Raw genomic sequence first — 72,089 nt, forward strand, 5'->3', positions numbered from 1 at the left:
AAGGGTAGATAGGTAGAATGGATTTCAGTTGTGAAGTGTTTTAAAAATCAAAATGTCTTGTATATTTGATCCTGGAGATGAGGAAATAACTTACTGTAAAGGGAGTGATGTGGTCAAATCAACACTTTAGGAAAATCAATCTGACAAAAGGAAGAAGAATAATTTAGAGAAGAAAGATGCTCCAGGCAGGATGACTGCAATAGTTTAGAAGAGAAGGGATAAAGGGCAGCATCTATGTGAGTGGAGAGAGGAGGTGAGATGGAAGAGATGGAAGAGATGTTATGGATGTAGAAACAAACAATTTGGCAATTGATTAGACATGTGGACTGAGTGAGAGCAGGGAGTCAAGGATGATCCTAAGATTGGGAAGGGAGTAACCAGAAGGAGAGTGGTGCCTTTGAAAGAAACCGGAAAGATCAGAAGGAGACAGCTATGAAAGAATAGACAATGAGTTGGATTTCAGACATGTTGAATCTGAGGTGTATATGAAGCATCAACCTGAAAATTATTTTATAAATATTTATCATGAATGTTATTAATAAAAAAGGTCAATGAAATTGCTTTGAAAACACAATAAAGCCAATTCCTTTAAAAAATAAAATAAAGGAGTGGAGGTCTGGGAATATGATATTCTGGAATTCAAAGAAGCTAGAGTAATCTACGCAGAAAAACTGAGAATAAACTTTCAGGAAAAAATGAATATTTAAGGAAATAGAGAATTTTCAATCATTTCTGAGGAAAAGACCAGAGCTAAATCAAAAATTTAGCATACAAAGAGAAAACCCAAGAGAGAAATAAAAAGGTAAACCTGAAAGAAAAATCATTAGGGTCTCAAAAAGGTTAATTGTTTATATTCTTATGTGGGGAAATAATACATGTAACTCCTAAGAACTTTATCATCATTGGGACAGTTAGAAGGAGCCTGCATAAATAGAGGGAAGGAATATGAGTTGATTATGTTGGGATGATCTTCAAAAAAAGAATGAAGTGTTAAAAAAGAGGTATGTACTGGGAGACAGGTGAAGGGGAGACATAGAATGGGGCAAATTTAATAGCATAAAGTCAGTGTGTAAGGAAGAATTTTTATAAGGGAAGGGAAAAGGGCAGAAGGTTATATCAGGAAATGCTTGAATCTCACTGTCATCTGAATTGATTGAAAGAGAGAAGAAGGGGGCAGCTAGGTGGCACAGTGGATAGAGCACTGGCCCTGGAGTCAGGAGTCCCTGAGTTCAAATTCAACCTCAGACACTTAATAATTACCTAGCTGTGTGGCCTTGGGCAAGCCAATTAGTACCATTTGCCTTGCAAAAGCTCAAAGAGAGAGAGAGAGAGAGAGAGAGAGAAATATATACAGTTAATAATCATAACTGAATGTGAATGAGCTCATCCCTAAAACAGAAGCAGATAGCAAAATGGATTGGGAACCAGAATCCAACAATATGTTGTTTATAAGTGGCATACTTGAAGCACAAATACACATGCAGAGTTAAAATAAAAGAAGGCTGGAACAGAATATATTATACTTTAGCTAAAGCAAAGAGAACATGTTTAGTAATCATGATTTCAGACAAAGTAAAAAAAATGAAGCTAGTTGGAAGAAATAATCAAGGATAATACATTTTCCTAAAAAGTACCATAGACAATGAAGTAATATAAAAAAATTTACATTGTTTCTCTGATAAAGTCCTCATTTCTCAAACATATAGGAGAATTGAGTCAAATTCATAGAAAATAAGAGCCATTCCCCAATTGATAAATAGTCAAAGGATACAAATAGGAAGTTTTTAGTAAAATAAATCAAAGCTATCTATAGTCGCATGAAAAATGTTTTAAATCACTATTGTTTAGAGGAAGACAAATTAAAGTGTCTGAAGCAGCACCTCACATGTATCAGAAAGGACAAATGCTAGGGATGAGGGAAACTAGGTCCATTAAGTTGTTGGTGGAGAAATGAACTAGTTCAACCATTATGGAGAACAATCTAACTATTCCACAAAGGCTATAAAACTATGGATAGTCATTGAACCAGCAATACCACAACTACTTCGGTATACCAAAGAGATAAAAGGAAAAGGAAAAGAACTTTTGTGTATAAAAATGTTTATAGCAGATCTTTTGTGGTAGAATAGAATTGGAGTTGAGGGGATGCTCATTCATTGGGGGATGGATTAGTGGATTGTGGTATATGAGTGTGATGGAGGATTATTGTGCTGTAGGAAATGACAAGGAAGATAATTTCAGAAAAATAAAAAAAAAAACAATGGCAAGACCTGAGGCAAAGAAGTGAGACACAAGGAGCTCAATGTGCCTAGCTACAACAATGTTGTAATTCTGATCCCTGTTAAAGATTTGGCTACTCTGATCAACATAGTCATTCAAGGCAATCCCAAAGGACTCAAGATGAAAAAATATTCACCTCCAGAGAGGAAATGATGAACTCTGAATGTAAATTGAAGTCTGTTTTCTCAAATTATTTTTTGCTTTGTTTGCATTATGGCAAATATGGAAATATGTTTTAAATAATTTCATGTGTTCAATTTATATAATGTTTGTCTTTTTGGTGGGTGTAGGCAGATAGGAAGGAGTGAGAGAATCTGGAAAACTTAAAGAAAATAATATTTAAAATAAATAATGCTTTAAAAATTAAAAATACTAAAAGAGGAAAAAAGTTAACCTCCAGATAGAAAACTGATGTATTTAGAATAAAGATTGAAGTCTTTATTTTCCCTTATTAAAATATAATAAAATGATTGATATGTAAAAAATAGAGTGAATGATAGTGACTGATTTGAGTAAATAAGAGGCAGGGGGTGGTGGCTTATCATGGCATTTTATTACTTATGAGTGTAGAAATGTATTTTCCCAACATTATAGTCATCCCCTTGGTCTCTTAGAGTGAATTGTAGCAGTATACTGACTGTGGCCACTATACTATAAAACCTTTCCTCACCCCAGTAACTTCTAGGGTCAGTGTAGGTCTGCATGAATAACTCAGTCAGAAGAGAAGGTGGAGTAGGGTCAAGTGTTACCTCAGATATGATGCCCCATACTGTGATAGGCTCATATAACTAGAGCTGGAAAATACCTCAGAGGTAATCTAATACAATCTCCTATTTTACAGATGAGGAACAGAGGCCAAGAGAGGTTACATAACTATCAAAGACTACAGAGTTAAATGACAGACATTGGATTTGAATCTAGATTCTGAATGCATGCTTCTTGAAGGAAAGAACTGTTTTAACTTTTTGTAATGTCTTTAGCACATGTCCTGATGCCTGGAATAGAGAAGTATTGAACTGGTATTTGTTGAATGGCATATACTTACAAGAATTATTGAATTATACTTCCGAACAAATCTAGAAGGAATAGTTAAAATACTTCATAGTAATCAGCATCCAGAAAAATGTGAACCAGTTAAAATGAAGTCAACACTTTTCAATAAAATATTTGACAGTCTTTCATGAGGCACTCAATATAATAGGGCTTGAGATTAGAGTCAGAAGGTTCTGGATTCTATCACACACTTACTAAATATATGACTCTGGGCAAGTCATCTGGCTCCTCTGAACCTGTTTTCCTCATCTGTAAAATGAGGATAATAATGCATGCTCAGATGACTGTGAAGAGAAAAAAAATAGATAATATTTCTAAATCATTTTGAAAACTCATAACCCTCTATAAGTGCTGTCATCATCCTCATCATCCTTAGTAGTAGTTAGAAACAATAACAATAATAATAATAATTCCCTTGAGAATAAGTTGGATAGGTGTGGAATGGATGATAGTAGGGTAATATTGAATAATGGTACCAAGGAGTTGTTAAGAGGTCAATATCAAACTGAAGGAAGATCTCTAATGGAATGTCAGGAGATTCTTAATCCTGTGCTGTCTAACATTTTTATAAAGATGGAACTATAAATAACATTTGAGTCAAATTTCTATATATATGACAAAAAACCTGGGAGGCCCAGTCATGGCACTGGTTTACATAATCAGAACTGGAAAAAAAGAAACAAACTAAAGAGGCTATAATAATAGATTGGATGAATTAATGAAATCAAGGAGAGAGAGTTATCAAATTTTACTGAGGTTTAAAAAAAATCAACTTTAAAAGTACCAGACAGAAGAGTGGTAACTGGATAGCAGATCATGTGATAAGATCTTATGGGTTTAGTGCACTGCAGGATTAATATGAGTCAATACTATGACATGGTAGCCAAAAAAATGGATGCCATCCCGGCTGCATCAGGATATGTGTTCAGAACTAATTGCCAATTAGTGATGACTCCATGACATCTAGAGGTCTCTGTTTAGTTCTTAGCATCACATTTTAGGAAAGACATAGATAAGTTAGAAAGGCTTTAGGATAGAGGTTCTTTACCTGTCTTGTGTCATAATCCTTTTTGGCAATCTGGAAAGGTCTATGGAGCCCTACTCAGAAGATATTTTTATGCATAAAGAACAGAGGATTACAAAGAAAGATCATTAAATTGAAATATAGTTATAAATTTTTATTAAATTCACAGACCCCAGATTAAAATCCCTAATCTAGAAGAATGAGACTAAGATATAAATTACAGGGGCCATGAGAACACTAACAATTTATAGGACCCAATAAATGTCTGTTCTAAGGGTGGGACTTGAACTGAGCTTTGAAGGAAAGTAGGAATTCTAAGCATAAGTGAAGAGGAATAGAATTCTAGTTATGTATCATAGATAGAAAAGCTTGGAGATAAAGGCTGCTAGGTGGCACAATGGATAAAGCACCAGCCCTGAAGTCAGGAGGAGCTGTTTTCAAATCTGACTTAGAAATTTAGCAGCTTGTGACCCTTGTAAGTCAGTTATCCCAGACTGTCTTGAAAAGCCTCCAATGAAACATAAAGCAATAGGAAAAAGACAAAAAAAAAGAAAGAAAACAATAACCTAAAAGTATGAAAGCAGGAATGGAATGTCATATATATGGAGAACCTCAAGTCAGTCAGTTCATCTGGAACAGAGAATTTTATGTACTCTACTACATCATGTGAAAATCCAAACTGACTATTCATCCTATACATTTTTTGTTTGTTTTTTGCAAGGCAATGGGGTTAAATGACTTGCCCAAGGTCACACAGGTAGGTAATTATTAAGTGTCCTCCTGACTCCAAGGTCAGTGCTCTATCCACTGCACCACCTAGTTGCCAATCCTATATATTCTTAACCCTGATTTCCCATCAGGTCTTCAGAAAGGGCTACTGTCTACTACTCCAAAGGCTAGAAGTCTTACTCCATTTCTTTGGATCATAGCATGATGAAATGTGGAAGTTACTCTAATATATTGTTTGGATGATTGATTTTAGAGACAGGCGGTATTAGATTCAAATCCAACCTCTGAAGCATTCTGACTATGTGACCTTGAGCAAATAAGTGCCAGAGGAAAATCTCTAATGCTTATCTGCACATCGGAGAAGGAATTTCCTCATTCTTCAGATTCATAAAATCACAAATACAGCTTAAAAAATAGTAAATGCTATGTAATTTTGAAGAGATACCTCTTAATTTGTTGTTTCCCTCAGAACTATTTTCCAAGTGTTGACTTTTAAAGTTTAGTAGCCATTGAAACAATCATAATATGTTTATATAAATTATAGTATTATATATATAATTATAGTTTTGCTATCCTAATTTTGATCTCTCCTTCTAAGATTTTATATTCCTCACATTTGTCATTTTATTAACACAATGGTATCCCATTAAGAAAATAAATCTCAATTTATACATTCAGTCTCCTTTCAATGGTCATAAGGGTTCTTTTTAAAAATTTTGCCATCCAAAAAGATAAAATCAAAATTGTGCTATCATGAATAGTTTAAAAAAATAAGTCTTCAATTCCCATTTTCGGACCTACCTGAGGATTAGCACTAGCAGTCAGAATACATGGTCACAGGGAATGTTTTTTTTTTTCTTTTATATATATATATATATATATATATATATATATATATATATATATATATACTTCTCTGTAATCTACAGTCCCATAAAAATGTAATGGAATACCTGTTTATTGGTTGTCCACATTGAATTTTATAATTTATAATTATTTTTGCTGATTTGATGCACATAAAATGTCATCTTAAAATTGCTTTAATTTTAATTTTTCTGGTTATTTGGGCATTTGAACAAGTTTGTGTATGTTTAAAACTTTTGAAAATTTTAGGTTTATGTCTTTTTTCCATTCTATTATTGGAAAATAGATATTCCTTCTATAATTTTAATCATACTCTTCAAAGATTCTGAATGTCATACTTTTACCAGAGCTATTTACAATATTTTTTCACAACCTGATTTTCTTTTTATTCTAGAAACATTTTATGTCATGCAAAATCCTTTTCATTTTTGCATGATCAAATCCAAATTTGTTTCTGGTATTTTCTTCCATTTGTCCAACAGATAAAAAGCTTTATCACTTTTCTGAAATTGGGATACGTTCATCCTCTACCAGTTTAAAAAAGTCAGCCTACAAACATGGATATAAGGAATGTGCTGGAGTTAAATTAGAAAAGTTTTGCTATGAGTTGATTATAGAAAGGAAAGAGTCAAGGGTGAGTCTGAATGGACAGACTTGTTATTAGGACATTTCCTTCATTAGAAATAGGATATTGTGAGGAAGAAATGTCTTTAAGGGAGAGATAAAACTATACTTTGTTTAGACTAGGTGATTTGAATTTATTATAGGCTAACAATAAGAAAATACTTTTTTTAAATGTCGTTCCTTTCCCCAGATCTTAAAAGCTTAGACAAAAAAAAGGAAAATAAAATTAGTTTGTCATGATTTGTCATGACCTATTCCAGATGGAGTCAGGATAACCCTTTTTGTCAGTATTTACTTTGAAGTTCCCTCTCTATTTGATGATAGTCAAAGTGAGTTTACTGGCATATTTTTTCACAAAGTGTCATCTATGAGCATTTGGAATGGGATATGCCAAAAATAAACCCCAAATGAGTCATGAAGAATCAGACTTGACTGAATTGACTAAATAACAACATATAAAGGGAAGTACTTACATTTCTGACCCTTTGACTCAATTACTACTACTAGTTTATACCCCCAAAGTGATCAAAGAAATAAGAAAGGAGCCATATGTACAAAAATATTTGTAGCCATCTATTATTTTTTTTGGAATACCTAAACAAACTATGGTATGTAGGTATAATGGGATGTTATTGTACTATAAGAAATAATGAAAGGGTCAGTTTCATTGAAACTCTGGGAATTTCTATGAACTGAGGCAGAGTGAAATGATCAAAATCCAGAGAAAAGTTTATACAATTGCTAAAACATTGCAAAGGAAAACAACTTTTTTTTTAGATTTTTGCAAGGCAAATGGGGTTAAGTGGCTTGCCCAAGGCCACACAGCTAGGTAATTATTAAGTATCTGAGACTGGATTTGACCCCAGGTACTCCTGACTCCAGGACCGGTGCTTTGTCCACTGTGTCACCTAGCTGCTCCAGAAAACAATTTTTAAAGATTAAAAAAAAATATATATATATATGATTTGATTGATGCAATGACCAACCAAAATTTGAGAACTTTGATGAGGAAATATGCTACCCTCCTTGTGACAAAGAAAGTGCTGGACTTAAGGTGAAGAATAAGACAAACATTTAGAAATGACTAATGCCAAAATTTGTTTCATTTGACTATGACAATTTATGATAGTTTTATAATTCTAAAAATTGGGCTATCACTCATCTCTAATCTTGTGTTAACCTTTCCATTGTCCATGGTGTTTCACATTTCCCTGCAAAGAGGTTCTTTTAAATTCCAAAAATATACTTAATTTACGCTAATTTAATTGAATTCATGAAGAGCAAAAAGGTGCTCTCTTACTAACTTCTTACTTATCTTTATATCAACCCCAATAGTAATTTTCATTCTCTTATTTCTAGGGTAAAAGTAATTTTCCTTTGCTGGGTAAAGAAAAAAACAAGCAAATATGATTAGGCGTTATTTCTTTCCTTCTTTTCAGCGATCCCATCTACCCTAAACAAAAGTCTTTTGCCTTCTTTGATTGTAGTTGCTGTTGTTCACTTATTTTTCTCCCAAATCTCATCTCATTTTGAGCTTTAGCATTTCTGACACTATTCGTATATAATTTTGACATATTCATATTCATTTCTTGTTATCTGGTCTGTTTTCATCATCTACATATTCTTTCTAAGGACTTAAATTGCTTACCGTTATACCTATCTACAACAGTTTCTTTTGGCAAATCACCTTTTCCATAGTCTTTCAAGGATCATTGATAGTGTAGTAGGAATGCATTTCTTTTAGTATTTTAGAATCATGATTCATGTATGTTACAGACTCATACATTACACCTATGAACATTCACACACAACTGTTTGTGTGTGTGTGTAAATCCATGCTACACTATACTATATATACACTAATCTAAAGCACCTCTATTCTGTGAAGCTCAGCATCTCAAAATTGCATGGACATTTAATAACAATGGACTCTAGACTTCTACTATCCTGAAATCCCACCATATCCTATTCTAGCTCTTTATCTGAAGCCACACTCTGGTTCTGGAATTCATACACTGAAAGTATTCTTAGGGGTGGCTAGGTGGATAAAGCACTGGTCCTGGAGTCAGGAGGACCCGAGTTCAAATCCGGCCTCAGACACTTAATAATTCCCTAGCTGTATGGCCTTGGGCAAGCCACTTAACCCCATTTGCCTCGCAAAAACCTAAAAAAAAATCAAACACCTGCTTCTAGGAAGAAAAGTATTCTCAGCCCCAGTCACCCTCTGGTTGGATAGTTCCTCCCAGAATCTCCATTTAAGGAAGGCACCCTGGACAGCATTAATTCATTCCTCTCCAGGCTGCACTTGGGACTTCACTCTACCATGTTCCTAAACTGGTCTCTTTTTCCTCCTTATCCTACCATTTTAACTTCCTTTTCATGTGTTGTCTTTTTCTTTAGAATGTATGCTCTTTGAGGGCAGAGTCTTTTTTCTACTTGTATTTCTATTCTCACTGCTGAACAAAGTGCTTGGTATATAAATGCTAGTGGACTGACTACACTTCTCTGATCTCTAGTTTCCCATTTTTAACAAAGAGAGAGCTAGACCAAATATCTACAGTCTTTCAGCAACAACATTATATAATTCTATGACATGGTACTGAAAAGGAATGAACATTTATATCTCTAAAAATGAAGATAGTGGAAAGGGAGATTATTCAGCATCCAATGGGCTTGAATTAGTGACTAGCAACTGATCTCTCCATTTGGAAGCTTCTCCCAAGGTGACTCACCTCAGAGTGAACCTTTGATGGAAACCTCCAAATGACACATAAGACAATCATTACCCAGTGACTTTAACATTCAGTCCTTGAGGAATTATCCTGCCTTGCCCAGCAGGGTCCTGCCATTTAAGTGTCCAGCTTCTTCCCCATTTGAAAATTACAGTCAGGCAACTTCAACTCCCAAGACATTTGGAAGTTAAGTATTCATTTCCTGTGACTTTCACTTCTTGAGTGGAGTCTATGTCCCTTTGCAGCCTGTTTACCTTAGACCCCTGCTCCCTAAAGTCTAATTCCCTAAAATCACAAAGGGACTTTGCTAATTAAAGATACATTCACTGACAGCAATCTTGGTTGATCTAAGGAACAGGTTGTCAGACTGGAGGATGAGTGGAGTTGAAATTAGCTTGTGAGTAATTGCTCCATCAACTCTTCTCCCCCCCCCCCCACATCTCCACATTCTGCCATCTATATAGGGGATCTTTCCTGGCTATTCCCATGACCCAGAACATTCCTCATTATGCTTGATGGCAGTTCCATGGAAATCCCAAGCTCCCCAATATTTTGTATTCTTCAACATTCTCCCCTCTAACTCTAATATCACATCCTTTCTGATTTGTTTTTTAATACCTGGCAGAGGACCAACAAGGATTTAGAGACAGAGATTTGAATTTAATTCAAGTCCTGCTAATTATTGCTTGTAAAAGTATAATCAAATAACCTCACCTCTCTGGATGTCAGTTTTCTTATCTGTAAAATGAGGAAGTTAGAATAGGTGACCTTTAAAGCCAATGCAAATTCAAAAAATTCTAAGTATAGCCTTAATTCCTAAAACTACTTACACTCTGTTATAGGACTAATAGTTTAAGTAATTTCTTAGATATAATTTCTTTCTTTCCATACATTACACGGGGAGGCCCAGCCTGCTTTCTTTTCTCTAATCCTTAGGCATTACTTTCCCTAAAAGGTGCTACCCCAACCTTGTACCTCTACTGATTAGCAATGAATTCTTCTCATCTGCAGCTCCCTGCATAAAGGCATGAAAACTACCATCCATGGTCAGTCAAATCTTAGACTTGGCATATTTCTGAAAGTCACCTATGTTATCACTTTATCTTGCCTAGCTTACCATATCCAGATGCAGATGAGGAATACTGTATTCAGATAATTTCACTCTACCTTTGTTACATATCCTTGCTGTGTTAGGGCAAAGTAAACTTCCTTTTAATAAATGATCATTTAGTTTGTGTATTCCTTAATTCATCCAAACATTGAATGTGATTTAAGAGAATGCTAGCATTGCAGTTGGACCTCTAGCCCAAGCACTATTGGGTGTATATTGACCAAATTCATCAAGATAGGTCTCTTTCAGCTCTGAGATTCTATGACTAGTCTTGGTCTTGAACAGAGATTCTTAACCTGGGCTCCATACATTAAAATATATTTTAACTTAACTCATTAAATATTTCCTAGCTACATATAAAAAATTAACATTCATGTTTTTGAAAAAATAAGATTCACATTGTCTTCCTCCTTTTCAACCCTCCATCACCCCCTTGAGAAAGGAAGCATCGTATCTATCCCCTCCTAACCTGCAAATCATATTTCTATATTGACCATGTTGTAAAAGGAAACATATATACACACATAACTCAAGAAAAATAAAATTAAAAAATGTATGCTTCAATCTGCATTCAAAGTTCATTCGTTCTCTCTTTGGAGGTGGATAGCATTTTTTATTCATGAGTCCTTTGGAATCATTTTGAATCATTTTTTATCTGAGTAGTTAAGTCTTTCCCACTTGATCATCACTATAGTATTTCTATTACTCTGTACAATGTTTTCCTGGTTCTGTTCACTTCACTTTGTATCAGTTCATTTAAGTATTCTGAGGTTTTTTTCTGAAACCATCATGTTTGCTATGGTTGCTATTTCTTAGAACAAAAGAATATTCCATCACAATTATATTCCACAATTTGTTCAGTCATTCTCCAATCTCCTCTAAGAGCTAGGGTTAAAAATAGAAAAAATACAGAACTTCACTTCCCTCTTTAAGGGAAAATACACAAAAGGTAAGCTAGAATGGGTAAGAGGAAGGCAGGTACCTACTTGATGGATGGTGTCAAAATCTGAAAGGTCAAAAGAAGAGCCATCAGAGGAATGAAAGTTTTCCAAAATAGAGACCATGGAAGGAACTCATCAACAGGAATGGCAACCATCTATTATGGAGGGATGTTAAGTAAGAAGACCACAGGAACAGATGGTACTACTATTTACTTCAGGGAAAGGAGGCTCCAAGTCACTAAAGGAAGTTTCATGACAACTTGGCAACTTGGACATTGTCAAAAAGTCCAACAAGTCAGGAGAAAATGGGGAAGGAGGGTGAATATTGACTAAGCTGGACCTCTCCCCTACTAGGAGTCTAAATTTGCCATTTTAAAATGTGTATCTATTGCTCCTTTTCTCCTTTAGGTTAAATAATAGGACAAGTTTATTTCTTCTTCCTCCTAGTGCCTTCATATTGGAATGGACTGTCTCAGAAAGTCGTAGGTTCCCCCTTATTGAAGTTTTTAAAGCAAAATTTGGATAATCATAACATTGTAGAATAGAGATCCTTATGTGATTGAATTTGATGTCTCCTGAGATCTTGGGATTCCTTCTAAAGTCAGGAAAAACTCTCCGAGTGAGTTTTGGAGCCATCCAAACTGTTCTTTCTTCAAGACATGATGGAAATAAAATTAAAGAAGATAAATTACCATCTGTTTTACTGTTATCCCCTAAGTACTATGAGAAAATTCTGTCTTATTTGCTATTGAAATATCCTAAATGCATTGTCTCCCATTAGAATGTGAACTTCTCTAGAGAACTACCTGTCTTTTTTATCTATTTCTTATGCTGCTGCCTATCACAGTGATCTGCAAATGAATAAGTATTTTTTTAATTCTTCTATCCATACAATCATTCATTCACTTCAAGGTACACAGGAATAAAATCTTACTATTACTAATCTTTGATGTATTAACTTTGTGTTTCCACTGGATGTCTATAACTATCAATCATCTATGGGCTGGCTAGTACCATATCCTTTAAACACAACTCATGGAATCTTGCACTCTCTCCCAGGCCAACCCAACAGAAAAGGGCCCTGGGACAGTAGCTTTATTACATTACAGGGAGGCCAAAATAGGAATTATTGCCTTTGTGTGGGGATTAGAGTCCAAGCAGCAGCATCCTGAGGGATATGAATATGCTTCCTCGCCCAATGATTTATTAAGGGGTGTCTTAGTGTTGGGATGGATATTAAATAGCATGTCATGATATATTTAGCAACAACTCATGAATGCTACAGAAAAGCAGCATGCAACCTAAAGAAATAGGATTGGCTGAGTCGAAAGAGAGATTACAAGCAGAGCTAGGAACATAAATTCACCTACTACTGCAATGTAGGACTGATGCCAAGCAGTATTTGAACAAGGAGTAATAGTCAATAATTCTAAGAAAGTCAATTATACAGTGTGAATTTATCAGGATGCTAAAAGACCTATTTTTTCAATAGCATCATCTCCTCCCCCACCCCAGTAGCATGCCAGTCCATTTGAAATCCATAGATTCTCAGAAGTAGAAGCAGATAAGGTCTATATCACCTTGAATGTGGCCAGGAAACCCATTTATAACATTTCAGAAAAGTAGGTGTCTAGCTTCTTTTTGAAGACCTTAAGTGAATAAAAGAGAAACAAGTCCCTCTTGGCATAGCACATCCTACTATTGGATTCTTGTTGTTCATCCTTTATTTTTAAAGATGAATGAAACTAAAATAATGGATGATGGGTGAAGTCTTGGATGTCAATTGGATTTAAGCAAGATGGAGTTACTTAAAATCAGCCTCACTCTCTCTTTCAGAATCAGGAAAGTCCAATGGAAGGACAAAACTGGTGATGATCTGGAATACAGTCAATAACCTTGGCATGTTCAATGTTTCCATCGCACTTGAGGATTCAAGAAACTGTAGTGTGCACAATAGCCACACCCAAATAAAACTGTCAGCAGATGAGCTAAATCAGGGTCATGCAAACTGGCAGGTCTCAACCTGCTGGTGAGTTAGCAGGAAGTGAAGACTTCCTTCAGTAGAACAACTTTGTTCCTAAGGCCATGAAGATGACTGAAGCAGATACCGTGGAGTATTTAGAGCTTGGAACTACTTTTGGACTCTCCTAATTAGAAAGGCAGTTTTCTTTACCTCAGTCCTATTCCTGTCTTTAACTTCCTTCCAATTCTGCCTTCGGAGGCTCACCTCATCAAGTCTATTCTTGCTTCCATATGGCCACCTTTCCATCCTTGAGGACAGCTTACATGTTCCTCCTAAGTCTTCACTTCTCTGGGTTAAATATCCCTGATTCCTTCAGTTACCATGTATGTAGCAATAACATCATGTATGAGATGCATTCTTAAATCACCTCCATTCAGAAAGTTCTTTTTTTTTCCCTCTAAGAGGCAGCTTGGCATCATCTTCTACAAGAAGGCTTGCCCGAGTATCCTTCCTCCTAAGTGTTTACTTCTCTGGGCTAAACATCCTTCAGTCAACGTGGATATATCAAGATCACAATACCCTTCTCCAACAAATAAGATTAAATAATATATAATATGCTAAGCACCTTCCATATTTTAAAGTATTGTATAATTGCACTTTATATTGTTAATTATTATAATTTTACCAATATTTTTCCAATATAATAATGTTATCCAGCATCAGCATCATTTTCATGACCCACCTATGGACTATATATATGTGAACTTCTCTAGATAACTACTAGTCTTTCCTATCTATTTGTTATCCTGCTGCCTATCACAGTGATCAGCAAATGAATAAGTATTTTTTTTAATTCTTCCATCCATACAATCATTCATTCACTTCAAGGCATACAGGAATAAAATCTTACTATTACTAATCTTTGATGTGTTAACTTTGTGTTTCCACTGGATGTCTATAACTCTCAATCATCCATGGGCTGGCTCCTATATATATTTTCTAGCTTATTCATATGTGTGCCCTTGATATATGTATCCAGAACTATTCCCAGGAGTCTAAATAAAATTTGGAGGACAGACTATAGGGGTCCTGTTGGACCTTATAGTTCTCTCTCTCCTCTCTCTCTCTCTCTCTCTCTCTCTCTCTCTCTCTCACACACACACACACACACACACACACACACACACACGATAATCAATGTTAGTGATTTCCCCAGGGTCATACAACCAGTAAGTGTCAAATGTTTGAGTCTGAATTTTTAACTCAGGTCCTTCTGACTGCAGGACCAGTGTATTATCTACTGTGCCACCCAGCAGTCAAATTGTTTGTCTTTTCTTTTTTTTTCTTAAATCACCCTAACATTGTATGAATGATATAACTTCTGAAGCAAACCGACTTACTCTCTGATTGATCAGTTCTGAAGTTTTTTGACTGACTGTAACTATAGGAAGCAAATGTCTCCTTTACCCTTTGATGTAGGCATAATATATATGTCTGCTCTGCACATTTACATTCTATTTTGTTGCTATATATCATGAATAGAGCTTGGAATAATCTTTGAATAAACATAATTATTAAGGCAGTTTTCCTTACATAACTCCTTAATCTTCCTTCCTTTCTTTAACTTTGAACTAATTCTGTCTTCTCCAAATCAAGTCTACTCCTGCTTCCATATGAGAACCTTTCTATCCTTAAAGACAACTCTCACATTCTTCCTAAGTCTTTTTTTTCCTGATGAATCATCCCTGGTTCCTTCAGTCAACATGTATGTAGCAAAATCATTATGACTATTTCACATGCATGGGATGCATTCTTATATCACCTCCATTTTTTAAAATTTCTTTAAGAGACAGCTTAGCAAGCAAGACTTGTCTGATGCTTCTCCTTCAATAAATGCTAGTGCATTCTCTCAAATTGCCTTATATTTAACAATTTTGTATATATGTATATTTGTGAATTTTATATAAAATATATTTGTTACAGATAACTGTCTTAACAATTAGAACATAAACTTTTTTGAAATAGAGCTAATTTCATTCATCATTTCTGTATTGCCCTAAATAATACTATGCATACAATAGACAATTAATTAATATTTCTTGAGTAATTGTCCAAGCATCTGATTTCCTACAGTAACAATCTCCTGCAATGAGGAAATGATTTCAATATATTTTACACCCTTTGGATTAAAGTATAACAATTGAAATGGCCTTTTTATATTGTTAACTCATTAAATTCCTTTAAGGTTAGTAGTAAAAAGGACAATAAATAAGAAAGATTTCATTCTTTTCTTTATGTTTAATACCATTGAGAAACTATTCTGCTAAATTGACCATGTGTTGCTTTTGCTCATCATGTTTAATTTTGGTTAAAATTGCCATGTTTTAATTTCTATCAATAATTTCAGTTGTAAAATGTGACACCTTTTACTGTGGTATTTGTCTTTGATGCATTTATCATTGTTATTGAACAATAGTACACATATTCCCAAGATGAATTGATATTCTAATGGATTTTTCAGTGTACTTTATTGGGTATCTAAGTCATTATCAGAGGAAATTGTGCAGTATTAGTAGTAGTAGTAGTAGTAGTAGTAGTAGTAATGGACAAATATTCCCATGCAATCATATTCCCAAGATGAATTGATATTCTAATGGATTTTTCAGTGTACTTTATTGGGTATCTAAGTCATTATCAGAGGAAATTGTGCAGTAGTAGTAGTAGTAGTAGTAGTAGTAGTAGTAGTAGTAGTGGTGGTGGTAGTAGTAGTAGTAGTAGTAGTAGTAGTAGTAGTAGTAGTAGTAGTAGTAATGGACAAATATTCCCATGCAATCATGAGACTTTAAACTCATAAAAGATTCTTTAAAGATTCAACAAGAAAATGAACTTTGACAACTCTCTTGCTATTGCTATCAAGCAGAGAATAAAATAAGAAGATAGTTGCTCACAGTGAACATGTACTCCTCTAATGGTAGCTATCCAGGGGAGAGTCAAGATGAAATAAAGGTCCCCAGAAGCTTCCATTTGTAGATGGCATTATTCAATAGCATAAAGTCATGTAACATTGCAAAAACAAAATTGCAATATGCAAATGTAAATAATCTAAAATTACTCAAAGGAAACGTACCTGACTAGGTACAAAACAAAAATGAATGAATGAAAAGTTCCATCAGGGCCTGTCTCTTGGATGGGCACTGCAGATGGAAAAATAGCTATGAATTGACTAGGAAGTAGAGAGATGATTATATTGGATATTATTTTAAGGGTACTGAACAGTGCTTTAACAATCATAAGCTTTCCCCACAAACAAAAGCCCATTTTTGCCACAGTGTTCTAACAGAAAGGCTATATTATGAGACCTGGCATATCACAATCTCCAAAAACAATTAAAATTGTGAGTCAGTCAAAAAGCAATGGAGAGACATATGGAGGCATGACCAAGAAAAACTTGCACAGGAAGAAAGGAAAGAAACTTATCATTGTATAAGTGCTGTATGTGTGCCCAGTAGTTTGCAAATAACATCATCTTTGAGTCTCACAACTACCCAGGAAACTAGGTGTTATTATGATACACATTCTACAGTTGAGGAAACTGAGGAAGACAGAGGTCAGATGATTTTCTTGTGGTCACATGGCTAGCAAATATCTGAGGTTTGATTTGAATTTAGATCTTCCTGCCTTGGGAATCAGTACTCTGTCCAATATTATACCTAGATGCCTCTAGAAAGAAGCAGAAAAAAGGCAGTTGAATGATGGAGAAAAAAAAGTGTCTGTATATAGTGAGAGAGCTTTAATCGTTAGACCCCATGAATCCTCTTAGAATCTCATGAATCTTTGGAATAGGAGGATATTTTTCAGGAAGGTCTGCACCATTCTACATGAATCAACTGGGGAGGTTTTATGGTAGTGCATGAACAAGAAAGTCCTCTCTTCAAAATCACACTTGTATCCCCATCAGTGAGACCACAGGTTCATTAAAACATTAAAATTCCAATTAGTAGCTCTTTGGCTGAAGTTGGAATAGCAACAGATGGAGACCGTCTGCCTAGTCATTCCCACTTATACTGGTTTAGTGGAAGGAATCCTTTTCCATATCCTCCAAGGCTAGCTACATTCCTTCCTGATGAGACAAGAGGGAAAGGAAACTCTTCTTCCTCCTTCTTACAATTTCTGTCAGACTGTGGGTGACAGTTTGTTACAATGTAAAAGGTTTCAGACATTTAACTTGAACCTGCCACCACTCTAGTGAAAGCCCTCATCACTTCTTGCCTGCTGGTGGGTCTGTCTGCCTCAAACCTCTCCCCAAGAGTCCATTCTCCACTCAGCCACTAAAGTGATTTTTCCTAAAGCTCAAATCAGAAAATATCACTTCCCTACTTAATAAACTCATTTTTCCCCCATCACTTCTAGGATCAAATAAAAAATCTTATGTTTAGCACTGAAAATCCTTCATAAAGTAAGCTTCTTTCAGTCTTCTTAAACTTTACAACCATCACATATTCTCCCATGAACAAGAAACTCCATCTTTTGGCTCCTGGCCTTTTCTCTGACTATTCTCCTCACCTAGAATGCTTTCCTTCCTTTTCTCCTCCTATTGGCTTCCTTGGGTTCATTCAAATTACAACTAAAATCCCATCTTTTACTGGAAGTCTTTAAAACAAACAACCAATCGACCAATTAATATTTATTAAGCATCTCCATATTCTAGATATTGTGCTAAGCCTTTCCCAACTTGTCTTAATTCTAGTACCTTCCTTCCTCTTACTTATTTCTTGTTTATCCTGTATATAGTTTATTTGCACATATTGTTTACTTGTTCTCTCCTCCTTTAGAGTTAGTTCCTCAAGAACAGAGACTATCTTTTGTCTGGTTTTTTTGTATTGCTATTAATTAATACAGGACCTGGCCCATAAAAATGTTTATTGTTGGGTGGAGCCAAGATGGCGATGAGAGAGGACCGACTCTTAGTTGCTCTGGAGCAAAACTTATAAGCTAAGGACTCTAACTAAATTTTCAAGAGACTGAATCCACAGAGGGATGCAGCGAGGCAGTTCTCCAACCCAAGGTAACCTGGAAAAGAGCAGAAAGGCACAGCTCCACAGGGTCAAAGGGGTGGCCCACCAGAGGGGTGGCCTGTCACAGTGAAGGAACTTCAGCCTCCCAGAGGCAGCCCAAGGGTGCTGGGAGCCACAGCTCACACCAGCAGGGGAAGTTTCCTGACCTATACCCTGGAAAGCACCAGGCACAACTTGGGGGAACAGTGGGGGACCTTTACCAGAGTGAGCTCGTGAAGCCCAGCCTCAGGGCACACAGCTAGCAGCATGGCTGCCACAGCCCAGATCCAGGAACCAGAAGCCGGTAAGCAGGAGCTCCCAGGGCATGAGCGCTGAGCCCAGGGAGGGGGAGTGGAGAGAGACTGTTGAGCTCTGTCCTCTGTTCCTGGAACAGGACTCTGGGGTTCTGACCACATTAAGATCCTGATCGCAGTTTAGGCCCCCCTATAGAACAGCAGGGCCCCTCTCACCTCAGCCCCAAGGCAGAGGGGTGCACTTATGGTCATTCGCAGACCAGGAGGGAAGACAAAGCCTCACACATCGAGATGCTCGTGCGGGTGTCCCAGTAATGCTCAAAAGCTCAGGAAGCACCCCAAAACCAGGAACAGGCTAGGGAAATGGGTAAGCAGAGAAAAAAGAGGAACACCATTGAGAAATACTTTGCCTGTGATCCCAAGAAGGATCAAAACACTCAATCTGAAGATGAGGAAGTCCAAGCTCCTGCATCTAAAGACTCCAAGAAAGACAGAAATTGGGATCGGGCTATGACAGAGCTCAAAAAAGACCTTGAAAATCAAGTGAGGGAAATAGAGGTAAAATGGGGAAAATAAATAAGGGAGATGCAGGAAAAACATGAAAATGAAGTCAGCAGCTTAGTCAAGAAGATCCCCAAAAATGCTGAAGAAAATAACATATTAAAACCCAGCATAGGTCAAATGGTAAAATAGTTCAAAAAGTTATTGAGGAGAAGAATGGTTTAAAAAGCAGAATTGGCCAGATGGAAAAAGAGATAAGAAAGCTCTCTGAGGAAAATAAATCCTTCATACAAAGAATAGAACTCAGGGAAATTGCTGATTTTATGAGAAATCAGAACATAATACGTCAAAACCAAAAGAATGAAAAATTAGAAGAAAATGTGAAACATCTAATTGAGAAAACAACAGATATGGAAAACAGATTGAGGAAAGATAATTAAAAATTATTGGAATACCTGAAAGTCATGACCAGGAAAAGAGCCTTGACATCATTTTCAAAGAATTATTACAGGAAAATTGTTCTCATATCCTAGAAACAGAGGGCAAAATAGAAATGGAGAGAATCTACCAATCTCCCCTAGAAAGAGATCCAAACAAAAAAACAACCCTCAGGAATATTATAGCCAAGTTCCAGAACTCCCAAGTCAAAGAAAAAACTATTACAAGCAGCCAGAAGGACACAATTCAAATACTGTGGAGCTGCAGTCAGGATCACACAGGACTTAGTAGCAAATACATTAAAAGCTCATAGGGCTTGGAATATAATATTCCAGAAGGCAAAAGAGCTTAGAATGCAACTGAGAATCAACTACCCAGCAAAACTGAATGTCCTCTTCCAAGGAAAAAGATGGACTTTCAATGAACCAGGGGAATTTCAAATGTTCCTGTTGGAATTACCAGAGCTGAACAGAAGGTTTGATCTTCAAATACAGGACTTAGGTGAAGCATAGAGAGTGGAGGAGAAGGGGGAAATATGAGGGACTTAATGATGATGAACTACATGTATCCTTGTATAGAAAAATGATACTTATAACAATCACATGAACATTCATATTTAATAGAGCAGGTAGAAGGAGCTTTTATAGATGAAACAGAGGAGAAAAATGAATATTGTGGTGTAAAAATGGAGTCAATAGATAAAAGGGAAATGTAATGGTAGAAAGAAAAAGAAGAGGAGGAATAGGTCAAGATATTTCATATAATAAGATTTTTCTTTATTACAATGAGCTATTGCAATGATATGGAAGGAGGGAAGGCAAGGGGAATGAGGGAATCTTTGCCCTCATCAGAGGTGGCTAGGAGAGGAAATAGCATATATACTCAATGGGGTATAGACATCTGTAGTAAGAATGAGAGAAGGGGGACAGGGGGAAGGGGGGATATGAGTGATGGAGCAGAGGATGGACCATGGGGAGAGAGTGGTCAGATATAACACATTTTCTTTTTTACCTCCTGCAAGGGGCTGGGATTGGATGGCCTGTCCAGGACCAGGTGGATGCTGGGCCTAAGGGGTAGTATAGGGCTCAGGGCCTCTTGGCCCCAGGGCCAGGGATCTGTCTGCTGTCCCACTCAGCTACCCTACAGCAGAGACAGAGTGAAAGGAGAGAGAAAATATAGTGCATGGTAGTAGAGAAGTATGAATGGAAGGAGTTGTGATCAGCAATGGCAATGGTGGAAAAATATGGAGGTAACTGTTGTGATGGACTTATCACAAAGAATGTGATCCACTCATGACAGAGCTGGTGGTGTTGGAACACAGACTGAAGCACATTTTTAATTATTATTATTTTGGGGGGCATTGCAGGGCAAATGGGGCTGGGTGGCCTGCTTGGAGCTGCACAGCTGGGTGATTGTTGGGTGTCTGAGGCTGGATTTGGACCTGGGTGCTCCTGGCTCAAGGGACAGTGATCTGTTTGCCACCCAGCCACCCCTACTATTATTATTATTACTATTTTTTAATTTTGGGTCTCTTTTTGGTTTTTGTAGGGCAATGGGGTTTGGGGTGGCTTGCATGGGGTTACACAGCTGGGTGATTGTTAGGTGTTTGGGGCTGGATTTGGGCTTGGGTGCTCCTGGCTCCAGGGTCAGTACTCTGTCCACTGTGCCACCTGGCCATACCTATAATTATTATTAGTAGTAGTATTTTTAATTTAAATTTTAACTTTTTTTCTCTCCCCTTTAGTTTATTGGTCATGCAGGTCTATATTTTTTGGGGGAGGGGGTATTATGTTTACTCTTAAACAAGAATATTTTAGTAATGTATAAAAATTATTTGTACAAAATAAAAATAAGAATAAAAAATAAAGATACAAAAGTTTATTGTTTAACAAATGACTGAAATAATATCCTCAGTGTCTCAGTTTTTTTCACAAAGAAAATTTAATATTATTGATAACCTAGCTTTCAGCCCCATGTGACAAAGTATTTTTAAATGGCAAGTTGCTATAAAAGTATGAATAGTTATGATTATTAACAGCCTCATTTATCAAAGGTTAGCTCAGGGGAGAGTCACTGACTTCTTAGCTGAGCTCTACAGAGGGAAAGAGTCCAGTAACTTTGGGGGATAGTTGAAAGTCCAAATTGAAGGCACCCCTGTCTCTCTTTTGGTGCCACTTTTTCCATAAGCACCCCATATCTTCTTTCTAGTCTATCAAAGCTCAGGACCCCCCTTCTCTATCACCAAGTCCCAGCTAGACTTGCCATCCTAGAGAACTTCCCATACTACAGACCACTGAGAACTAGCTAACATTCATGAATAGGAACTTATTTTTCTTCCATTCAATCAAAGTTATAGCTAGATAATCTGTCTTTTCAGACAACCTTCTCTTTTCGTTTTGCCAAAGGATTTTACTGTTTAAACTCAAAGGACTCTTTCTGGTGGTTGAAATTTCTGCTTCTTTGGTAGGTTAGAAGAAGGAATAATTTTGGCAGAAGGCACAACAGTATAACAAATGTTGTCACTGATAGGAAGAAAAGCATAAAGGTTTAGGAATGGCAAGATCATACTAGTACTACTTCCTCTCTACCACATTTCCCCAAAATGCCCATCATGGATCTTTCTTTCAGTTCAGTTACCATAACCATATCCTAGGAAGCAATTCCTATGGAGATACAAACTGGCAACTGCTTCTTTATATGCTAAAGTTCTTATTCCCTCAGTAAATACACCAACTGAAGATCCAGAAAAGAAATTTCTTGATATCCAAGTCTATGGCAAATGTTTCCACATCAGAAACAGATGTGATTTCATCACCAGAAATAAACAAATAAAGTATACAGGGCAGTTAGGTGGTGCAATGGATAGAGCACCAACCCTGGAGTCAGGAGGAACTAAGATCAAATCCGACCTCAGACACTTAATAATTACTTAGCTGTGTGACCTTAGGGAAGTCACTTTTAATCCCATTGCCTTGTCAAAAAAGATGTATATTAGCATTTTTTTTAAAGAAAGGTTTTATTTATTTTGAGTTTTATAATTTTTCCTGCATTCTTGCTTCCCTACCTCCACCTCCCACAGATAGTCTTTACATTGGTTCCATTAACATCTCCTTTGATGAAGCACAATAAGGACCTTGGGACCTTTCCATCAATTTGTAGCTGAAACTTCCTAAATGTGTTGTCTTCACCATTAGAATATGAGAGAAAAGGGTATTTACACTTTTCTGTTTGTCGTTTCTTGTTATTGCTCATCTTTTTTGAAGAGGATCAATGACACGGAGGGTGCTTTGCACATAACAATCACTTAATAAATATTTTCTTCATTCATGTATTCACCCATCAATTCATCTGGAGTCAAAGGTCATGAATATCTGGTTAAATTAGTTTCCCTCTCTGGATCTCAGTTTTCTTCTGTGTAAAATAAGTATGGTGTACTAAATAATGTCTACATTCCCTTTTTTTGCTTGTACTTCTATGCCTATTGGTTCTATTTATAATTGGGAATAATGCTGACCCAAAATGTATACAGACACTTCACAGCCACTTTTCCAGTGTAGAAGGGATGGAGTTCTCTTCCCTCTTTGGTTCAGTTCTGCTTGGGACTATTCACTAAAAACAAGTGACCATTTGATAAATTATTTCTCTAGAAGAGTTAGGTCAACCTGTATCCAGCAAAATCCCCCCCCCCGCCCCGAGTTTAGACCTGATGTTGCCACAAGCAACTAAAACTTCCACCAGTTTTTTCCCTGTGAACTGAACATTCTTATGGACTCTTCCTACTTGGCAGAATGGGCTATATTCAATCCACATCCCTGAAGATACAAGGCTGGAATCCATTCTCTTTGCCAAGGAACTCTGCCCCATCCCACCCACCCACTAGGAATTCTTTTTTTTTTCAGTTTGGCCCAAAGGAAAAGCCAATCATTGTTCCTGTCTTGGCTAATTGGAGACAGTCTGGCCACAAACACCCCTCTTCATGCATTTCCGCTCTTGGAGAAGTTGAGGCATCCTGCAGAGGGGCTGCTGGACAGCAGCCATGGGTGGGGTACTCAAGGACAATAATTGCCTTGCCGTCTGACATTCCACACCAGTGGAATGCTCCATGGAACAATAGAAACAGACTTGGGTGCTGGAACTTGCTGGGCTATGATGCCTGGCTGTCTTTGGGAACCTTTGGGTTACTTCCTCAAGCTAAGGACTCATAGTTAAAAAATGTATTTTTATTGATATATTTTGTTGTGATATCAGTAGTATTTACCAATACTCTTCTCCCAAATGCCCTCATACAAGGTACATGTCCAGAAACCATCTTATGCAATGCTTTTTGCCATATGATGCCAAGAACTGACAGTATTATACATGTCACTTTCTCTAAGGGCTCTTGTGTAAAATGAGATCGAATGTAATACTGGTGCTTCTTTTGCTGTGTTTCCTGGAATTTCCAATTTCTGTGCAGGTTATCATAATTTTCTTACATCCTGTATATAAATGGTCAGTCTCCCACCCATCAGGGCACATGATGATTCTTTTTTGCCAGCTGAGTTGTTTTCTTCTTCAGAGGAGGGCAGTGTGGTAAAATGCTTTCTTTGTGCTGTAATTCTACAGTAGTTTGCATTCTTATTCCCAAAGGAGTCATGTCCTAGACATGATTTCATCTATCTTCCAGAATGTTGTTATTCAGTCATTTTCAGTCATGTATGACTCTTTATGACCCCTTTGAGTTTGTTTTTTTTTGGGGGGGGAAAGATACTGAATGACTTTTCCCATTTCCTTTTCAAGCTCATTTTATAGATGAAGAAACTGAGGCAAATAGGGATAAATGACTTGTCCAGGATGATACAACTAGTGTCTGAGGTCATATTTGAACTCACTTCTTTCTGACTTCAGACCCAACACTCCATCCATTGTATCACTATTTTCTTGATTAGTCTAGGGCATTAGGAACTCCCTTTCCATTTTTTTTTCAAATGGGAGAAAACGAGTGCCATCAAAATAAGAGAGCGATGTGTTCAGGACCATTCACTAAGAATAAAGCTTAAGGAAAAGGTTCAGATTGTAGAATCAGGAGAGAGTTGGGTTAGAATTCTAGTTCTGAAATTTTTCAAGACAGACAAGTTTCTGAACATATTTTCCCCTCTATTAAATGGGGATGATAGCACTCTATCTCATCCAGTTGTGAGGCTTGACTGGGTTAATGAATTTAAAACATTTTGCAAACTTTAAGCTGGTACATAATTGCCAGCTCTTCTTATCCACCCCACCCTCTCTCATCTCTTTCTCTCTCTGTCTCTATCTGTCTCTCTCTGTTTCTGCCTCTGTCTCTCTGTCTCTGTCTGTCTCTGTCTCTCTCTCTGTGTCTCTCTGTCTCTGTCTGTCTGTCTCTGCGCCTCTCTCTCTCTCTCTCTCTCTCTCTCTCTCTCTCTCTCTCCAGGATTTCTACTTCCTGGTAAAAATAGACACAAGGCAGACTTAGTGAATGAACAAAATAATTGCTCACTTTGGTAAATGAGGTTTTCATTTTTCATTTCCAGGCCTAAGGGTGGCTTCTCTGAGGCTCACCAGGGTGAAGTAGATGGGAAAGTATTATAATGACAATAGACAGGAGTTTACAGAGGGCATACTTTCTTTACCCTTCCCTCTCTGAAGTTCATTCTCTTCACAGTCTAGTCATTTTGCACTTAGGGGACTAAGACAAAACAAAAAGGAAATAAGATGATGTGGTGAAAAGAAGGACTAGAAAATGGCGTTCTAAGTTTTGTGTAGGGGAAAAGGTAGTAGAAAGACATTTATTAAAGGCACTAGAATATAGCTTACAAGAAGGAATAACCTAAGAGATCATCTAGTCCAACCTTCTAATTTTATAGATTTACAGAAAAAGAAATTTGAGTTTGTTTCCCTGGGGTTAAGTGGCTTGCCCAAGGCCACACAGCTAGGTCATTATTAAGTGTCTGAGGCCAGATTTGAACTCAGGTACTCCTGACTCCAGGGCCGGTGCTCTATTCACTGCACCACTTAGCTGCCCCTCATTCCTTATATTAGTACTCTGATGTCTAGCAGCAGGAATATACAACTTGTTCAATAAATGCATGATGATTCCTGATTGAGTGAGGATGGACTTTGAAACTCATTCTTAGACCAAGCATATTATTTGCACACTCTGTTATAACCAGTTTTTAAAATGTTATTTAAAAAAAAAAACTTAGAGAAGTCCTCCAAAATATTGGCCAATATTCTCCATGAAGATCTATAGGAGAATTTTGTGTCCAATGAGAAAACATGGATCAGCATCAATGGAGGAAAGTTGCCATTGAATCACAGAGGTCAGAATGACCAAATCAGAGTTGTAATTAAGAAAAAAGGGGAACAAAAGGAAGCTATGATTTTGAGGGATCTGATAATATATAGATAGGGTAGAGGAGAGGATTAATTGTTAAAGCAAAAACTAGGGTTTGGGAAGGAAATTTAAAATACTGTGAGTTTTTTAACAAAAAAGATAAAAAGTCATTCCTGTAGATGTATCTAGAAACTGTTTTTTAAAAAAATTTACATGAGAAAAAGAAGGTATTACTTTAGTCTTGGAGACAGGAGAAATTTAGAGAGACAGATGAGCCTACATTTTCTAGTGGCTGTGCAGGTGCTAATTTATTGCAAATTAAATGTCAGATTGTTCATGGTCCATACCATGTCAGTGAGTAACATATTATTTGGACTGTAAAAATTCCATGTCTTGATAATTAATACAGCATTTGGCATTTAAACAGTATCTTTCATCTGAAGCCATCAAAGCTCTCTGTGGATCTGGCCCCATTAACACTCATGGCCAGTTAATGGAATAGACAGGAGGTAGACTGAATTCTTACTCTTTCAGAGATGGAGAAAAAGAAGCAGGAGACTTGTCCAAAGCTCCATGGTTAATAATTTCACTTTTACCACCCAAATACCTAAATAAAAAAAATAAATAATTCAGTCACCTGAATGTTTGATCCATGTGACAATAAACATCTGGCTATTTGAGAACATCTGGAAGATTGAATTCTCCTCTATTCACCCAGATGTTTGACATCAAATAGATATTTGACAATATCAAATTTTAGAAATTTGACTGTTTTACTTTATTTTGGGGTGGGGGAGGGAATAAGATTGAACTGTATTTGTTACATTGTCAAATATGTAATTAGGTGAATCAGAGACAGATCAGGGAATGGAATGGAATGGAATCAAACTTAAAACTTTGCATTACTCCACCTATGGTACTCCAAATTGAACAATGTTCCAGGTTTTTCTTTGCGATATTGAAACATCATCTTAATTTTTGCAATTCTATTTGGATATGTGCAGTGTATATGCCTAAAGAAATGTGTGGTTTGACTTTCAGTGTTGTGAAAAATGTCTGAAGTGAAGACAGACCTGTACAAGGCAAATCCTTAAGAAAATTCATTCTGTTTTTCTCCTGGCTGACACCTAGGAATGTAAAGGAGTAGACATTATGGAAGTAGCTAAGTTTTGCCTCTCCCCCAATTTATTCCTTTGCCTTCAGAAACTAACAGAGACAAAGTATAGTGGAGTCTCTTGCTCATCAGGTTTCCTTCTCCTGTATTCTTCCATGAGCTTTTGCATTTTTTTCTTTTCTCAACAATTCCTAAGGGCCCACTGATGATTTTAACATAGCAGCATCCACCTCCCTTCTTTCCTCCAGTGATTTGTTCCTTTCCCCCACCCCCTACCCTCAGTATCATAGCAAGGCACCAATGGTGCTCAATTTTTCATTAGATCCCCTTCCTATGAGTATTGGGTCTATTAAAGAGAAGCTTATAAATCATTAAAACTTAAAGCAAATTGTACTTTGCTCACTCACAGCATGGAGTCATGCTCTATGAATACCTATGATCAGTACTTAATGAATATGTGCTATGTTGAATGTAAATGCCTTCAGTAGAATCAGAAGATCCAGAGTTAGAAAGAACCTTGGAGATAATTTCTAGGAAACTGAGACCTAGAGTAAAGGAATGACTGGTTCAACACTAATTAGTGGTTAACATTCAGTGTAGTTGCCAACTAAGTGACTGGAATTTTGGATGCAAATATTAAAGTCATTCAGATAATTTTAAAGAAGTACAAAAAGTTCAGAATTATCAAGGGAGACTTGTCACATTAGTTTTGTATTTTCTTTATTCCTTTGTCTGAGGACTTCATTATTGTTTTTCTCCCTCCTGACTTTATAACCAATGAAATTATTCTTGATCATAATTTCTATACCCTCTAACAAAGAACTGAGTTATTAATAAATAAATAAAAGTAAGTTAAATAAATAATAAAGAAATGACTTCTACTAGCATCAATTAATTAATTATTCATTAGGAGTCTATTAAATTTCAGGCATTCTAGTAGGCACTGGGACATAAATATGATGAATTTAAAATGTGAGGCAGTTGGGTAGAGTGGTAGACTTGGAGTCAGAAAGACTTGACCTCAAATCCCTCCTCAGGCACATATTAGCTAGATGACCAGGGTGAGTCACAAACTCAGTCTCAGTTTCCATGCAGTCTGACTTAGAACATAATAGGTATTGACCATGATTTAATCTAATATCTCCAATCACACATTTCAGTGGACAATACAAGAGTGAATCTTAATATCTTCTTCAGTGAAGATCTTTATTCAATCTTTCTTGCTCCACAGTTCTCACTCTTTCTCCAGCTACTGCCCCTCCATTTGATAGACTAAAATAATTTGCATGTTGTACCAGTACCTCAAATTCAACATGTTCCAACTATTTTCATCATTTGCCCTAGTACCAAGATTCACCCAATCGGGAGTGTTTGAAATATTGGGCTCATTCCTGACTTTTTCTTCTCCCTCACCTCTCATGTTCAATTTAAAAAAAACATTATTTAAGGCAATGGGGTTAAGTGTTTTGCCACAGTTTGGCAATTTTTAAATCTCTGAGGTTGGATTTGGCTCAGGTCCTCCTGACTCCAGGGTCAGTGCTCTATCCACTGTGCCATCTAGCTGCCCCCTCTCATGTTCAATTACTTGCTTTGACCTATCAATTCCCCCTCTGGTACATCTCTTGAAGTCACTTATTTATTAGAACCTTTGCCATTACCCTAGTAGAGAACTTCATTATGATTCATTTAGGCCGTTACAATAGCTTCTTAATGATTCTGTTGACTTTAGGAAAAATCTTCCTGACATAGATTCCCTCAGATCACTTCCACATGGAAAATTTCTCTATTGCTTGCTCATTGGTGTTCAAATTCCTTTGTGCAACATTCAAGGCCCCCCTTTTTCTAACAACAACTGAGCTTTCTAGCTACTACTGATGTCCATTTTCCTTCATAGATAGAGTAGTGGCTTAACTACCTTTCGGAGAAGAATGACTTGGCTTTAAGTCCCACCTGAGATATAGACCATGTATCTTATTCTGGGCAAAGGAATCATTTGAATTGCTTATCTGTATTGAAAAAAAAATAGTATCTTCTTAGGGAGTTCCCTTATGATGAAATCAGAAGCCTAGATGAAGAGACTATTAGACCGAATATAGAATAGACAATGAAATTTAACCATCCCCCAAATGCTCCTCATATTCTACAATCTAGACAAATAAGAATATTCAGTGATCCATGAACACATCACAATTTCCTGCCTCCATACCATATTTCAGTTCCCACTGTTTCCTATGCTTAGAATTTCCTTAACTTTTCCCTGTCCTTGTTGAAACTCTACCCAGTCATTAAGGTCATCTCAAAAGCAGCTTCCTATTTTAAATATTCTCTGATTCCCTGTGCTAGTGTCTCACATAACACTTGAGTTTGTAACTCTAAAAGATGTAACATTTATTATTGCTATCTGCATTTGTGTCTTGATCCCATTTTTGTTGCTGAGTTGTTTCAGTCACCTCCTACTTTTCAGGAACCAATTTGGGATTTTCATGTCAAAGAGACTGGAGCAATTTGCCATTTCGGTCTCTAACTCATTTGTAGTTGAGAAAACAGAGGCAAATGGGATTAAGCAACTTGCCCAAAGTCATCCAGTTGTAAAGCATTCAAGGCCCAATTTGATTCATGAAGAAAAGGTCTAAGTCTAGTGCTCTGTGACCAACTAGATATTGCTATATTTATTTTTGTCTTGGCCTCTTAAAAGTGGCTTAGCACAATGCTCAGTACATATATATATATATATATGTATATATATATATATATATATATATTACATTTAACAATTTAAAGAAAACCAATGAATGAATGCATGCATTTCTTTATAATGGTTCAAGAAATCCTTTCAGAGAGCATCATAGACTGGTGCATGCTCAAGTATTGGCTGAAAAATCCCTCAGATATGACCTAGACAGCCCTTTCCATTTTACAATCAACTAATATTTATTAAGTGAATATTTTGGACAAAATAATGTGCTACTGTTAGGACAGTTGGGTGGTGTGCTGGACAAAGTGCTAGTTTTTGAGTCAGGAAGACTCATCTTCCTGAGTTCAAATCTGGCCTCAGACACTAACTAGCTATGTGACCTCAGGAATGTCAATTAGCCCTGTTTGTCTCAGTTTCCTCATCTGTCAAAGGAGCTAGAAAAAGAAACAGAAAACCACTCCATTACCTTTTCCAAGAAAACCCCAAGTCAGGTCAAGAAGAGTCAAACACAACTGAAATGACTCAGCAGCAGCAGCAACAATAAAAACAATACTGTGTTAAGTGTTGGGGATGCAACAAAAGGCATCAAACCAGCCCTTGCTCTCAAAGAGCTCACAGTCTACTAAGGAAGACAACATGCAAAATACCTAACCAAACCAAAACACTAACACTATGGATAAACATGATATATAAAGAGGAATTTGGCATAATGTCAAAGAATAGATTAAGGATAACTGGGGCAGAAAGCTTCCTTTAGGTGAGGTTTGAAGAAGAATGGCAAGAACCGGACTAGAACCAACATTGCTTAAGTTCTAAGCATGATTCACAATTTGACCTGCTTCTCTATGATGTGAGGGGCACTTTTATTTCTAATTTTCACCTTTAAAAAGCCTTATCTGTGGGCTACCTGTTCTTGCTAATGTCAGCATTCCCTTTCTGGTTTGATTTTTTGTGAGAGAGCATGTAGCTTGGCCAATACCCAGTAAAATAACATAAGTCCAGACAACACAGCTTGAAACAAGACAACTCAACCAAGTTCATTCCCTAGTCCATGTGTTGAACAAATAGTCTTTCGGGCATACTCTCTCCTAAAATACTTTCTGAAGTAAAATAATAGCCACAGAATTAAGTGGTAAGTGATAGCAGATGGTGAGAGGTAGAGACAAAATTGAGAAGATGGTTTGCGTTGCCATTGGAGTGAAGACAATGAGCAAGGTGGAGACAAGTTTCAGATGGCAGGAGCCATCTGGAGGCTTGCTTCCACAGCCTAGTGCTATGTATATTAAACAGGGAATGCCACAGCATTTGAAGGTAGTAGACTAAAAGGAGACTCACAAAGATATTACACTCTCAGAAAATACCAGGATGTCTAAGTTCTTTTGAAACAAAAAAAAGAGAATTTTGATCTTGAACTTTATTTGACTAGACCATGAAGGTTTTTCTTTTATATGATTAAGTTATCTGAGCTAGAAATCTCTTTACTTACCCCTTGGAAACACTGGGTTCTAGCTTTAGAATAACTACTACCCAAGTAGACTCAGTTGGACTTTTCTCCTTTTCGCTCCTAGACTCCAATCCTTCTACCTCATAGGATACACAGAAAGGGTATATAAACTGATAGCCTCTTGTCTTACACTGTTCATTTTTTAGAAGAAAGTTTGCAACATCCAGGGAAGCAAGAAGTCAGCAGCATTAATTAGTACCCATGTAAATTTGAGCAAATGAGAGAGTGGTAAACTGAATGCTCTTCCAAAGTCAGTTCCAATTCTGTAATCCTCAAACAGACCCATAATTTCATTCGTATGAATGTTCCCACCAATTATATTAAATCACAATTCATCCAAGCTTGCCATTTCTGTACTAATCTTAACAGTTTTCCACTTATTCATGAAAAATCATCCAAGGTGTTGGAAACCTTCTGCAGTTTCTCCTGATATCATAAGAATACCATGGGACATTTCTGGCTTTCTATATGTCTTATCTGTTGATCACCCTATGACCAGTAGTTCTTGTCTGCTAAGCATACAATTACATGACAGCATTTTGTAGTTCTGTCCTTCTTTGAAGTTTCTCATTGATTGTACATCACCACGTGCTCACACTTACCATATGCTTTTCCTCTGATATTTGTTTAATAATTTTAATTATGTAGACAGTATTAGATTCCATCTCACATAGTCATAGATTAGCACCAACAGAATGGTGATATGGATTGGCCTTGAGTTTATTTTCAAAAATAAAAGGAGAAGAAGAAAAAAGTCATTTTCTTTTTCTGTTCCAATTTTGTATATAGTTCATTGTCTAATTGCATTTTCTATCCCAGATATTCATATTGAAAGTAAGGTCTATAGATTTGTTGACTAAAATTGTGATTTTAATTGATGTGGAGATTTTATTGTGAAAGGCTTCCTTTTCCAACTAAATTCAGCATTTTTTCCCTACAACAAGATAGTCTTATAATTCCAAAGGACAGAAAATGTAATCCACATCCAGAGAAAGAACTATGGCATCTAAATACAGATCAAAGCATACTATTTTCACTATTTAAAAAAAAATTCTTGTTCATGGTTTTTCTCTTTTGTTCTAATTCTTCTTTCACAATATGACCAATGTGGAAATAAGATTAATGGGATTATATATTATATCAAATTACTTGCTGTCTTGGGGAGGGAGGAAGGGTTGGGAGAAGGGAGGAAGACAAATTTGGAACTCAAAATCTTATAAAAGTGAATGTTGCAAACTATCTTTTAATTAGAAAAAATGAAATACTATTAAGTGGACAAACAAACAAGCAGATAGTCTTAGAATACTATCTAATACCTAGAAGGATTAAGTGATTTGACCAAGCCAGGATATATGAGACTTGAACTCAGATCTTCTGAACTCTAAGGCCAGTTTTTAATGTACTGTACCACATTGGAAAAGCTTATTATGAGTATTGAAATAAAAGATAATTAAATAAGCCAGGAAATAATATTTCTTGTTGCCCTTGGATATATGACAAACCCAACTCCACCACCTCCTTTCTTTGCCTTTCCCTGGAAATTTGTAAGTCTTCTTTTTATTTAGTTATAGCTTTCTTCTTTCTTTTGGTTTCATTTATAGTGAAAACGTGAAAATTAAAAGGCTTCAACTCCTCTAGCAGAACCACTATTTACTAACCATTGGAGAAAAGTTTTCCATTTTGAGTAAGAATAACCAAGCTAAGCAGTTTAAAACTTGTGAGATTTTATTGAGAATCTCTTTCTTTGTCTCCCTTTTCATGGTTCTGCTACCATCACTACAAAAGTACAGCAGGCTACAAAGGATTTGAGGATCAATTTTTGTTGTTGTATCATGGGTTCCCATGTCAAGGAATACATTTCTAAGGGACCAACTAACTAATGATAAGTCTTTTCATATTTTTCATACTTTGCCAAGCTCAGAAAGCAGATCCAAGCTGCCAGGTCCATACTCAAACTAATGTGACAGAACTTACAATAGTTTTTGTTTTTTCACATAGAATTTGAAAACCCAGAATCATCTCCACTCAGTGATGAAACATTGGAATAAGACATTGTGGAAGTAGTCTCAAGAATTCTGCAGGGTGTCTCAAGTGCATCTTTAAGGTTTAATAGTCTAAAGTTATTAAATTTATTAAAACTAAATTAATTCATGTATATTTTATAATATATTACATAAAATTAATATATAATTATAGGTATGTTATAAGTATATAAATATATCACTTCTATAATTATATATTTTTCAAAGCTATTATTTAAATCTTAATAGTTTGAATCTATACCAAAACTTCTGGAACAGCCTGAATTAAAGCCAATTCAATTAAATGAGTCTATATAGCAAATAAAGATGGAAAGGAACTGATTGGATCACCAGTTCTAGGGTTACAGCCTTCTTACTCCTCACTAAGAATTGGAGAAATGAGTGGTAGATAGACTGGCAGCTAATGTATTACTATGATTTTAGACATACCAACATAAGAATGAAAGAGTTGTGATAGCTAATGAGATTGTGTAGGTAAAGGACTTTTTAAACCAGAAAAAATAATCAGGAAGAACTCAAAGGGAGAACAAGGTAACTGTCATTAGCTATTAAGCTTCCAAGTCAAGTGACACTATGCAAATTAATTCTAGACATAGTAAGGACTCAGAACCATGAATTATTTATTATTTAATCTAAAGGCTAGTTTGGAAACTAACCATACAAAGAATGGAAAAATTTTTTTATTGATTTATTTTTATTTTTTCATTCACATGCACATATATATTCTTAAATTAGGACATTTCCTTCCACCTCCTTCCCCTCAGTGATGAACAGTCAAGTTAGCATTGTATATACATATTTTTGATAAACATATTTACAGATTAGTCATTTTTGATATGAGCAATTAGGATTAAGGGAAAGAGATGCATGAGATACTTTTTATAAAGTGTTCATCAGATTCTAAAGGGTTTTTGTTTGTTTTTCTTCCTCTGGATGGGGAAAACATTGTCCATAGTGGGTCTAATATGGTTGTTCTAACTCTCTGAACTGCTGAGAGGAGCTGCTTCAATCAAGGCTGATCATCTCACAACTTTGTTGTTATGTTAATGTGTGTATTATTTTCCTGATTCTGCTCCCTTTGCTCAGCATCAGTTCTGTAACTCATTCCTTACTTCTCTAGAGTCTGACTATTTGTAGTTTCTTACAGCATATTGTTTAGCCATTCCCCAATTGATGGGCATCCTCTCAATTTCCAGTTCTTTGCCACTGCAAAAAAGAGTTGCCTTGAATATTTTGGAACATGTAGGACTTTTCCTATTTTTTTATGATCTTTTGTGGATATAGGTCTAGAATTAAAGCTGCCGGGTCAAAGGGTATGAACAGTTTTATTGCTCTTTGGGCACAGTTCCGTATTGCTCTCCAGAATGACTGAATGCATTCACAAATTCACTAGAAAAGTATTGTCCCAATACTCCCACAACCTCTCCTACATTGATCATTTCTGCTTGATCTCATCTTGGCCAATCTGATAAATGTGAGGAACAACCTCACAGCTGTTTTAATGTTCCTTTCTCTAATCAATAATGATTTGGAGCATTCTTTTCCTTATGATTATATACAGCTTTACTTTTTCATTTGAAAACTGTCTATTATCCTTTGAACATTTATCAGCTGGGGAACAAAGAATAGAAAATTCACAAAAACAAGTCTGCCGTTTTAGCCTTTCTGACTTCTAATTCAGCAAGAGGATCCCAATAATATATTATGCAGTAGTTGCTCCATACAGAGATGAGTGGAAGGCAACAAAAAATCTAATTGAGCCACATTACCTATTTACAGGAGCCTATAGTCCCAAGAATTAAATAATAATCATGCAGTAGTTTGCAGTTATACACTGCATTAATGTTTTCAAATAACTTTATATATATATGGTTATATATATAATATAAATAGATGCTAGATAGATATTCTCTCAAGAACTCCTTGAGACTGTGAGTATATTTATTATTACACTTATTTTACAGATAAAAAAAGAAATTCATTGAGATAAAGTGGTTTGTTTAGGGTTGTTCAGCTCAAGAGTAAGTGGTCAAGTTGTAATTTAAGCCTGATTCTTCCCACACCAATAGCAGTATTCTCCCCCACTATCCAAAAAAAAAAAATAAGAAATCCATGTAAAGAATTCAGGTTAGAGTAGGAAGTAAGGATTTAAATAATGAAGGTATAAGGTGGCTCAGAGTCAAAGACTTTTTTAATGAGTAAAGCTCAGGTGGAGGAAGCAAGAAAAGGAAAAAGTCACTTCTTTCAGTAGGCAAGAAAATGGGAATTGCTTTTATCCAATCTGTAAGAAGAGATAGGAAAAGTTTCTATCAGTGTTCCCTGGGAAAACTAAGTATTTCATTTCTAAATCTTTGGAGTATAGACTCTGGTCTCATTTGGCCACTGCAGGCCTGTTGCTCTGAGGCTCTGACCTTTCCCTAGTTGCCCAGGCATCCAGGCAAGTTGATAGCAATTGCATGTCTAACCAGGTGGCCTCCATAAATATCTCAACAGAATTTATTTTCTTTCATTTTCTTTGGCCTTGGCATACTGATTAGGGGGCGGCTTCTGGTCCTGTATTCACAGAAATAGAGGGCCACATCTGCTAGCCATTGAGACTAATGATTACACCTGTGTCATAAAACTCAGATCAATAATGGGGTGGCAAGGAGGCTCACAGCACAGCTTAGACAGGATGGTCATTTCTTCCCAATTCAACGAGCATTTATTAAGTATCCAAAACATATGAGTAGTTTAATAAGCTCTAGGTGGAGGTATTCATTTTTAAGTAAGACTAAGGCTCTGTCCTCTTGCAACTTACAGCTGACAGAGGGATAAAGACATACAGAAAGAGAGATAGAGTGAGCAGAGAGACAGACAGAGAAAGACAGAGAAAAACAGAGAAACAGACGGAGAGAGAGAGAGAGAGAGAGAGAGAGAGAGACAGAGAGAGACAGAGAGACAGAGAGAGAGAAGATGAATGTGAATACTTTAATTGTCACTAAAACTTGAGAGGAAGGTGTCATTATTGTGCCCCATTTTAAACATATGGAAACTGAGCCTGGGATCACAAGCTAACAAGTATCTGAGACAACACCTGAACTGAGGTCAATGCTGACTCCAATTCATTAGTCTACACTGACTCTCTCAGTAAATCTTGGAACTAGGGATGAACAATAATTGTATTAATAGGACTGATTTTTATAAGAAGGAAGTTTAGCAGGAAAGGTGATAAGCCTGGTTTTGTAAAGTTTGAATTTGAAGTGCTGACAAGAACTCTGGGTGGAGATGGTTTCCTAGAAAGTTGGAGATATGGATCCATAGGTTATTAGGGAGATCAGGAATGGAGATTCAGATTTATGAGTCATGTGTATAGAGGCTAAAGTTTTTAAGTTAAATTAGGGAACCAAGAAAGATAGTTTAGATAAATAAAGGAAGAAAAACAAGAGAGACCTCCAGAACTCTCTCTACTGTTCCTCACTTCCTCTCCTCAGGTTGTGATTGTTTTTACTCTCATCAAGTTTTAGAACCAGGTGCCCAGGTATGTACAGTTCATGGGGTCAGAAATGGAACGGGGATATAGGAAGGAAAAATAATATTTGTTTTGATCTGTAGTATAGGACTGCAACCAAAAGACCATGAGTTCATATAGACGGGGCTCAGTCCAGGGGACCTGACCCCCGAGGGGTTGGTATCTCTCGCTTACTCATAGCTTTCCACTTTGAAGTAAAACTTGGGGTAAATCTAAAGAAAGCCCAAATAAGGCTCTTTACTAGTGGCAATCAGTTGACTTGTGGATGGAGTGCTGGACTGAAGTCAGGAAGACCTGAGATCAAATCCACTTACTAGTTGGGTGTCCTTAGAAAAGTCACAATCTCTGTTTACTTTAATCCACTGGAGAAGAAAACAACCAACTCCTCCAGAATCTTTGGCAAGAAAACCCCAAGGACAACACTGGTATGGTATCATTCTTGGGGTCACAAAGTATCGGACATGACTGAACAAAAACCAAAATCTCATTACAGTGTTTCTTTAAAATATGTAACAGTCCTATTACAATATAGTTACTCAATGTACAATATTGTAGTAGCCATAGGACAATAATTATATTTAGTTGATAATTATTAGTTTTTCTACCACAGAAATGTATGAGATGTAAAAAGATTCATCAGAGCCTACTAAGAAATTCAGAAAAAACAAATGGCACTCAACCAATCCATTAGACATCTTAAACTCCAGTTCCTTTCCCCAAATAAAGACATTATAAGGTTTATCATCCACTCCCCATTGACCTTCTCTATATACCAACCCACAGCAATCAATCAACATTTATTAAATGCCTACTACAATAAGTCCTGGGGAAACAAAAAACTGGGCCCTAAAAAAGCTTACAATCTAGTGGAGGGAAAGGACATGCAAAAAATATGTACAAGCAACATATATATATATATATATATATATATATATATATATATATATTATATATATATGAAAATAAGATAATTAAAATAACTAACAGAGAGAAGATACTACAATTAGCAGGGATTGGGGAAAGCTTCTAGTAAAAAAATGAAATTTTTATTGCAAATTAAAGGAAACTGAAGGGGTCATTAGATAGAAAAGAGGAGGGAAAGCATTCCAAAACCTTGAAGATAGTCCAAGAGAATGCCCATATTGTATCTTGTTTGTGGAACAGTCAGTAGACCAATATAACTGGATTGAAGCATATGTGTGGAGGAGGAAGGTGTAAGAAGACTGGAAAGGTAGGACAGGACTGGATTCTAAAGGGTTATGAATATCAAACAGAGCATTTTATATTAGATCCTGGAAACAATAGTCATTGGGAGTTTATTAGGTCGGGGAGGTAACATAGTCAGCCTATTCTTTGGGAAAATCATTCACTAGTTGCATGGAGAATGGTTTGGAGTGTGGAGTGACTTGAGGCAGACAGACCCACCAAGAAGCTATAGCAATAGTTCAAGTGAGAGATACTGGGGAGCCACACCAGAAAGGAGATTTAACAAGGACCAGATCTCCTACTTCTTCATGCTATAGCTTTGTTTCTGCAATTTTAGGATGGTTCTCTAAGGGGATTCCTCTTCTCTCTCTCTTTCTCTTAGGTTTTTGCAAGTCAATGGGGTTAAATAGCTTCCCCAAGGCCACATAGCTAGGTAATTATTCATTGTCTGAGGCCAGATTTGAACTCAGGTATTCCTGTCTCCAGGGCCAGTACCACCTTGCCACCCCTTCTTTTTTCTCTTTTTTTTAAAAGAAATTTTGTTGGATTTTTTTCTTTTGGAAAACCAGAGCATGAGTTTAAACTCTGAATTTAGAAGGATCTGAACTAAGAATTAATCACAAAATAATCCCCGGACACCTCCGTTCTCAGTATCATTACAATTTGATCTGAGCTCAGAAAAGGAAATGGCAATATTGAGGGTGGTCAGGAATGTATTTCCCAGATTTCTGCTCTTCCTGAGTTCAATCTAACTTCATATACATACTAGATTATATTCAAATGAGAAAAACAAAAGATATGTGTATTATATGTATGTGCATAAGTATGTGTATACACATATATATGATAAACACAGAATAGATGGAAGGGAATGTTAAAAAGGAAGGTGCTAAAATGGGAGGGGATGTGAGGGAGAAAGGAATGGGAAGAAATGAGTCCCAGAACAGGTCTCCTGTGATGGTGCCAATTGAATTGAAATTTTTTTTTTTGCAAGGCAATGGGGTTAAGTGGCTTGCCCAAGGCCACACAGCTAGGTAATTATTAAGTGTCTGAGGTTAGATTTGAACTCTTTTCCTTCTGACTCCAGGGCCAGTGCTCTGTCCACTGCACCATCTAGATGCTCCAATTGAATTGAATCTTAAAAGAAATCAGATGTTTCCAAAAGAGGAAATATGAAAAGAGAGCATTCTGGGCATGGGAATACAACTAGTTCAAGGTCATGGAGGAGGGAAAAGTAATTTTTATTGGGGGGGGTGAATGGTTCATAGACTACATAGTGAAAAGTAATACATAATTAGGCTGGATCTTAGGATAACCCAGATTGTGAAGAAATCTAAATACCAAATAGAAGAGATCATATCTGATCCCAGAGGTAGTAGGAAGTCACCAAAGTTTGTTGAATAAGGTGACATGGTCAGACAGTCTCAGCAAAATCACTTTAGTAGCTTTGTGGAGGATGGATTGGAGTGGAAAGACATTTGAGACAGATAGACATGAGTTAAGAGATGAGAACCATAATCTAGTAAGAGTTAATGCAGACTGTGTGCATTAGAAGGAGACACAGTTGAGAGATGATGTAGAGGTAAAACCAGTAAGATTTGGCAATTCCCTGGATATGTGAGGTAAACAAGATCACTTGGGTTTCAAAACTGGGTGATAGAATAGGTGTTCCTCAATAAAAAGATTAGAAAGTTTAGAAGAAAGTGTATTTGGGGGCAGGAGGAAGATAACAAATTCTGTTTTGGACAAATTCTATCAATGATTGGGGAGGAAGTATGTGATAGTAATATGAGCTCACAACGAAAAAGGTTGATCAGGAGATAAGAGGTGGATTCTACTCTGAGTTCCAATAGCAACATGCTATGTGACCATGCAATGTGAAGTCATTTTGAGGTTTTTTTTTTTGTATAAGTTTTGGCAAGTTAGTCTTTCTGACCTTGAGTTTCCTCAAACATCAATTGGTAATAATCTTAAATATTTTGACTTCATAAGATTATAAAGATAAAATGAAATAATACATTAAAGCACTTTGAAAAATTAAAGTGAGGATCTCTCCTCTAAATTCTATTGAAAATAGCAAAGTAGAAAGCTTGGATCCTTTAGTGGAAGATGAAAGGTATTTAGAAGGAATAGGGACAGATCATGGAAAGCATGAACTAAAAAATTCTGTAGAAGTTATTTTCTATGTTCTCTTCATTTCACAGATGAGGAAACTACTGGGGGAGTATTACTTCATGATCCATGCAGAAATTGGGAAACCCATTATATTTTCCTGACAAGATTTCAGAATAGAATTCAGAATGCTATAAATGGGCAAAAGGGAAACTATACTCATCTCCCTATTCTCTATGTAACCTTCACCTTCAAACAATTTATTAATTTCTTCCATTGTCTCCTTTTTATTTATTTCCCTTTTTCTTTTCCCTTTCCTTCCCTTCCCCTTCCTTATTTTTTATTCTCATTTTCTTCTCTTGTCTCACCTCCTTTCTCTTCTTTTTTTCTTTCTTTGCTTTTGTTTTTGAAATACATTGCTCTTAAATATAAAAGGATAGAAAAACCATTAATCATTAATTAATTTGTTGGGAATAGGTTATGCAAAGTAATTACATAAAAAAGTAAAACCTCATTCCTTTAATTGATGCTACTTGATGATAGAACATAATCACAATACAAAGAAAATAAATATTAATGAGTCTTAAGTTGTTTTTTCTATTGCCAACCAACCTATTCATCAAGAATCAAAACCCTTCAATTGTAACTGGTAACTATATTATAACTAGGGCTGAGTATAAATATTATTCTTTTAGAGACTGAAGGCATGAAGGTCCATTAAAGAATTTTTGTAATTGATGGTTAGGTCACTTTTTTACTTTAAAAGAATGCACAATGATGGAAAAATATGTTGGGTTGGAGTTAGGAGAAACTCCAAATTCAAATCACATCTCTGAATTTTAATCACTGCATGATTATAGGCAAGTCACTTAAGATTAAAAGAGGTTAAAAAACTAAAACAATAAGAGGTAAGAGCAATGTTTTTCAGACATTTCAGTTGTGTTAGACTCTTCATGAACAATTTGGGATTTTCTTGGCAAAGATGCTAGAGTAGATTACTCCAGTTCATTTCACAGATCAAGAAACTGATGCAAATAGAATTAAGGGACTTGCCAGAGACACCTGACTAGTAAATGTCTAAGGTCAAATTTGAACTCAGGTGATTGAATCTGCCTGACTCCCAAGTCCAGCATTTTATTTACTTTGCCACCTACCTGTCTGAAATTAGAGGACATTTATTACTTATGTGATCTTAGGTTACTCTGTTTAACTTTCTTCCTGCCCCCTACTATTTATTTATTCCTCTCCTGCACCTATTTTACAGGATTATTGAGGTGCAAATGAGATAATGCAAATAAATTGATTTGTAAACCTAATGTGAGGTCAGCTATTACTATTGACTTTTTTCTCTTTTTTTTTCCAGTACCAAATGGATAGGGAGGTATAAGTCAAATAAAATTTTACAACTTCCTTTTTTTTTCTCTTTTGATTCTCTTGCATTCCATAGGAGCTTGGAATTAGAGGCCAAAGAATCAGAGAATTACAGCTAGGCTAGATTCTAATGGTCATTGAGTTCAACCCTTAAGAAATTGAGACAAAGAGAGATTCCATGATTTGTCTGGGGAGTCTGAGATTTAATTTGGGATTTGAATTCTTTGTCATCATTGAGCTATTCCTTGGCAATTCCAACAGTTCTAGTTAACTAACTGAGTTGTTGGGAAGGGAGATATTGGGGACACTCCAGAGATTTCCCTAGGCACAACATGTTCCCCATAACCAAAGGACCACACAGATCACTGTGTGTCTTGCCCCCTGCTTGGGAAAAAAGGAAAAAATACTGATGAATGACAAAACTATCAGCTAAAAATTGTCTTCATTTCAAAATGGTAAAGCAACCAGGATGCCTCCCTTTTCTTTCTTTTCTTTCTCAAAATCTTTTTTTTAATTGTCTGCTTCAAAATCTATTATTTAAACCCTTTCTTTTTCCTCTTTCTTTTTATTTTTCTTTCTTCTTTTTCCTTTCCTTGCCCTTCCTTCTTTTTTACATTCTTCTTGTCTTTTTCCTCTTCCTATCCTTGTCTCTCCTTTTCTCTTGTTCTTTTTCTCTCTTCTTCCTTAACCTCTCTACCTTTTCTTTCTTTCTCTGCTTTTGTTTTGGAAACACATTGCTCTTAAATGTAAAAGGGAAAGAAAAATCATTAATCACTCTGCAGGATACAGCCCTTAGATGGCTGGCATTGCTGAAGGGCGTCTGGTTAGCATCAACCGATTTTTCATTTCCTTTCTATGGGGACAGTGGGTTGCTCTGCAGTCCCTGGGGCCCAGAAGCATGAATGCAAGTATTGAATGTTCAAGAGGAGACAATTAGGACCCAGAACTAGAGATACAATACCATTCAAATTAATTCAGGGCTAAAATCCTACAATCCCTCCTTTCTCTTCCCATTGAATGAGAAATTTATTTTCCACAGTGGAAATATGTCAGTATTGATTTGATGCTTGTATCAACTATAATCATACATCACAGAACCATAGAATACTGTTTTCCTCACCTGTGGGCAAAGCAAACACTGATTTTGAGACACTTGACTGTTGTGTAGTGAGGTTTTGATGGTATTGTCTTGAGAGGACAAGATCACCTCTGATCCACCAATGAAGAGTCTATATCAAAACTGTTTCAGTTTTCCCAACATTTTATGAGGTCAGCTATTACTATTGACTTTTTCCTATTTTTTTGTCCAGTGCCAAATGGAAGGGGAAGACTGTTAGGAAGACTGGCAGCTACAGAACTGGCCTAGAGAACAAGAGAAAAACAATGAGAAAGACTGTACATCAACCATGTCAAAGAATGCACATAATTATCAATGAAAAATTCAGTCAGACAGTCTTTTAGACCTTCAATCTGAATTATATTATTAGACAAGTAGGTGGTGAACTGTATAAAGCAATACATTTAGAGATTGGATTTGCATCCAAATCTTTTCCTATATGTTTATTACCTAGGCAAGTCAGTTAGATTTAGTTTTGTCATCTGTAAAATGGCGACACTTACCTCTCAGAATTATTATAAGGATAAAATGAGATAATATTTGACGAAACTTGTGGACTCTAAATTATGTAAATTCTGGCTATTATTATTATCGTTATCATTCCTGATTTCTAATATTCCAAATGTAATCTCTGACTTGTATCTTTCTTTCTCTAAAGATGGCATTTTTGTGGAGTTGGGGGGCAAAGATGAGAAGGTTTTGCATGTATTGTTGAATCTCCTTCTCATCTCTAGTTTTGAGTATCCTTACTCCAAACTATATACACCACTACCCTGTACCTTGCAATTATAAGTTAATTTGGTTAATAATCCACTAAGCTGTAAAGTTCTTGGTTGTTTAATTATCTCATGAAAAGTACTAGGGTGATGATTGCTTTCCATTCAGTAAGAGGCCCCATGGTCCAGTGAAAAAAAGGCAGGAGAGTCAGGAATTCTAGTATGGACTCATATCTCTGACATGTGTTAACTCTGTAACCATGGGTAAATTACTGTTTTGAATCTCTCATCTATAAAATGAGGATATTAATACCTCTTCTGACTACTTCATAGACTACTTCATAAATCTAAAATGGTTATAGAAATATAAACTTTTCTTACAATTCAATTAACTAAACTAAATTCCCTGTATACTAGCCTGGCAGGCTAAATTATCCTTCTCACTAGTATTTATAACAGATTGTCTTTTTATCATCTACATTTTCACCTTTATTGCCAAAACTAAGAACTAAAAGGAACTAGACAGCTTGAGATTTAAGTCTTGACACTTGGTCCTGTCCCAGGACAACTGAGGCAAAACTCTTGCATGATCTGTCTGTTTATCTAAATAAGACTTGTTGTGCCAGTCACCATAAGGATCAATCCATAGACTCACAGATTGTTAGAATTCAGAAGGTAGTCAGAGACCATCTGAACCAAGTCCATCATTTTGAAGATGCTGAGGCTTAGAGAGTCCTTAACAAAGTCAAGATTAGGATCTAGGTTTCCTGATGTGCCACACAGTCTTCTCACCCAGAAAACACACTCTACCTCTTCCCCTGATTGGCTGGTTCCTCCTCGAACCTCCATTAAAAAAAAACACTCAAGCCTGCTATGTTTTTATTTCTCTCTGAGCTCATTACATCTGGACTTTCTTTACTATGTCCCTTTAAAGGTATTTTTTTCTCCACGCTCAGCTTTTCATTTTCTCTTTATATGTTTTTTTCCTCCTTAGAAGGTAAGTTCTTTGAAGGCAAAGACAAGGCAATTTTTTTTCTGTTGTTATTTATATTTCTAGCACTTAACATTGTGCCTGGTCCATAGAAAGTTCATAATAAATGCTGGTGACTTGACTTGTTATCTACTGTCTTTCTTTTTTTTTTAGTTTTTTTTTTTGGTAAGGCAAATGGGGTTAAGTGACTTGCCCAAGGCCACACAGCTAGATAATTATTAAGTGTCTGAGACCAGATTTGAACCCAGGTACTCCTGACTCCAGGGCTGGTGCTTTATCCACTATGCCACCTAGCCACCCCCTATCTACTGTCTTTCAATGGAGCCTTGGCTCAAAGTGACTTGTCATCTAATATCCTTCAATGCAGCCTTGATGATGATGTATTAGAAATTGATCTAGAATAATCTTAAGAGACCATCAGGTTCTGAGATTTTGTGAGACTTGTGAGATTATGACTATAAGGTATTCTGCAAAGTTCTATATATGTTTGTAGTTTATAATAATAATAATTATTATTATAATTATAATTATTATTATTCAGTCATCAGATTTCCAGTCTGGCAATGACTTCATTCCCTAAGTCTTCTGAAATCAATCTATATTTGGACTGTCATGGTAAATGTTCTGTCAACTGGACTCAACAAAGGAACAAATCTAGCCCTGAGTTATAGTGGTTATAAATTTTGAGGTGTAAATGCTTATCCTGAAAATTTAATAATTGCTCTCAAAAACATAGACCTTGCTCTAAGCACATGCCTGGTGGTCAGATCCCCTCATTTTATAGATGAGGAGATGAAGGTTCAGAGCAGTTCAGAGATTTATTCAAGATCATACAGATGGAATTATAGATTAGGATCATAAAGTTGGAACTGGGGGAAAAAAAGCAATAACCACAGAGGTCTTTTAATCCAATCCTCTCATTTTATGCATGAGGAAATCAAGGTCCAGGCAAGTTATGTGATTTGTTAAAAATCATCCTGGTACATAACTGTAGAGACAGGATTTGAACCTAAGTTCTTTAATACCAGAGTCATTATTTTTACCACTGTTTGATGAAGCACACACACATGTGCCACTGTGTGTGTATGTGTGTGTGCATATATGTGTGTATATATATATATATATATATATATATATATATACATGTATAGAGAGATGTAGACGACAGATGGATAGATAGATAGATAGATAGATAGATAGATAGATGGATAGATAGTAAATGACATTGCTTCTTCTATTAGAGTCCATAGTAGAGTTGGTGAGATAACACTGATTCAAAGAAAACAGCAAATAGTGCAGAATAAGGAATGCTACTTTGTTTTCCTAGAGAGATACTTTGTAGTGGGATCTTGAGGACCTAGGAAGGTCAAAAAGAGAGGCCATGGACAGAGTCATTTTGATTCCCATTTCCCCCTAATACAAAACCATGGATGGACATGAGGAACGAAATTACATAAATAGAGAGAATCCAACTCACAAGAACCACATGCAAAGTGTTAGACTCAGTTTTGAGAGAGACATATTTAAAGAGATTCATCATCCACCTCAAACACTAGGGTTTATAAAAAAAGACCAGGATGGGGAAAGGACTGAAAATTATACAAAGCAAGGAATGATTTAAGGAACTAGTTATTTTTTTTTTAATTTTTTAACATAGAGAAGAGAAGAATTAGGAAAATTGAAGACTCCATTGAAAAGCAACATTTCTCCCAGGGGAAACATAAAAACTATCTGTTAAATATAGAGTGTCTTAAAAATCTTAGTGAAAAATATTTTGTTTAGTGCATTTTTCTGTTTTAATAACTTAGTACTTTTAGAAGCCCTTCCATTTAAAGATCCATTGTGCAAAAAAGAAAGACGACTTATCTTGTATTTCTCTATTGGAAACAACTAGGATCAATGGGTACAAGTGAATCTTAATTCAGCATCGAAAAGTACTAGCAATAAATAATAAATGATTCTTACACAAAACTTTGAGCACACTATCTCATTTGATCTCTACAAGTATGTTAGGTACATGTGATTACTGTCTTTATTCTACAGATGAGTTTGAAGTGTTACATGACTTACTTGCTCAAAGTCAAACAGATAGCAAGTATTCCTCCCAATGCCTTCCCTTATGGAAGACTGGAATTGGACTTTAGGGTTCACTCTATAATGTATCTTCTGCTCTACCTGGTTTCAACTCCATGGAACACGAAACTTTTGCACTGCATAATTCCTGATCTTCCTCTAACCCTCACCTCCCCCAATTCTCCCTCATTACAGTATAAAGTCCTTGAGGTTAGGAAATGTCTTTATTTTTATTGATTGTATCGCCAGAAGATTATAGTGCCTTGTACATGATAGGAGATTAATAAATTGTGCTGGAGTTGATTGGTTTAGTAAGTGTCCAGTATGTTTCCCACTATAACACTTAACTGCCACTTAGGAAGAAGACAGCAATCCAAAGGATGGTTTCAAGAGACACTGAATTCTTTATCAGTCAAGACTGAGATAGTAGGTGTACCACTTTCCTGTGCCATGAATTTTCTGAATTGTATAGACCAAAAACCCCTAATATTTTTTCTAATTCTAAGATTCTATGATTTTCCACAAAAATTGAGAAACTATCTATTTTATGACTTTATAATAATCTTCATATGTGATCTAAGAATTAAAAAAAACAAGCTTCCTTTTGGGACTTAGCTATAACATTTTTAAATTTTCAAAGCCTTTTTAATTTAATACCCAGTGAATTGCTATTCTCTTATTTTTGGTAATGTCTTTGAGCCCTTCCCAACATCTGAGTTTGATCTGTCCAATCAACAAATAGGGGAGGGGTGATTTTGATAACGATGGTAGCTTCATATTTTTGCCCATCTGTTTGAGTGGTTATATCTGGAAAGCACAGCTGGTATCTGATACCACTCTCAGAGATCATTCGCAAGAGATATGTACACAAATTGCTTTGTGATGAGAAGAGATATAACTATTATAAAGCTTGGTGTGATGGCAGGTGGTTCACATATTTTAATAAGATGCTTAACAGCTGCCCTTTGAACTTAGTTTTCCATTTTTTATTGAATTGGTGCTTTTGTGATATTTGAAAAATATTTTGCTTAAATAAGTTCTAGTTAGAGAAGAGAAAAATATTCACCCAATCTTAAAAAGAGAAGTTTGTCTACTTTGAGTAACAAAACAATGAACCATGCCCAAGATTAGAACTATGATGAGATTTTAAGATGCAAAGTCAAAAATGACAAACTGATAAATATTCTTTATCCTTCTGCTCTTTTAATCAGTTTCTGATTCTCCTAGAAGAGAGACTTAGTGTAAGTAGTCCTAGAGGAATGATAAGTATCAATCTATTGCCTTTAAAACTTCCTCCCATATCCCAGAAATCTAATTATGACTTCCCTCTACAATTTTCTGGTAACAATAAAACAAAAATAAAAAGCATTAAATTATGACTATTTTTCAAGTCTAAAGTATTGGGAAGCAAATTCCCAATTTAGTTCATAATATTGGATATTTTATAAAATAAAAAAGCATTTTTACTGTATTATTGAAGCACATGAAATGCATCATACATGTACTTTGATAATTTTGACATAGATACACTTCTTTTTTGTAACCTAGGAAGTAAATCCCCTAGTGATGAGAAAATAGAGGGGTAGACAAAGGTTGCAGATAGAGAAGGCAAGATCCAATGGAAATCAGCTCTTAAAATTTTTGAAGATAAAGGAGAGAGGGGAGAGAGATAGAGACAAAGAGATACACAGAGCGGCACACGGAGAGAATCAGGGAGACAGGGAGAGAGAGACAGAGAAAGTTATAGAAAGAGACATCGAGACAGAGAGACAAAAAGAGACACAGAAGACAGAGACAAAAAAGGAGAGAGAAGACTGAGGAGCAGGAGGACAAGAAGGAGGAATAAGAAAAGAAGGAGAAATAGAACAGACTTTCTGTTGAAGAACCCAGAGGACTATAAAGGGCTGCTCCTATCTTTAGAACTCTAATAGCCACTGTGAGAATAGGATCAGTTCAAATCACAGAAAATGAAATGTTTCTATTGCCCTGACAAAGCAGGGTGTTAAACAATGGATTCAGGAAACCTAGAGTTGATCACAGTATTCTAACATTTATAGATGTGGTAATGGTTCACAGGGAGTAGTTTGGGGCTTGAACTAGTCTTTATACACTGCCCAGATCCTTCTCTTCATGACTTAGGTGAGGAAAGATGGAAGTAGGTTATAAGACTCTGAATTTTTACTTCGTTATCTCTCACTCCTGAGCTTTGACCTGAGAGGCTGGAAAGGAAGAAAAACTGTACTCTAACCCAAGAATATATTTTTGTCCTTGAAAGGATAGAAGTGAGGCAGAGATATGAATCAAATATTGGACTTTGTGTTACTATCTGTTGTTTTGGAATTTTACTATGCTTTTTTGTTGTTTTCATTGTGTCAGTCATGTTTCATTATTCTTGATCCTAATGAATTTTCTTTGCCCTGGAACAATTTACCATTTTCTTCTCTAGTTCATTATAAAAATGAGGAAACTGAGGCAACCAGGGTTAAGTGTCTTTCCCAGGATCAAACAGCTACTAAGTGTCCAAGGTCAGATGTGAACTTATGAAATAGAGTCTTCCTAACTTCAGGCCCAGTATTCTGTTTTTATTTATTCTAATTAAATTTTCTTACCTGTGACCTTGAGTAAGGAATGAGCAACTGAATCATTATCACTGGAGCTTTCTAGAGATTTTCTAGAAAGGGAAAAGGTAAACACAATCTTGTGATCTATGTAACTGGTACAAACTTCTAGATAATGGTCAGTGATTTAACTGAGTGTTGTCAATGTGTTGAGTGCCATCTCATTTATGGATCATCCTTTAGGATACTATTAAAGAAGAAAATTTTTTAATAAGGAATCAAAAGCTAAGTATTCCATTGAAATAACTCTGTGTGTGTGTGTATTCTTGTACACAAGTATATTTATAGATGTTCCTCTATTTATATAATTCCAACATAAGAAAACTGAACTTCAAGTAAATGAGGGAGTAATTATTCAAAATGTGAGCAATGGACAGATTATCAGGAATAGGGTCAGAAAACTTATTTTCTTGTTCAAATCTGGCCTCAAGCACTGTGTGACCCTAGGCAAGTCACTTATCCCTAGGTGCTTCAGTTTCTTCATCTGTCAAATAAATTGGAAAAGGGAATGGTAAAACACTCCAGTATCTTTGCCAAGAAAACTCCAAAGGAGTCATAAAGAGTCAGACATGACTGAAAATAACAAAACAACAAAAAATAAAATATATATAATTCTTGCAGGCATATAGAATGTTAGAGTTGTAAAGAACAGCTATGTAATTATTGTAATAGTTCAAGTGATAGTTAATTGAATTGTGAACTTAGGTTTTTTGGCAAGACAAATGGGGTTAAGTGGATTGCCCAAGGCCACACAGCTAGGTAAATATTATGTGTCTGAGGCCGGATTTGAATTCAGGTACTCCTGACTCCAGGACCAGTGCTCTATCTACTGTGCCACATAGCTGCCCCTTAAGTGCTAGTTTTGAAGATACAATGAAGGAAAGAAGAAAAACATTTCATCATCTAGCACTTGGAGGATCAGCTCAAGGACTAGGTGAAAAGCAGACACACACGCACACACACACACACACACACACACACACATACACACATACAAACATAAAAAATGAAAACAACAGAAAAGCAGAGACCTCCAGAAAGATATATCCAGAATAACTTCATGTAGTATAACCTCTGGCAGCAAAGACAAGCTCCATTTAAGGAACAATGTGACAGAATTAGATTTGGTAGTTGAAAATTAGACTATAAATGGTAGTACATGAAGAGAAGGACTGCAAGGTCCTGTATTTCAAGATTTGTAGGTTGCCTTGACCATAGGTAGTTAATCATTTTTCTTTGTTCTCCGAGAGTCTCCAGGACTATGTTAAAGTCAAATTACAGTGGGACCACTGTGACTGATCAGACCAATATGAACTTGGAATGCTCTACCATAGATTGGGCACAAATAGTACATGTGAGCATTTGAGGTGCATTCTCCAAATTTGCATCTCAAGCAAATTCCTTCCATGCGTGTCTCACTACTATGGTATCCCAAGTTTGTGCCCATTCTCATTCGTCCCATTTGACCCTGTTTTAGAGGAAGAGTATATCTCCCAATCTCTGATTTACAATCCCTGGCTTCTTTTTTTTTAATTTTTTTTTTAGTTTTTTTTGGCAAGGCAAATGGGGTTAAGTGGCTTGCCCAAGGCCACACAGCTAGGTAATTAAGTGTCTGAGACCGGATTTGAACCAAGGTACTCCTGACTACAAGGCTGGTGCTTTATCCACTGTGCCACCTAGCCACCTGATCCCTGGCTTCTTTTAAGTCTGTTCAAGCACCACCTACTCTAAAAGACATTTCCAATTCTTCTCCAACCCCCACCCACCCTTCTACCCCTCCCAGGTATGGTGCCATTTGCTTTAAGATCACCTGCATGATCTAATTCATATATGTTGAGGGCCCACGGCACTTACATCCAAAGCATCCAGACCATCACCAGAAGTCCTGTTTCCTATCAAATTAGGCCAGTGGGTAAAAACAGTTCTGGAAAAGGCAGTAAGGATGTCTGCACAATATTCCCCTCACTATAATAAACATATTGTGTAAGTTATGCCATCATTCATTTGATGACATGGTCTTCTTCAATTAAGAAGGACAATAATAACAGCAAATGGAAACTAAGTTATTTAAGGACATGGAATGTTTTTACTTTTGCTTGTATCCTCAGCACAATTACTAGTACATAATTAGAGTTTAATAATTACTTTATGATTGAGGACAGGACGAGTTTTATAGATAGTATTTTTATTATTCCATCTTATAAATGTCTTTTCTCAGAACTAATTGTGTCTACTTGGCTAACGGTTAAAAGGGAAATACACCGATGGGGACACATCACTTATGAAATGAAGATTTGCAGTCTATCCTAACACTCAGGAGAAGTAACTACACTCTGGTGACCCAACTCAGTGATTCAAATTGCAGAAGTAATCCAGAGGAGGGACTATATACTTAAATAATACAGAGCATTTTTATAATATCACTAGAGAAGTAGTATGGTCTACTAGTCAGAGAGTTGGCCTTGGAGTCAGAACATTCTGGCTTCACATAACACCTTTGACATATGGTGACTATGTAACAGAGCAAATTCAATCATCTCTTGGTCCCTCATGAAAAAAGAATAACATTGCAAAGAAAGTTGCAATCTTTAATAATTACCTAGCTGTGTGGCCTTGGGCAAGCCACTTAACCCCACTGCCTTGCAAAATTCCTTAAAAAAAAGAAAGTTGCAATCTCCTTTGGGAAAGGCAGAAGAGTCTTTCTCACTGAAAATTCTCTATGCTAATAAAATCACCAGTTCAGTTCCATCCCATACTAGGAAAATACAAAGTAATTTGGGGGTGAGCTCAACTTGCTAAGGGAGATCAGGAAAGGACTCAAGTAAAAGGTGACATTAGTTGAAGGTAGAGATTTAACCCAAATGATGATGATGATGATGATGATGATGATGATGATGATGATGATGATGATGATGGTGGTGGTGGTGGTGGTGTGGTGATGGTGGTGGTGATGAAGATATTTGTCCTTCATTATTGAATAAGACCAAGATATAAGGGAGGTGATATCATGACAAGTACACGAATTGAATTTGAGTGTGGGGAGGGGGCTGTGCTATGCCACCAGCCTCATTTTCTCCTCCAGATTCACCTGGATCCAGTGACCAGATATGGATCAGGATGACTGGAGATAATCCTGGATGTAAGACAACCAGGGTTAAGTGGCTTGCCCTAAATCACACAGTAGTAAGTGTCAAGTGTCTGAGGCCAGATCTGAACTCAGGTCTTTTTGACTATAAAACCAGTACTCTCTCCACTGTGCCACCTAGCTTCCCCTTTACACAAATGAGATAACGTATAAAGTATTCTGTAAATCTTAAAAGACAAGTGAATATTGCTATTGTTATTATTTATGAAGAGACAAAAATAAGGAAGGAATGCATTTCAACCATGAGGGGCAGCCTGGGAAAATTCAGAAAAATAAGGAAATGAAATATGTATATGAATAAGTAAAATAAGCAATTAAGATTAGTTGGACCAGAATGTGATGGGGAACAATATGTAAAAAAGTAAGGTAAGTCAAAAATAGATTTTGAAGGGCTTTAAATGACAAATGAATAATTTCCTAGCGGTAAAAAGAAAGTCACCGATCTCTTTCTGGTAACGATCTTTGGTAGCTCTGTGGAGAAGAGATTAGAAAGGTTACAGACTGGTGGGAAGGAGAATAACTAGGAAATTGTGGAGATGATAAACTTTAATAACCTAAATTGGGATCCTGGCTATGAAAATGTGAAGAATGGTATGGATATGTGAGATTTGACAGAGATGAATTGATAAGACATATTAATTGATTGAATGGCTGGAATATGAGAGATTGAAGAGTGAGGATGACTCCAAGATCCAGGACCCAAGTCCATTATCTTTGCCATGAGGGAAAGTTATGTTTAAGGTTTCAAAGAACCTGGTTCTTTGTCTAAGATTTGGCTGTACTGGAAACATGGGTTGAACAGTTGAATATCAATTGGAAACTGCTCTTATTTTCATCATTTACCAATCTCTTATAGAAGGATCAATATTGAGGAACAAAACAAAGTAACCTATGTCTTCCTTAGAATTCAAAGATTCAGAAAGATATGACTTATCTGAGACTGTGTGGGTCTAGAACAAACTGTGCTTAAATAACCACATTGTAAATTTTTCTTAGTCATTCTTATTTCTTTCAATGTCAAGAATAAAACATCATATATATATATATGTATGTATATATACATATATATATTTGAGCATAATCTATTTCCTTGGAGAACAAATTATTATTTCAAGGTCATAAGATCAGGAATCAGTAAAACATGCCAAATTAAGAGAGGAGGAAAGATTGTGCCTTTAAGATGGAAATTTTACAGTTAATTTTAATTGGGAAAATACAAAATAAACACAACTTAATAGATTCACTATCATACTCGCCACAGCAGCTTTTCAAAAGCTTTTCATTTCTTTTCAAACCTTCCATAGCTCTCCCTCCTCCCATTGTCTCAGTCTAAGGCAGAACCCTGCCTCATATTTCAATGAAAAAATAGATAACTCTCTCTTTTCTTTCTACTCATCTCACTTCACTCAGATCATTCACCCTTGTCTCATAGAAATCTGTGGCCTTTTTCTTAGCTAAGGCACAATGATCTGATCTATCCTATCTTCTTCAGCCAACAGCCCTATCATCCCTAGTCTCTCTCTAATCTTTTATCTTTCCCTTTTTGCTGACTGCTTGCAAAATTCATTTCTCCTCTATCTTCTAAGAACCTTCACTTGATCTATCTAAGCTGTCTAGTTGTCATCCCATATCTCTCTTCCTTTCACATTTAAACTCCTAGAAATCATCTACAATTTGTGTCACTATTTCTTTTCCTATCATTCTCTTGTTAACTCTGGTTTGGCTTTCAATATTATCTTTTTACTGATTCTCCCCACAGTTATTAATGATCTTTCAATTACTAAGTTCAATGAGCATTTTTCAGTCCTCATCTTTCTTAGATTCCCTGTAACCTTTGATATTGTCAGTCATCTTCTTAATACTCTTATCTTTTAGGGGGCAGCTAGGTGGCGCAGTGGATAGCACACCAGCCCTGGAGTCAGGAATACATGAGTTCAAATCCGACCTCAGACCCTTAATAATTACCTAGTTGTGTGGCCTTGGGCAAGCCACTTAACCCCATTGCCTTGCAAAAAAGTAACCTAAAACATACTCTTATCTTTTTAGGTTTTTTGGTTACACTGCTTTTTTGAATTTCCTCCTAACTCTCATGACTCTTCAATTTCCTTTGTTGGTATTTCATCCAGGCCATGGACACTAAACATGGGAGACCCTCAACAATCTTATCCCTGTCCTGGGATGTTTTCTCCTTGTCTGTTATTGTCTTTACATTCTAATCAACTCTAATAATTCAATAATCATCTCTATATTTTTGATTCTCAGATCTATTTACCCAGCCCTAATTACTCTCCTAGCTGCCAGTCTCATATTTCAAGCTGACTATTGGATATCTCAAGTTAGGTGTTATATAGACATTTTCAACTATCCAAAATGGAATTCATTATCTTTCCACCAAAATTTTCTCTTCTATCTCTCTTATTACTGTCAAGGGCATCATCATCCTCTCAATCCCCTAGGCTTTTGGAGGAGTTTATTTATTTTACATTATTACAATAATGTTGTTGTAAAAGTAAAAATAAGTCCCCCTCCCCCCCAAAAAAGATGAGAAACCTCAAGAATAGTGAAAGAGAAAAAATGTTCTTCAGTCTGTGTTCAGATTCCAATGGCTCTATCTCTGGGATGAATTGCCTTCTTCATCATGAGTTCAAAGAAATTGCTTCAATATTTTTCCCACAGTTGATATTACTAGCTGAATTTTACTCCACTCTACTCCTGCCCACTGTCATTTATTCTATTCTCTCCTTTAACTCTGTCTCTGTTCAAAAGTGTGTTGTATCTGTGTACCCTCTCCCATGATCTTCCCTCTATTCTATTACCTATTCCCCATTTCCCTCCTCCCATTCCCCCATTATCCCATCCCTTTCCTCTCATTTTTCTCTAGGGTAAGATAGATTTATATTCATCTCTGAGCCATTTCTGATGAGAATGAAGGCTCACTCATCCCCCCTCGCCTTCCCCCATTCCACTCCACTGAAGAAGCTTTTTCTTGACTCTTACTTGAAATATCTTAGCCCCTTCTTCCTCTCCTTTCTCTTCCTTCCAGTACTTTCCTTTATCACCCTTTGACTTCATCTTTTTACTATATTATACCATTATTTTCAACTCCTTCCTGTGCCCTGTCTATATATGCTCCTTATAATTGCCCTTATAAATGAGAAAATTCATATGAGTTATCAGCATCTTCTTCCCATGCAGGAATACAAACAGTTTAAAATCATTAAGTTCCTCATAGTTAGTCCTTCTTGTCTGTTCTCTCTATGGTTCACCAGAGTCCTGTACTTGGAGATCAAACTTTTTGTTCAGCTCTGCTTGTTTCAATAGGAAAGTTTGAAAGTCCCCTGTTTCATTGAAAGTCTAAATTTTCCCTGAAAATTTAGTTTTGCTGGGTAGTTGATTCTTGGTTGTAAACTAAGATCTTTTGCCTTCTGGAATATCATATTCCAAGCCCTATGAGCCCTTAATGTAGATGCTGCCAGATCCTGTGTAACCTGACTATAGAGCCATGGTAGTTGAATTGTTTGTTTCTGGCAGTTTTTAGTATTTTCTCGCTAACTTGGAAGTTTTGGAATTTGGCTATAATATTCCTGGAAGTTTTTCTTTTGGGATCTTTCAGGAGGTGATAGGTGAATTCCCTCAATTTCTATTTTACCCTCTTCTTCTAGGATCTCAGGATAATTTTGCTGTATTATTTCTTTAAAAATGAAGTCTTGGCTCTTTTCCTAGTCATGATTTTCAGGTAACCGACTAATTTTTAAATTCTGGATCTGTTTTCAAGATTGTTTGTTTTTCCAATGAGATATTTCACATGTTCTTCTAATTTTTGCTTTTTTGGAATAGTTTTATTTCTTCCTGATTTCTTGCAAAGTCATCTTCTGCCTTTAGTTCCATTCTGCATTTGAGTTATTTCCTTCAGAGAGATTTTCTATCTCTTTTTCCAACTGGCCAGTTCTGCTTTTTTAAGGCATTCTTTTCCTTGTTTTCCTTTTGTGTTGCTTTTTCCATTTGGCCTAAACTGGTTTTTAACATATCTTTTGCTTAAGTACTTTTTTGGATTTCTTTCACCAAGCTACTGATTTGGTTTTCATGATTTATCTGCATTGCTCTTATTTCTCCTCCCAGTTTCCCCCCTACCTCTCTTAATTGCTTTTCAAAGCCTTTTTTTAAGCTCATTCATAGACTGAGCCCATTTTCTATATCTCTCAGAGGTTTTGGGTACAGAAGCTTCAGTTGTGTCATCTTCTGAATCTTCCATAGGACCAAAGAAATTTTCTATGATCAGATTCTTCTTTTTGTTTGCTCATTTCCTCAGCCTGTGACTGATTTACCACACTTCCAAGACTTTGGGGGATTTTTGGGAAAACTCACAAGGACCTTAATTCCTCCAAGGTCTTATGAGAGGCTTTGACAGCTCTCTTGCCTATGCTTTGGTACTTGAATGACCACAGTACCACCTCCCCCAGCCCTTCACCCCTGTCCTAGAGCTGTGAAGAGAGTTCCTACTTGGCTATGGTGGTATGGGAGTCTAAACTGTAAAATGGATTTGGGTGTGGGCAAACAGCAGAGTCCTGCCCTAGGGAGAACAGAGAGACCTCTGCAGTTTCCTCCACCCCCTTACATTCTGTGGGCTATGCTCTGGAGGTACAGGCTGGCTTCCCCAATTCCTGCTCCAGGTTCTCACCTCAGGGCTGTTCTGAGGCCAGCACTAGTTCCACACCTACTTTGGTGTGACAGAGTAGTCTCACTGCCCCCTCAAACTGTTCCCAGTGATCCTTGGGTCAGGAGGTCTGGAAACTGCCACCTCTGCCATGGAACTAGGCACCCCAGGGATCTAGGCACTTGGTGAGGCTGCGCTGCATTGAGCTGCAGCTGTGCTTGTAGCAACTTTTTCAATCCCCAGTCCTGATGAAACAGACCTTTCTCACAGAACTTCTAAGTTGTCTTGGACTGGACAAATCTTTCTGTGTGTTCTTCCCCTCTCAAATTTTGGCTAGAGTCATAATTTGATGGCTTTTGGAGTTTTTTAGGGAACATGTTTCCAGGAATTCCTGCCTTCAGGTTGCAATCTTGCCTCCACTCCCAATCCCCTAAACTTTTAATCAAATTGGCAAAATTGACTCCTCATGCTCTCCTCTTCCCTCCCCTCTCCTCTCCCCCCTGAAGATCTTATCTGTCCCTGTCTTAGAGATTTTTCCTATATAACATCTCCCATATATACCCCCATTTCCCTGTTTCTTTTATGACACTGTTTCAACCCTGGTACACACCATCATCACCCATGTCTGCACTATTATCATAGTTTGATGATTGGTCTTTCTGTCTCAAGTCTTTTTTCACTCTAGTAATTCCTCATCTAGTAGTCCATTCAGTTGTCAAATTGAGCTTCCCCAAGCATAGATCTGCCTATATCAATATCATATTCTCTAGTAGCTAAACTCTACAAAATTCCAATGGCTGTCTATTACTAGCAGGATCAAATATAAAGTCCTCTGTTTTCCTGAATTTTCATTTTTCTTATGCCTTACTCAGTTTCACATATCATTTTTTGAGGCTATCAGGGTTAATGACTTTCCCACAATCATACAGCTAGTCTGAGACTGGATTTTAACTTTGGTCTTCCTGACTTGTGGATTAGTGCCCTATCTTGCATATTCTTCAATACAATAATACTGGCCTCTTTGTTGTTCCTTGTCCACTGGAATTTTCTTCCTGCTCATTTCCACTTTTTTGCTTCCCTGTCATCTTTCAGATTCCAAATGAATTCCCATTCTCATCAAGAAGCCTTTGCTAGTCCCAATGAATGCTAATGTCTTCCCTCTGAGATGACATTCAATTTATCTGACACATATAAAAATATATTTTTTTCAAAATATATTTATTTGTTTGTTTACTGTCTTCCCTGTTAAACTGGGAGCTCCCTGAGGAGAGAACTGTTGGGTTTTTTAAATTTATCTGTATATCTCCACTGCTCAGCCTTGTGCCTGGAAAATAGTGGGGATCTTAAGAAATACTTGATGACTTGCTTTAGATGAGATGACACAAGCATGTAAAGAAAAGCATAGTTCAAGACAGAAGAACACCTACTCTTTGGGAATCAAAATAATGCTAGCATTTCTCTAATTTTGATGAGATCCCTAACCACCAGGATGAGCATGGAATGCTTAGTTTTAATCTCCTCTGTTATAGGATCAAGTCAGTTACTAGAAACTCTTACTGGACTAATTTTGCCTTTGAATTCTCAGGCCCTTTCATATAATAGATGCTTAATAAATTCTCACTTCAATAAAACACATCAACAATTTATTGAATTGAATTAGTTATGTAATAAGAATCATATATGGATGGAAACAATACTATGGAGGCATAAGAAAGAGAATCACAGGGCTCTCAGAGATCATCTAACCTAATCTATTCTTTGGTCAGTGTTTCAGTTAATCAATGCTCATTGATTGATCCTTTTAAAAGATAATCTTATTTATTTAAGACAATAGGGTTAAGAGTGACTTGCCCAAGGTTTCATATAGGTAGGCAATTATTAAGTGTCTGAGGTCAAATTTGAACTCAGTTCCTCCTGACTCCAGGGCTAGTGCTCTATTCACTGCACCTAGCTTCTCCTCACTGAGTGATTCTTAACCAAGAGTACAGCCTTCATTTAAAAAATTTGATTAAGTGAACCGCCCCCCCCCCAAAAAAAAACAGTTCTTTACAATTTTGGTGTGAAAAATACAAAGAAAAAGAGATGGAAAAGTTATAGTTTCTAAGTATCTCAGAGTTGCATATAACATTCTAAACAGAGATAATGTTCCTTTCAAAAATTAAGTGACTTGCCCAAGGTCTCATAGATGATTAGAAGTAGGACTTGAATTCAGGTTTTCCTCATTTCAAGCCTTGTCCCAGATCACTGAACATAATAGAATCATACTCAGGCCCTCTATCTAAATACTCCTTCTTAGACTTTATTAATTATTAAATTCTGAGGGATATATATATATATATATATATATATATATATATATATATATATCTGTGTGTGTGTGTGTGTGTGTATAATACATAATACCATCTACCATTATTATACTATGGCTTTATAAGTTGTCTGATAAAGAGAAATTATCCCAGACTGCAACATAATCAACGTAATGGCAGCATAATTGCCACATAAACAAAAGTATGTGAACTCATATCATTATGTGTCTCCTCCTTTATTTCATTGAAATAGATGGAACTAAGTTCAAATTTCATCTTTGACGCTCTTTACATGGCCTTAGGGGAATCTATTTAACCTCCTTAGAGCTTTGTTTTCTCAGCTGAAAAAATGAAAGATTTTTGGTCCCTTCTAGTTCTAGATCCATGATCCTATAATTGAAGAAGGCAAGAAAAGTGGTCTCTAATTTTGATGTATTTTGATGGGTTTTTTTATGTATAATATTTGGTCAATTTTTGTGAAGGTGTTGTGTGTAGCTGAGAAATAGATATAATGTTTTCTGTACAACTGAATATTCTTTAGTGGTCTAATGTAACTAATTTTTCTAAAATTCTATTCAATTCATCTTCTAAACTTTTTTCTTTCATGATTACATTCATCTAAGTCAGAAAGGAGTAAATTGAGATTTCCTACATTATAGTTTTACTATTTCCTCTAATAACTCATTTATATTTTTCTTTAATAATTTAGATATTATGCCATTTGATGCATATATTGATTATTGATAAATGTTTCCATTTTTCTTTTTTAATTAGTTCTGTTTTTGCTTTTGCTTTGTATAAGATCATGATTGTCATCCCCTACCCTTTTTTCTTCAGCTAAATGATAATAGATTCTGCTTCAACCTTTTCTTTCTCTTTCAGTTCCCAGTCTATCTCTTATAAACAACATTATTGTTGAAATTTGGTTTTTAATCCATTTTGCTGTTATCTTCCATTTTAGAGGTGAGTTCATCCCATTCACATTCACAGTTGGAATTGCTAGTTATATATTTCCATCCACCCCATTTTCTTATATTTACTATTATCTTTTTTAACCATGGTCCTTCTTTAAGGTTCTGTTTTGCTTCTGACCACTGCTTCTCTTAATCTACCCTCTGTCTTATGCCCCTACCTATTAACATTTTCCCCTTCCCTTCTACTTCCCTAATGGAAAAAAATGCATGTCTATATCCAACTCTCTCTCTCTCTCTCTCTCTCTCTCTCTATATATATATATATATATATATATATATATGTGTGTGTGTGTGTGTGTGTGTGTGTGTGTGTGTGTATGTGTGTATATATATACATATATATATATGTGTATATATGCATGTATGTATATAGTATTCTTCCATCATTGAAACAGTTCATATGATGAGGGAAAGGTTCAATTGCTATCTACTCTATCCCAAATTCTCCTCTACTGTATAAATACTTCTGTGTGTCTCATGTTTTTGAAAAGCAATTTTTCCCATTCTTCCCTTTCCTTTCCCCTTATCCCAGGACATTCTTCCCATCCTTACATTTGATATCACTGAAACATAATAGAATCATACTCAGGTCCTCTGTCTAAATATACTGCTTCTTAGACCCTTATTAATGATTAAATTCTGAGGGGATATAATATATATATATATATATATATATATATATATATATATATATATATATATAATTTCTTTTTTGTTTAGCTTTAGTCTTTTTTTTATCAAAAATGTTGAAAGTTTTCTATTTTATTAAATGTCCATTCCCCCACTCCTACCCCTGCATTTCTTTTTGGTGGGTAGATTATTCTTGGTTATAATCCTAGTTCCTTCACCTTCTGGTATATCATATTTCAAAGCTTCTTTTTCTTTTTAATAGTAGCTACAAAATCTTGTGTGGTTCTGAATATGGTTCCACAATACTGGAATTTTTTTCCAGCTGATTTTAGCATTTTATCCTTGATTTGAGATTTGAGAGTTCTTTATCTAGGATACAATATTCCTGAGAGTTTCATTTTGGTGTTTCTTTCAGGATGTAACCAGTAGATCTTTCCATTTCTATGTTTTCCTCACTTTTTAAGCTATTTGGGTACTTTTCCTCTATAATTTCTTGAAATATGATGTCTTAGGTTTTTTTTGCTTGTTTTTGTTGTTGAAGTAGTCAGTGATTCTAAAAATGTCTCTCCTCAGGATATTATGCATATCACTTATTTTTTCCTATGAGATATTTCATATCTATTTTTTCTATTTTCCATTTTAACTTTGTTTTATTATATTTTCTTGTCTCATGGAGTTATTAAGTTTCACTTGAGCAATTCTAAATTTAAGGAATTATTTTCTCCAGAAAGATTTTGTACCTCTTTTTACCAAACTGTTAATTCTCTTTTCATACAACTGTCTTACATTGACCTAATTTATTTCTTCATTTTTCTCATCTACTATTTTTATTTGGTTCTTGAAAACTGTTTTTGCTCTTCATAAAATCTCTTTAACTCCTCTAATAATTCTTGTTGGGCCTTTGTCTAATTCACATGTCTTTCATTGAGGCTTTGTTTATGGATATCTTCAAGTTATTGCCTTCTTCAGAGTTTATATCTTGGACTTCCTTGACTCCATACTAGCTCTTTATGGTTGAATTCTTTTATCTTTAGGTTATTTCTCCAGGCTCTTTCTTGACTTTTGATTCCATGTTAGTGTAGGCTTCTGCTCATTTTGGGAATGGATATCTTGCTTGAGCTTCGTATATTCTTGTGTCCTTTTAGTTTCTTAAATGGCTTTGATTTTGTTTTTTGTTTTTGTTTTGTTTTTTGAACATTTTTCTCAGGCTTGGAAATAATATCCAAAGTACAGTAGCAATAAAAGCCCCAAGAGCAGAAAAGCATCATTTTTGACACTGAATTCTTTCTAAGTTTTATTTTTAATTCTGGGTCATTGCCGTACCCTAATAGCTATCTTTAGAATATCTCCATTTAAGAAATTGAACTTAGTTGTCTTTGCTTGCCTGGGATATGTATCTCTTAACCACACTGGGGGAGGAGAGAAATTTTCATTATGGCAAAAGGCAACTAGGAATATAGGAATATATAGAAATATAGGAAACTTGGAGTCAGAATGATATGAGTTTGATTCCTATTGAAAACACCAGCTATTTGGTCCTGGGAAAATCATTTAACTTCACTCATCCTCAGTTCTTCATATATAAAATAGGCATAATAATAACACCTACTTCACTGGGTTTCTATGAAAATCAAATGAGGTAGTCTTCCTCTTTGAAAATCCCTATTCTTGAGAAGTACAAAGCATTTCTTTTGTGCTTTTGTTCACCATTTTTTAACTTATACTTGTAGCATTAATGTGCCCCAAAATGTACAAAGAAACCAAGGTATAAGTAAATGAATCCATTTTTTTCCTAGTTCCAAAATACGTTGGTGACAGGTGCAGGAAGAGAACTCAGTTCTCTTGATCATGAAACTGGCTCCATCTCTTTGAATCTCCATCATCTCATCTAAACATGGCACTATTTTAATTTGAAATCCATTCTTCACAGAGAAAGCCTTGGATTTTCACCTACTTAGCATGCGGAATCAATTGGAAACTAGGCCTACAGGTAAATATCTTTGGCACCACACTGCTCATAAGGCAAGAACTCTGGAGCAGGAAGACCTTTTAACCTCTGAATGTATGCTGCCCTGTGGGCTGTGCTCTTTCTCCTGCTGTCATTACAAATACAAGAAACAGACACCTGTGCTGAGTTGAAGGTCTTACATTTGTTAACAAGGAGAATAGCAGATACCAATAGATTTGCTCTACTTTAACTAAACACTAGGGAGAGAGAACTCCAGGAGACTGACAAGGGCCATACTACAAACCTATTTGACAGAAATGTGAGAAAGTGTCTATAAATCTCCATAAGCTCCCCAAACTCCCCTTTTTTGAAAGGGGGTGCTTTCTCAAAGGAGCTCAGTAATCTGCTTTCTATTCCAGGAGTATCTCACATCATCCACTTGGAGTTATAAGCTAACTTTAGATCATTCAAACTTTTCCTTCTCCCTCACTGATCAAAAATGTGTTGAGTCTTTGGTGGCCTCTGTTGCTTTTCCTCCTCTGTAAACTTGACTGATTTTGTGACCATCTTAAAAATCAATTAACCTCTCTGAGTCCAAATTTCATCATTTGTCAAATGGAGATAATAATATTTAAATTTTAGTGTTCTGTGTGTGCTTCAGTTTCTCTGAGTAAGAAAATAAGAGAGAGATAATGTCAATTCTACTTATTTCATATTAAGCTCAATAAAATAATAGCTGCCAAAACATAAAATATAATTAAATGAGTAAGGTGAATGCATGACCCATGAAGATTATATGTGTGTTCACATGAGTTTGTCTTAAAAGGGAGATGTAAATAGAAATTTCTGGAATCTTGATCACAATTTTCTAAAATAGACTTTGATTCCTGTTTTAAAAGGAGTTGGAAATTGATCCCATAATGCTGGACCATTCTGTTTGCCTCAGAGAGGGGATACTAGATTAGAACTATACCTTTTTACCCTCCTAAATATTTTTACTTTATGGGAAATAATTTTTTTAGTTTTTTGCAAGGCAAATAGGGTTAAGTGGCTTGCCCAAGGCCACACAACTAGGTAATTATTAAGTGTCTGAGGCCAGAGTTGAACTCAGATACTCCTGACTCCAGGCTAGTGCTCTATCCACTGCACAACCTAGCTACCTCTGGGAAATTATTTTTAAACTCAAGTTTCTTTCTTCGTCATCAACACTTAGCAAGGAAGGAGTTCAAGCTATATCCAAAGACTTGGCTTCCTATCAAATACTGAATAAATAAAGACCATTACACGAGTAGATACCAAATGAACTCATTCACTCAAGCTGATAGCAAAGAGAAATCAGAGAGGTTATGCACATTACAATAAGCCAGTCACTTCAGAAATTGAATGAGCTCTCCTTCTGAGATCAAGATATCTCAGTTCTATTGAGAGGGGAGTCCTTGAACTCACCCAAGAAGAAATTCCCCAAAGTCTTTAGTGTGGAAACCAGGGATATGTCAAAGTGTTGGCTCTTCTACATGTCTGCTTCTTCCCAAAGTCTCTCCCTCCTGGGGTCTCTCCATGAAGAGAGTCTTGGAATCTCACATATAATTTCCTGACATTGGAAGCCAGAAAAACTACTTTTCTTTCCAAGTTCTCACCAACTCAACCCTTCTTGCAAGCACAGAATGATGAATAATCCTGTTCTCCACCAATGAGAATATTCTCAAGCAAATATGCCAGGTTCAAACCCTGAGTTCCAAAATTTTTATTATAAATACATTCCATACAGAGCCAGATGGTGTAGTAGATAGAAAGCTGGACCTAAAGTCAGTGAGACATCTTCATGAATTCAAATCTGTCCTCAGACACTAGCTGTGTGACTCTGGCAAGTTACTTAACCCAATTTGTATTAGTTTCTTCATCTGTAAAATGAACTGGAGAAGGAAATAATAAACCCCTCCAGTCTCTTTGCCAAGAAAATACCAAATGGGATCACAAAGAGTCAGATGTGACTGAAAAGAATAGAACTCTCTCTCTCTCTCTCTCTCTCATATATGTATAAATAATAAGTATATATGAAGAAAACACATACATATGTATTTATATCTATACAATATGTGCATTATTGTAACATTTTATATCAGTTTAAAATAGGGAATATAACTTAATTTCTTGAGACAGATTGGTGACAAAATATAGAAAATGGTGAACCTGGAGTCAAGAAGATCTGATTTTCAATTCTATCTAGGATATTTACTATCTTTGTGAATGTTGATGAGTCATTTAGCCTTCTACCTCAGTTTCTTTAGCTATAAATAGAGGTAATAATGGCAACTATTTCAGAGGTTTTTTGTAAGAATCCAAAGAGATATGTAAAGTGATGAAAGCACTATGTAAAATGCTATTATCATCAATTTATTGAATTGAATCAAAATTCAAAATATTTATTCATTTGTTTTCATAACTCTTCCAAGTCAAGCAAATTTTCAATCTGGATGAGTATGAAATTTCCAGATGACTATTAGGTCTGCATCACAAAATGATAGAGGCTGAATCTATAACTGAGTTCAAAAAGGGATTCGATTAAATGCATGGCTGGCAGATGAATCAGAGGGTTTACTGCACTGGAAAAAATACTCTGTAAAAGGAAAAACTTCAGGGTTTTTTTATCTAGTGAAATTCCCAGGCCATTAGAAATATTCATTAGAAAAATATTACTTTTATAGGCAGACCTTCCTGGTGCCCACTCATTGTAGAATATTAAAGGACTGATTTTTGTAGCATAAGGAAACTGATTTTTATCCATCAATTCTCACATCTATAATTTATTCTTCACCTGAGTTTTATAAGTGAATGGGACTGCTAGTAAACTTGATCCCAACAGCAAGGGATTCTCTTACCTCAAATTCAATCTGAATCCTATGATCATGTCCTTCAAGAAATAGATGTAAAATTCAAATATTTAAGCTATAGCACACCAGGATTTCAGATCATTTTCTGCCTCAGAGGCCTCACTCAAATGACTCCAATGGAACAAAATCTCCTAATACATCCTTTTAATAAGAACATCTCACTCCTAGAAAAATGCAAAACTAGCTTGAGAATTCAGTTGACTTGCACATGGTGCTAATGAGGCCACAGTTCCAGGCTCTAAATCTCAAGAGGGCACTTAGTTTTTTCTTCTATGGCCATAGATTATCCCTTTAATCCCCATTAATCATCATCCAGGTGTGTGCTTCTGATAAAGAGGGCCTGGAGAAATTGTTAGATGAATGCAAATGCATCTTTATCCTTGAAGAAACAACTCAGAATTTGTCTCCTATTATGCAGTGCAGTAGAACAATTTATTAAAAACCTTTGAAAATGGGGAGAATTTGACTTAGAAATACCACTATTAGGTCTATATCCCAAAAGAGATTTTATGTAAAAAAGGAAAAGGATCTATATATTCAAAATATTTATAGCAGTTCTTTTCTGGGGGGTAAAGAATTGGAAATTGAGGGAATGATCATTGAGTAATGACTGATTAACTTGTGGTCTCTGATTGTTGTGGAATACTAATGTGCTCTAAAAAGTGATGTGTTAGAATCTCTCAGAAAAATCTGTTCATAGCATCCCTGTTTGTGGTGGCAAAAAATGGAACTGAGGGATTATCCATCAATTGGGGAATGACTTAATAAACTGTGGTATATGGGTATGATGGAACACTATTGTTCTATTTGAAACCAGGAGGGAATTCAGGGAAGCCTGGAAGGATTTGCATGAACTGATGCTGAGTGAGATGAGCAGAAACAGAAGAACATTGTATACCCTAACAGCAACACGGGAGGGATGATCAACCTTAATGGGATTACTCATACCAACAGGGCAACAATCAGGCACAATTTGGGATATTTTTGATGGAGAATGCCATCTGTATCCTGAGAAAGAATTGTGAAGTCTGAACAAAGATCAAAGACTATTACCTTTAACTTAAAAAAAATCTGGAAAAGATTTACATGAACTGATGCAAAGTGAAGCAAGTAAAAATAGGAGAATGTCACATACAGTAACAATATTTTAAGATTATCATATTGAATAACTTAGTTATTCTCAGCAATACAAGGATCTAAGACAACTCTGAAGGACTTATGATAGAAAATGCTATCCACCTTTGGAAAAAGGACTGATGGAGTCCAAATGCAGATGGAAGAAAATTTATTTTTATTTTGTTTTTCTTAGTTTCTTTTTAATTTTGGTCTGTTTTACAATATGACTAATATGAAAATATATCTTTCATGACTATGCATGTATGACCTTTATCAAATTGCTAGCCTTTTCAAGGGAAAGGAGGGAAAGAATTTGGAACTCAATTTTAAAAACTAATGCTGAAAATTGTTTCTATAAGTAATTGTGAGACAAATAAACTGATAAATAAGAAAAGTGGAAGAATAAAGACTATAAGATCATAGATTTAGAATCATAAGGCACTTGGAAGTCATCCAGTCCAAGCCTCTCATTGTACTGATGGGGCAAGCAAAACCAAGAGAAGTCAGTCCAAGGTCACATAAGTATTAAATGGTAGAACAGGATCTGAAATCAAGATTTATGACCTCAAGGTCAATACTCAAGGAAAAGGGAGAAAATTATTTTCCCTTCAGAAGCAAAATGGCATCTAAAGATGCCATGAAACAAAGTCTGGGTTTGAATTCCATCTTCAACAATTATTAGCTATGGGACAATGACCAAATGGTTGAACATTTCAGTCTCAACTTTCCCATCTGTAAAATGGGGATAATATCTATCTCACCACATTTCATGAGGTTAAATGAGATAATGGATATCAAATGCTTTGTAAAACTTGAAGTTTTATATAAATATCAGGGGTTTCTCATTCTATACATCAGGGAAAATGGCTTATCTGATGTATTGGCTGCTTTGCTCTTCATTTTTCTTGACCCCATTGCCCAAAGCAGAGAACCAACTATGAGGTAGGAGATAGAGTTTTCAACCTTTTTTCCAGGTCATAGCCTACTCATGAGCTCACATTTCAGAATCCCATAATAGATCCTCAATGTGAATCTTATTTCTGGTCTTTCTCTTCTAGCTAAAACCTCAGATCCTGGAATCAGGAATTGAGAAGCTACTTAGAACTAAGCATAGTTTATCTGTTAGATCTATGGAAAGGAGAGCGGTTTATAACCAAAGAAGAGTTAGAGAACATTATATAATACAAAATGGACAATTTTGATAACATTAAACTGAAAAGGTTTTGCATACATGCAATCATTATAATTAAGATAAAAAGGAAGGCAGTAAGCTGGGAAACAATTTTTACAAGTGTTTTTGATGAAAGACTCATTTCTAAAATATATAGAGAGAACTGAGTCAAATTTATAAGAATACAATACATTCACCAATTGATAAATGTCAAAGGATTTGAAAAAGCAATTTTCAGATGAAGAAATTAAATCCACTTATGATATGAAAAATGTTCTAAATTATTATTGATTAGAGAAATGCAAATTAAAATAACTCTGAGATACAATTTCACACCTTTAAGATTGACTAATATGACTGAAAAGGAAAATGATCATTAGAGGAGATGTGGGAAAACTAGGACACAAATAGATTGTTGGTGGAGTTGTGAACTGACCAAACCTTTCTAGAGAGCAAATTAGAATTTCACCCAAAGGGCATAGCCTTTATCTAGCAAAACTAGTGCATCCCAATAGACCCAGTATTAGGGTCCATATCCCAAAGAGATCACAAAAAGGGTAAAAAAAGTCTTATATGTACAAAAATATTTATAACCAAAGAATTTTCAAATTGAGGGGATGCCCATCAATTGGGAAATGACTGAACAAATTGTAGTATATGACCGTGATGGGACACTATTGTTCTATAAGAAATCATGAGGTATAGGACATCAGAATAGTCTGTAAAGGTGTGTATGAACTGATGCTGAGTGAAGGAAGCAAAACCAGAAGAACATTGTACAAACTAACAGCAACATTGGGTGATGATCAACTATGATGCATTTGCTCATTTCAGCAGTACAATAATCAATTCTAAAAAGACTTGTGATAGAAAATCCCAACCATATCCAGAGAAGGAAGCATGGAGTTTTAAATGCAGGTCAAAGCTTACTATCTTCAATTTTTTAAAAATTGTCTTATGTCTTATTTTTTTCTCTGTTTTTTCCCATTTCAATTTGATTCTTCTTTCACAACATCATTAATATGGATTTATGTTTAACAAAATTAGACATGTATAATCTATATTAGATTTCTTTCAGTAAAGGGGAGGGAAGAGGGAAGGGAGGGAGGGAGAAAAATGTTGAAACCATCATTGCATGTAGTTGGAAAAATAAATGAATAAAATAATCATAAAAAATTTGCACTTAAGAGAACTGGAAGTGCCTCCAGGAATCATATGGAAATTGATGACTACAGCTATCAATGCCATTGAGAACATTTGAGTGGGAAGATATTGGAAGATAATAGGATAGAAAAATAGAAATGATGTACAACAACAGCACTTCGGAGGAGTCACCTTAGCAAGGGATAGGATATTTTCCTAAAACAGATTCCCAAACTGGAGCATGGACAAGATAAAATAATAATGAAGGAACTCTAATTTCTAGGCATCTGTTAGAAACCTCATGCATTTGAACAGTTGCTAACATCTTAATAACGTCATATGTCAGAGTGTAGAGGAAGTATTGAAGCGAAACAACATTCATTTTTAATTAATAAGAAAAAACTTATTAGTAATATGGGAATAATGGAAATCTTGTGACTAAGCAAATACATCATCTTGAAGCATGAGTTAGCTAATATGGAGAATGCTTGGTCAATAACCAAGACTTAGAAGAGTAGATATCACAAAAATTCATAGAAAATATATATAATGTGTAATCTGATGTCATTCTCTCAGGACCTAGAGAGTTACACCTCCTTCAGGGTTGCAGGTTATCCTGATGGATTTGTGGATTGTCACAGTTTTCTTCCTTCAGCTCAAGCCCTCATCAACAGTGTTCCTTTCAATTTTAGGGGATTTTTGTTCAACATCACCAGTTCCATTTATTCACTTTATATTGATTAGCTTTTACAAAAGGATATTTACTTTAAAGATATGGAAAGTACAAACACAGATATTTCTGCCAATTTCTGAGGGGCATAATACTTTCTAACAATCCCAAAAATCATTCTTTGCTTCTAAGGTATTATTGTCAGACTGGATCTAATACACTACCTAGCTTACAATTCCTAGATTCTCTTTGCTTACTGCGCCAACTGAATGCCTTCAATATGACCAAGGAGGTCCTGTTTGGGGAGTGTTCTGTGACTTTAGAAGGTCTAGTTACTTAGATCCTTCATAGAGGTTTCTTTGGACACCATCAAAGAAACTCAAGAAAATAAGACAGAAGAGAAAAGAAGAAGCAGCCAAAGCTAGCAGGAGTCTTGAATGCCTTCAAAGTCAATCAGAGGATCTCACCTTCACCACACTGAGTCCATCAGAACAAGCTACTGAATACTGAAGCAGGCTCCAATTGCTCCAATGTAGTTTTCTGGTACTATTCTCTTGGAAGCAATTTCCTGATATCTCTCATGTGGAAAGATATCAGTTGAATAAACTAATGGGATTTTCCAAAGATAAATAGATAGATAGATAGATAGATAGATAGATAGATAGATAGACAGACAGACAGATGGATGGTGGATTGATAGAAATAGGGGTACACACATATACCAAATATATAATGCACACACACAAATATGTATATATATATATATATATATATATATATATATATATATATATATATACACACACATATATAAATGAAAGAGGTGGATCAATGGGGATGGGAAGTTCTAAAAATATAATTTTGAATGAATAATGAATTAAGAATAGTCATAATTAGAAAGAAAATGGGGAAAAACAATATAAATGTGCAAAGAGTTCTATGATCAGTTCATGTCTATAAAAGAAAAGGAACATAATCAATGACAATTACCAAAGAGAAATACAGATCTGTATGTGCTTCTTCTCTTCCCAGCTTTCAAAATCTTTACCTTCTTTAAAAGGTTTAGCACAGACCCCACTTCCTCAATGTAAACTTCTCTTTCCATCCCTCCCAATTTTTGGACCACTCAAATTCCTCAAATTACCTTATTTATCTGTGTGCATATTGCATTCCTCTGATAGAATGTCAACTCCTTGGAGTAAGAAAACATTTCCCTTTTGTGTGTGTAGCTCCAGCAACTAGCATTATGTTTTACTTATAGTAAACCTATAAGTAACTTATAAGTAGCCTATAAGTAAAGCTATATATAGTAAGCTATAAGTTACCAAGTTTGAAAAATTAAACTGAGAAAGAATATCATCTGGGAGACTGTCTCCAAACAAATGCTCCAGGAAAAAAAATTGTTTTAAAAGTCATCTTTCAAGTAATAAGAAGAAATACAGGGTAGGACTACTGCTTATGGAAGAGATTTTACAGGGATATATGTACCTTTATATCAGATTAACAAAATTACACAATCACAAGATAATAAAGAGCCGCCAGCTAGGTGGCGCAGTGGATAAAGCACCAGCCCTGGAGTCAGGAGTACCTGGGTTCAAATCCGATCACAGACACTTAATAATTACCTAGCTGTTTGGCCTTGGGCAAGCCACTTAACCCCATTTGCCTTGCAAAAACCTAAAAAAAAAAATAAGGAGCTTGGTATTATGTGAAAAAGACATGGAGATTTGAATGAACTATAAATCAATTTTAAAAAAAGAACATAGCACAATTACTGATGGAATCGTAGTTTCCATCATTAGAAGTAGAATGACTAGATCATGGGAAGAAATAGGACCATGGTACTCTGTTTATAGCACATTACTACTCTGTAGTAATTCTACAAAAAGTCAAGAGATAGTGAGTGGAAAACATATATTCTGGTGAATGTTCGAAGAAAACAAGGATTCTTTTGATCTAGAAAAGAGACCAACCAAGGAACATGATCTTTGTCATCAGATCTATGAAGGATTGCCATTTGGACGAGGATCAAACTTTTTTTGTGTCCATGCAGAGAGAAAGAGACTAAGACAGATGAGTGGAAGTAACAAGGAGGTTACTGGTAAGGAATTAAGTACAAATTCACCAATCCTATAAAATCCAGCCTATACTAGAACATGCTCTATAACCCATCCCATTCCATGTATTTTGTGATCTGTCTTTTCTACTGACTCACTTCTCTCTATGTAAGATAGCAAACTTCAGAAACCAGCTTGTTCCTAGTCTCTGGGACAGTTATTCTGTTCAACTATGAAATTGCTCCTACCCTGAAACTGAGCTTTTTAGATTTATGAGTAAATGAATGAAAACTTTCCTTTCCAGAATTTTCTGTTTGATGAATTCTATCTTGGGGCTTCCTTTCCATGAAATGCCTAAGCCATCCATGTTCATTCTCCTCTCTCTCTCTCTCTCTCAACTTTTCTACTT

This window comes from Macrotis lagotis, chromosome 5 (genome assembly GCF_037893015.1).
Source record: "Macrotis lagotis isolate mMagLag1 chromosome 5, bilby.v1.9.chrom.fasta, whole genome shotgun sequence".
NCBI lineage: Eukaryota > Metazoa > Chordata > Mammalia > Peramelemorphia > Peramelidae > Macrotis > Macrotis lagotis.